Source organism: Clytia hemisphaerica, unplaced genomic scaffold, assembly GCF_902728285.1.
Source record: "Clytia hemisphaerica strain Z4C2 unplaced genomic scaffold, Clytia hemisphaerica genome assembly, whole genome shotgun sequence".
In the NCBI taxonomy this organism is placed as follows: Eukaryota; Metazoa; Cnidaria; class Hydrozoa; order Leptothecata; family Clytiidae; genus Clytia; species Clytia hemisphaerica.
In genome coordinates this window covers 314266-380491 of record NW_027104105.1, presented here as the reverse complement: position 1 = coordinate 380491, position 66226 = coordinate 314266, and the positions used below count along the sequence as shown (strand labels likewise).

Genomic DNA, 66226 nt, shown 5'->3' with positions numbered 1-66226 from the left:
CCTCAAAGGAAAATTGAATTCAAATTAATCTGTTAAACAAGGAATTATTTGATTTATTCTTCTAAAAGATTTTTCCTGAGAAGCGGAGTATGGGGTACGAGTTCAAGTTCAAGTTCAAGTTCTCCAGAGGTCGATTTACACTTCATAAAAAAGATTCCTTGTCTATATGCTACCCAGACGACACACAACGTCAAAACAAGATTTAAACGTTTTAAAACAACGTTGTTTGCTGTATACGATGATAGTAAAATAGAAGGAAATAAAGCAAGTTGATGAAGCCCCAGGGTATAATGTTATTTGGGATGGCAGGTATTTCCACCAGACTTTAGCCACTTGGGTTTTTAGGGGGCTGATAGCTGAAATCAAGGACAATATTGTAACCGTAGTTTGGACAACTTTACTTAAAATTAAGGCATGTTGAAGATTTAAAATAAGGAATTTTTTGGATTGTGCTGAATTAGATTTTTTGTATTTTGAAACCCTTAACCTTTTCCGTGCACAGGGGGGGGGAATAGCAAAAAGAAATTTTACAAACATTTTCGAGGCGATGCAGTTGTTTTCAGCGGGAGAAAATGAAAAAAGTATTTTGAGCAGCCGATGGCATGGATATTTATTCCAACCCGTTGCTAGCCGCCAGGCCCGATGTCAAAAAAAAAACTGGACATGACTTATACATCTTTGCCCATTTTTTTTTTTTGTGCGGCTGCTCACACCATACACCTTTCCCGAATTGTTTTGGTATTTTTCGAAGGTCTTCAACCATATTGAAAACTAGCGGTACCCGGCGTCGCACGCCGGTTAAGCTGTAGCTGAATGCACTAAAAGTCCTTTGGATGTTAAAGCTGGCTTAAAAAAGCGATCAAACAAAAAAAAGAGAATCTCTATAACGTTTAACTCTAACCTACCCCGGCTGTCTTATCTTTTAACCATATTTGGATCGTGTACTGTCCCCCCGTGATATAATTTTTTAGTCAAAAGTTATCAAAAAGAGCATCGTTTACTGTACCAGTGTCGTTTAAAACGACTCTGCAGGTAGTTATTTTTCTCGCTTCGCTTGCGTTAAATATGCCAGTTTAAATGACAATTTTTCAGGAAAAAGTGGGAAGATCACAAAGGTGCAACTCCCGTGCAACTCTTTGTTTTTTCTCAGATCGAAAGAAATAAGACAATTCTAAGTTGCTTTTTAAACCCTTGGCATAACTTTTCGAATTTAAACATAAAAAATGACGTACACACTTTTTAACATAACGACGACTTGAATATTTTTATAAGAAGAAAGAAGTGAACTAATTTCTTCTTATGCTTTATATCGTCCTTTGAATGCTGTTGTTGTCCACAAACATTTTGATTTTTATGTTTTGATTTACTTTTGAAATATTATTTTCTATGAAATGAAATTGTTTTGTTTTGAAAAGAATTCGAATGTCATTAATAAATACGATCGTTAAATTAATACATTCGAAACATTTAAAACAAAAGAAGAGAGAAAAAGACAACTCTGGGCAGAAATTAAAAATTACTAAAATGTAGATGGACCTTAAATTTCAAAACAAAGGCTGAATAAAGTCTAAACCAAGCTCTATCCGATCTTTTGCAAATGGCACGAATCCAATAGAACAAACTTGTGGAGCAAGAGACTAAAAGTCATAATTTTAAAACACAAACAAAGCGAAAACGAAAGTGGTGACACACAGACACACAAAGCACCGCTATTAATATATAGACTACATATTTGTATTCCTCGTATAAAGACAAAAGCGTGCTGAAAATTTGAGCTCAAAAGCTTTTTTCTATCAACTTTTGTGACTGTTTTTGTTCACGGTGAAATCCCTTATAAAATTAAAACATACAGCCCGGCCCTCGTTTCCATGTAATTCTATTGTTTATAAAGAAATTTCAAATCAAAATAACTCAAGAATCGGAAGTGCTTTTCTCACATTTCTTTTTTTATTTGTTTAGTTTTGTGACATACAATTTTATGAAACTAAATAGAAACATCCAAACATTAAAACAAAAAAAAGTCAAAAAGCCTAAATAACAATTCGGGTAAGGTGTATTGATTCTAAAAAGCATTTAGGCAATGTCGAATAAACTTGACATGGGCACGGAATGGGTTAAGAGGTCTGTTACAAAACTCGTTGCATTTTTACCCATCCGACATGAAAATTATACTCAACCAGAAGGACGCCAGGCAAAGCAATATTTCAATCTAATTTTGTTTTGCATACGAGAGGCATTTAAATAGCCTTTGGAAAGGTGGAAGGTGCTAAAAGGTTATAAAGAAGAATTGCTCTATACATGAGGTCTTCAAATCTCTAAAAAAAACGAAATCCAAGTTTCATGTTCTTCTTCTGAAGAGTTTGAAAAATTACTTAAGAAATTCACAAAAGAAAATTAAATTCCCTGCAACTGCAGGTTATGCCGTAATTAAAAATCTAATAGGGGTTGGTGTTTATTAGAATTTGTTATTTCATTATAATTTCTTAACCCCAGCTGTTAATTCTTAAGCCAACGTGAAATAAAGAAACAATACGATACAATACAATACCCTCAATTTGTCCATCAGATATGTACCTTAATTTTGCAACAGATCCTAATGTGATTTCGAAAGTCCAAAGAATAGCCCGCGGGGGGTACTACCTTTGTCGACCGACGGGGGTGCTCCACTGAGGTTCGAAAAATGGACCCTACGTGGGACTCGAAATTTGCGAAAAAAGTGACCCTGAATGGGACTAAAATTTCAAAATGTTGTCAAATTTTCTACTTTTTCCCCAAATTTCCAAAAATAGGCACCCTACGGGAGACTGATTTTTCTATTTTGGTGTTTTTTGCGACCCTACCTGGGACTCGTGGACGTTAAAAAAGGTACCCTGACCAGCGGAGCATCCCCGTAACCCATCTTGCCCCCCCCCCCGGGCAAAGAAGGCGCCCATAAGATCGTTTCATATTCGTAATTTTCTTTTCTGTTGGGTTGCCAACAATACGAAAACTTTAGAAAGAGTCCTATACTCGAACACCTGGCCCTTGTTTGGTCAAGCTTCTTTGATACTAATATAGCAGGCGATTTTTGTCCTTTCTGCGTATGAAATTTCCTGTTCAATTATCTTAGTGTTATTCCCTCTATGAATTTTCCTGTTCAATATTAATTTAGTTGATACCTCTATGAATTTTCCTGTTCAATATTATCTTAGTTGATACCTCTATGAATTTCCCTGTTCAATATTATCTTAGTTGATACCTCTATACATACAACGTTACATACAGTATCATTTAGTCTAAATCACTGGACTCTCAGCGTCATCAAAAATCATCAAAAAGAAAATGTTCAGGGGGAAGTCGACTTTGTTGTCACAAGACCACCAGTCATACTAATTTACTACCTTATCGGCCCTTTTTACGCCGGTCCTAATTTAACGCTGGCCTCTTTTACGCCGGCCCTTATTCCGCCACAGCCTAATTATGGGCTTACGCCAATTAGGGCCGTAAATAACGCCAAAACTTGTAAAATCGCTTTTCAGGCTTTAAAACAGTAAGTATTAACTAAAATTTACATTAAAATGTCATCTTTCAGTGTCAAACTGTTGAAAATTCCATTGAAAATCATTGATTTTCGTGAAGTTTTGGATATAGAGTATGACGGATAGTATGGCTGGATAGTTTTCATCCTTTAATTATGCCTAAAATCCTTTAAATTGAGAAAAAATGGTCAGAAATTAACGCCGCTTGTAGACGTAGAAATTACAAAACTTTGGCCCTTTTCACGCTGGCCCTTATTACGCCACGAGTACAAAAATAACGCCAATAAGGGCCGGTGTAGAAAGGGCCTATAAGGTATGGACAATTCTTACTTCACTACTTGTGATTATTTATCCTCCGGGCCCGGGGGTACTACCCTTACCAACCACTTAGTTTCAAAATATGGACCTTATTGCCTTGCCTTTCTTTGAAGATCTCAGCCTTCACTCTGTCAATTCTATGGTGATGTCCAAAGAATCTTTGCTGTTTTTGAAGAAGCATAGAATTCAATTTGAAGACGCCTGCTTTAGAGCAGAACGAGGATATGATATCCCTTTTACGCCTATACACCTTTTTATCAGTGACCACCCGATCAGATTCTCCCGGTGAAAAACCTGGTGAAAACTTTTAAGTCCCACTTAGATAATGAGTGAACTCGGTCAAATAGTGCAGAAAAAATGTCAAATTCATTTAATCCTGGGAATCTATTCTGGTCTGTAAAATACACAAATGGGTGCCAATTTTTAGGTCTGAGATTTAAATCCATTTTTGACCCCTAAACTACAGTTGTGCTTGCACGCCTTTGTGCACAATTTTTACACAATTAGAACGTACTAAAAGTACAATAAAATTTTCTATGATCAAAAATCGCATTATTTATGTCAATCTTCCTGTCAACAAGAATTCCAATTAAGCACTGTCACGGTTTTTATTTTAAGAATGGTGTTTTTTTCATTCCATCATGGATATTCTTAACATTTTGGCGAAAATCACCCTAAAATATTCTTACGGTATTCTTAGGTTAGGAAGAATCTAAATTTAATCCAAATTTAAAGCATTTTTGTGAACTTGAATTTAGCTTAACTGGGGAATAATTGGCAATTTTGAGTTTAAGATGCTCTAAAAATTACATTCTTAGGTTGGTAATACTCAAAATCTTTTTGGCTATTTTCATCATGAATATTCTTATAAAGTATGTTCTTATAAAAAAAGTGTGTACTCTAAACTTTGGGAAAGGCGGAAAAGAGGTTGCAGTAGTTTATACCAAGATAGCCAGTTAAGCTGAACGAGTGGGTTAAAAAGCAAAGATTTTCTCCGTCGACGCAATACTATGGATGCAACTTATACTTTATTATACTCAGTCTGTTCTTCTAAAAGATCCTGCATTGTAACACGCATGCGTACTAAAATTAGTACTAGAGAAGTGCGAAGATGCAGGTAGAAACGCAACTCATCACCAAGTAGAAGTTAGCTGCGGAGGTTTCGTCGGCAATAGGTTGAAGAAGTGGCTCATAAACATCGGCCTCCTTAAACACATGATCAACAAGTCGATAAAAGAATGAAGAGGCAACCGAGAAAGCAAGTCACTGGATTTGGTTGAAGAGAAATGACGTTTCTTGGAAAGAGAACTAAAGAAGAAGACAGTGAAGTAGGCAACCGATTGCCTTTTGCAAGTTGGACCTACATGACTGCTTTTTATCGTCACCAAAAATTCAGGCCAGTCACAACAAGTTGAACTGTTTTTTTAAGCCGATTATTTTCTTTGAGACATGAGAAATTTTCTTTATGGATGGTGAAAAAAAGATGCAACTATTAAGACTTTGCTCTCAAATCAAATTCTTCTTCACTATCGGCTAGTTTACCGCTGGGCTAATTTGCCAATTCTTTCCTATATGGAGGTTTTTCCTAGGTAATGGGCTATCTCGAAGTTGGTTAAAGAGAATGCTTTCAAAGGAGTATAAAAATACCTATTCTAACAAAACTATTGTCTAACTCTCAAGTTACAAGCTTTGGTACTGTTGAAAATTTTCACAATTGTCAAAAAATTTTGCGTGTTAAAAATTTTCTCAGGAAAAAGTACAAGTAAAAGTTTTTTTCTAGTTTTTTTGTTTATATTTACGTTCGTTAAATTATTTCAACATAAGATAAATATTCATATCCAAGTCCTTGTCAGTCCAGGAAACAGGTTGCCATCCCTTAGGTGAGATGATGTTTGTATCTATAGATTACCGGGGCCTGCTTAGAAAATTTATTTTATCCTCTTTTGCTACATGTAACCTCTCTGTTAAAATACAGACGAATAAATTATGTTAAATTCGATTCAATTCAACCAAATAAAGACGAAAGGATCGATCCAAAGAAGAGAGGCTTTGCATCTGCGTCCAATTGGCGATCTAGAATTTCGTCATCGAGGTCTTCGTCGTCAGTTTCAGCTTCTGAAAGAGAAGACAAGATTGTTTATGAAACGACTTTGTTGATATAGTTTTGTCATTATAGGTCTTGACTGAATTTCAGCCTTTTTTACCCAAGTTTTCTTCCATTAACAAACATCTAAAAAAGGGCTTTAACTTAACCAACTTTCTGAGATTTAAGCTGAAAAATGTTTTTAACATGTTCTTATTTTAACCAGTTTGTGAGTATTTATGTCAACTTAACCAAGGAATTAGGTGTTTTAGAATCCACAAAGCCCTTAAAATGTTCTTAACTTGTTCTTAGCATTTTGGTCATCGAAGCCTATGTTCTTATGTAGTTTATTCTCCTATTCTCATAACTTCAGTTGAGCTAGAATCTGAGAATGTCTGTGTGTTTGTGTGTATGTCCCAAAACTTTGGAGACTTCAAAAATTGTCAGATTTGGCAGAAATTTGGCACATTTGTTCCTTGGGTGAATATCTGAGGGTGTTTTTTCATTTTTCAAAAATTTTGATTTTTGGGGCCTAGGGACGAGTTTTTCGCCAAAACGAGGCGAATATCTAGGGACCTACAATTGGGCCTATCAATAATTTGAAGCCACTAAAGTTTAATTTAAAAAAGTAATAAGTAATAATGACTCGTTTAGTTCTTTAAGTTTAGCAGACAATTTTGTTCGTACGATGGAAGGATCGTTTTCCCTAGCTGAACAAAGAGCTTTTCCGATACAAAGCACATGCAAGATGCCATCTAAAATAGATCTTACCCAATACTGCATCATCATCGTCTTCGTCGTCATGATGAGCTTTTTCTTTTAATTCTGAAAGAGAATATTATATTGTTACTTCAACATGATTTTTTACATTTTAAGCTCCAGAGTTGACGCTCTCTGATTCGATTTTCAAAGGGATTTTCATCGAATGAGGGAGAGTATGGAATAGTAGAGCGTCGTTTACGATAGACTTGTAAACAAGTCTGTTATTTACCGCGCGCAACAAAATTTAGGACTCGGGTACTGGCTAGGTATAATCGGAAAAACGTTCACACGGGAATTAGCGCGCGAGAGAGAAGGAAAAGAACTGAAATTTGAGAATATCGTTCTAGATACGGTTTCCTGATTTTACCACTCTAGTAAGATTTTCCGGTGTGATGTTTTTCATTCAACGACTATACTAGTCTACGTTTACGAGAGTTTCTTGTCAGACTTTTAATATTATTGAATAATGATGCGTATCGAAAAGTAGAACCTGGAATTAGAGAACGGCCATTGTATATTTAAAGTTTGCTGAATTATAATCGTTTAGCAAGTGTTTTAGTAGGCAGTTTCCTAAAGTGTTAGAGATGTTTGTTTATAGGTTATGGTTAAATTTTAGTCCAACTTTTCTTCCATTAAGAAACAGTTTTAAAAGGACTTACTTTTCACAACTTCTTTGGATAATTCTTTGACGATTCCCTTCTCAAGTTCTTTTTGAATTCTTTTAGGTACAGCGGGTTTGGCAGGTCGGGCTAAAAAGGAAAATGTACTAAAATAGTCAATTGAATCATTATTGAGACCTCTAAGCGAATCTTTTTAATTGGTCAAGGAAGACTTTGATAACAAAAACTTGACCACATTCCTGCTTTGATTATCATAATAGTCCAGGCAATATGGAGCAATTACCCCCACCTGCCGGTGAACACGGTCTTTAACTGTTTTTGGGATCCTGCACATCTATATTTTGAGAATCACGGATGGTTTTCAGGCTAACCCTCTATCACGAACATTCCAGAGGGGGTGTCTTGTGGGTACCTGGGGACGCTTTTTCTAGTAGCTTTGCCTGGGGTAGGGCTAATAAACTTTCTTCGTGATTATATTGTCCGCCCCTTCAAACTTTTCTCAGTTTCTTTCATGATAAATTAAAGAAGATTCAAAGTAAAATTGAGCTTACCAAGTACTGCGAATGTGGCAAAGCCAACGATCAAAAGAATTGATAATGTCTTCATCTTTTCAAATGTTTCAAAACAGCTGATGAATGAAAATGGACACTTTTTGAACCTCTTTTATGTGTTTCATTGCGGAAAATCGTTTCAAAAATTTCTCCCACTTTGGTATTTTTCATTTCCTCAAGGGAAATTTGTTTTAAATCAATCTGTTTAAACAAGGAATTATTTGAATGTGTATCCTTGCAAGGTTCTTCAGGGAAGTAGAGCATAGTGGAATAATTTCAAGTTGGAGGGCTGATTTTTTTGTTATTTTGAAATCCTCGATATTTGATTCGGGATTCGAGGTACCTTAAGGGCTCTGACCATAGTCAGAAAATTGATTTTAGTATCTGAACATAAAAGTTACGTTTTAGATTTTTTAACAATTTTAACAAAGAATTGTCTTTATAAATTGCTTTTTAGTCAAACCCCTTAAGAGTAATTAAGAACTTAATTGCAAAAATGATGTTATGAACTTTAAAAAGACGTTAATAATATGTTGCATCACCTTCTTTTATAAAAAGTGCTAAGTTTTAATGGGTAATTAACCTTTTTGTTTCGAACTTTTTTCAAACTGTCCGCAAAGAATTGAACTATTTTAAATTTTGCGGAAAATTTTTCTAAAAAGATGTGTCAAAAGTTATAACTGTTTTTTAAAGCAAAATCCAGATGAAAAATTGATGAAAAACCACTATTTTGAAGATTTTGAGACAAAGAAGCATTTACAAAAATTTTCCGCAAAAGTTTTTATTGTTCAGTAAAAGATACAACATTTACTGCGAAAATTTTTTCAAAATGTTTTTTCTTCGCCAAAACTAAGCTCTTCTAGGTTGAAATACTCTTCCTCGCAAAAGTCTTCATTTTCTTCTTCATCAAATTTTTCAATGCAATTTTTGAGTTTTCAGATTCAGGAATAGTTTGTCTAACAGAAAATGTATAGCATACCATAGTTTTGTTGGTTACATCAGTCAGAAAACACATTTTAAACACGACAATTATGAAAAATTCACTATGGTCAGAGCCCTTAAATTTTAAAGGTTTTGTTTTTAAAAAGGAGTGATATCGTTTGCTTGCTCATCAAATTTTAATTTACAAGCTTTCTCACATTGGATTGACACAGAAAGATTGGTCCGAAAGAGGAAAAGAAAACCTTTTTTTCTTATTATTCAGCAAAATATAACAATAGGCACCAGACACTGTCCTGATATGAGATATGTGTCTGATATGAAACGGGAACATTTGTGTAAAAATAAAATCTTTAAGGTCGCCGCATACTTAATATATATTTCCAAATTACGGAAAGGAACCCTATCCTCAAACACCTGGCGCCCTTGTTTGGTCAAGCTTTTTTAATATTTATAAAGCAGGCGGTTTTCGCTCGTTCCGCGTAGGAATTTCCCTGTTCAAGTCTAGACTCAGTGTCATCAAAAATTATCTGAAATCACCAGACTGAATTTACTATGGACAATTTTCACTTTTTCACAACCTCGTATGAATTTTGTTTGAAAAGTTACCTAACCTTAAGGTTCAAGGTAGAAGTTTAATTGCTTTTTGCAGTCCAGGATAACCGTTCCCAGAGCTTTCGCAACATTATCTTCAATCTTCAAATTCCTACAACAACCCCTTTCTTATTAATATTACGGTTTTTTATAAATTAACCTGTGTTCGTCCGTCCGTCCGTCCGTCTGTTACCAATTTTTTGATGAGATAGATGTTTGTTTTGCTCACAAAGTCTTGAATATGAAAAAATATTCCAAGAGCATGAAATTTTGGTTTCTAAGCGTTTTTTTTATAAGAAACAAACGACTAATTTTAATAGATCGTCACTATTGTGTTCTGAATGATTGTTTAATGGTCACGTCACGTAGATATCAATTATAAATGTGTTAAATGCATAACCAGGTAGATCCATAAAAGTATCACTTGTTTCTAGGAGATTTAATTATTTAAACTCTCCTGCTTATCTTTTTCAAAATACCTTCTTCTGTTTGAACCTGCTCTCTATTTTTCTTACCGAGTAAAAACTCTAATTCCTATTCCCTCTCTCTCAATGCTTGTTCCAATCCAAATTTATGAGGTGCTAACAAGTACTTGAAAGTTATACATGGTGCGCCACAAAAAGTTTCTTTTTTCTAGTTCCAAAAACTGTGAAAGAACCAATTGGAAAGAATGAAGGATTTTCAACATTTTCGAGCATTTTCTGAAAGTAACTTGTTTATTCAATTAAGCATAACTTTTGATCTGTTGAGCCGAATTTAAATAATGACCCATCAAAATTTAAGTTTATCTTTTTTCTTTCAAATGAAAAAGGAATGATTTTTCATGAATGAAATATTTTAGGTCTCGATAAAATTAACTTTAAAGAAGAGAGAAACTTTTTTGTGGCGCACCCGGTAGAGAAAGTCTGGCGAATACAGGTACCGATAAGGATTTGATCAAAAAATATTTTAAATGATAAGTTTTTTAAATCGTATATTTTGAAATAACTGTTCATAATGATAACAATTGCGTACAATATTGATTTGCATGCACTTTTAAACAAATTCTGTTGACTAAGATTCTACTTGGAACTTATATGATAAAAATAAAATATTCACATACAATTACGTACAAGTGACACCAAATCGTTTGAAGAAAATGAAACTATATTTCAACTTTAGTTTTCAATCTTCTTGCTTTGGCTGGCTATTCGTCCGATCTTTTTCCGATCGAATATTTCTCATCCAGTCAGATTTAAAGGTTTGGTAGTACTTTGTATACTGGACAATTCGGTTGCCTTGGGTTACTCGATGATGTCTACAATGTAAATTAAGGAAGATTATAAGTGAAATTGTTACTAATCAAAGTATTGCCTTGCCTTTCTTTGGAGATCTCAGCCTTCATTTGGTCAAATCTATGGTGATGTCCAAGAATCTCTGCTGTTTTTGAAGAAGCATAGAATTCAATTTTGAAGACGCCTGGCTTTAGTGCAGAACGAGGATATGATACCCCTTCTATTTCTATGGTAGCCTCTAACTAAGTCTTTTTTTATTCCTTTTAGTGACGGTTTTTCCTTTAAGTTTTTCTTATATTTTATAGCTTAGTACCCCTGGCGATATCACTTAGTGCCTTACAAAGGGGGAGGAGCTAGGTATTATTTTTTCTGTGTTCGTTTTGTAAGTAGTATATGTTCGTAAGTGTAATGTAGTTTTTCAAATTAGAAATAAAAAAAACGTAACGATGTTCCCGGGAAGAGTTCTCAAAACTAAGACCAAGGGGGTAAAAAACCACTTCCCCCAGATATCATTCTTTGTAATACTGGAATTGCAAAGCAAGATCTTGGAGGTAAACCCTTGAGAACAGGGACTACAGTCGACTATGTTTGAAACGCTCTGGTGTTCTTATAGAATTTGTTCTTATACAAAAAACTTACAATAATCTTCAGCATTGATGGAAATTCACTTTGACATCTACTCCTTGCTGTTGATTGGCTGCAAGAAGCACGTCGATCACAGTCAACGTTGATTGGTACATCTGTCATATAATCATCCACTGTGCCAACTTTACCGTCAAGACCATAACAAAAATTACCGCGTTTTGTCCCTGGAAGGAAAGTTTGGGGAAAGATTTGGGAATAATTTCCAAATTTCATTTCTTGTCAAAAACACCTCTGTCTCCAGTGGAACTTCTTTCCATAGCAGAGATGAAAATTTCTATCGAGATCCGAATGAGATTAGAAATTCTATTGTTCTTGGTTGAGAAAAGCAAGTGATTTTAGAGTGCAACTTTTGTCCATTGAGTTTTAAATAGGGATGAAAATAAAGTAAATTTCCAGTCGTGCTGGAATTGTACGGTATTTTCCCACCGGCGGAGACGAAATTTTACATAATTTTCCAATGGAGTGGGGGTCCCACTGTGTCTGGTCTGTGGCTCAGGGTTGCTAAAAATGAAAACATACCCTATCAATCTTACTTTTGTCCAGGGTTCCCGGCTTGAGGGCTGAATTTAGGGGGCCAAATATTGAAGTAAATTGACGTTGGCCACCATGGTTTCGGAACGGAGAAAAATTTTGAATTTTAAGGGGTTAAAAGTGCTATTTTAGGACCCACTTCGAGACAATTGGAAAAGAATTTATTATGGAAAAATAGGTTTTAAAGAAAGTTTTCAAAATAGCCTTACTCGGCAAAAAAGTGAGGTGATTCATTTACATAATTTTGTAGGACTAAAAATGTATTTTTTACCTTTTCATGAATTATTTGAGTGTGACCACTACCTGATTCTGTAACTATAGCAATATTTTGAAAACAAGTACGAGGTAAGCGTTGTCCATGACGTAATTTTTGAAAAGGTGATTTCCAATTCAAAGTCTTGACATTAATAACACGTTTTTATTCTTTATTAAACCTTTTTAAACACGTAATGCGCTGGCGGAGGTTTCTTACTCTAAGGTCCCGAATAGTAAAAGAGGTGGTCCGAATAATAACGGGGCGGTCCAAATATAAGGGGGCGGTTTGAATAAAAGGAAGATTCCTAAAAATTCTTCTCCGTTAGAGCCAAAGAGAACATGACCTGAAATCGTTGCTTTACCTGATTTTATGGGCGAGATATCTTTGCTCAACGCAGTGCGACAATTGTAAGAAACTGGTGTCTTGCTGGAGCTGCACGTGAATGACGGGCTTCCACCTGTGACCTTTAGTTTAGCACAACTATTGTAAACACCTCCATTGCCTACTATCATAGAGGCTTGGAGAGAGTAGAAACCATCTTTCAAGTTTGTTGGAATTCCGATGGTTGTGTCGTAACGCTCAAAATCAGATGGGTCTAAAAGTTAATAATATCTCATGAGCAATATTATTGGTTGAAAGTGATAGATTCTGTGGGTTGAAATACTATCAGGTCTCCTGACTTGGACAACAAAAATGTGCGGAACCAGTATTCTTTCGAGTCATAGAGGTTCAAGTTTCTGAATCGCAGAACATTAAAATGAAAGTAATTCTGCAAGTTTGACGAATAGGGGAGCATTTTGTAACCTGATCAAAAACTAGAACAAAAGGTTACAACAGTCAAGGAAAAATCTTAAAACCCCTGGCCTGGGAAATGACAATTTTCGGGATTGGATTTGCCCTGGAAAAATGAAACAGCTACAGGCCTGGAAAGTGGTTATTTCCCTGGCTTGGGTTTTCCAAATTTCGGGTTGTAAAATGACAATTTCCCAGGCATGAGTTTTCCCAATTTTGGGATGTAAAATGGGGATTTCCCAAGCATGTTTTCCAAATTTCGGGGTGTAAAATGATGATTTCCCAGTCAAAGGGTTTTTATACGGACTATAGTGTGACCGAAGGGTAAACCTGCAAAGTTGCAAAGATATTTGAGAGTTTTAAGTTCCTTACCAGATTGATATTCGCATCCAGGTCTTCCATTGCAAGGATGTTTACAATCGCCAGATCCATATCTACCAGGTCTCTCATCATGTCCATAACATGCGAACTTCATGACATTGTTTTTATAACTTTGAGCATTTTTTCGTTCATTCCAAGGTACTAAAGCAATGCGTGCAAAACCGCCACCATGGTTATTCGAAACCCATCCCACTTTCAACCGATCGCCCGCTTCAACTTCGGTAACAGGAACTAGAATGAAATCAAGAAATTCATTTCATTGAGTTTTGATCCCAACATCGAAAAATCAATATGCAGGTAAGCCAGGGTAGTCTAACGTCTAAAACTAATTTATAATCAGCTTTTTTTCAGCTGAAATAAAGAATATTTCACTGTCACCAATCTTAAAATTAGTGGCTGAGGAAAGTAAGAATTTCTTCTGTTTTGTTAACCTTAAATCTTGAGCTTGGCCCTTTTTTCATAGTGAGGGGGATCTCATCTACATGAAAAAGGGTCAATCTCAAAACTTAAAGTTAGCCAAACAGAAAAATTCTCAGTTTTCTGAGACGCTTATTTTGAAATTGGACCTTTTTGCCTTGATGGCAGCGATTTCTACTCGGCTATTGAATTCAAAAAGATCAGGAGTTTAACAGATTTTACTTACTTGTGCCCCATTCCCCTTCACATTGTGCGCCTCCAATGATCCCTCCTCGTCCCAGTCTTGGATTGAAAGACCTGAATGCGCATTTAAATGAAAAAGTTACTTGAGATTCCATAATATGGGGTTAATGGCCAAATGGTAAAGTTTTCAGCGCCTGAACCAAGGGTTCGAATCCCCGCTTCCTACAAAGTTTCGTCGAGCTCGTAGATAGCCGATCCGGCTGGCTGTAGACCCCGTTAAAACAATATAAAACTGTTCTAGATTACTGAGCTATTCACGTTGAATATCGATCTATGTTTATTATTTCAAAGAGTTTGATCATATAACTTATTTAGGGTCAGCGAAAAGGCTTACGGTCTGTACGACTGATATCTTGAAATGCACACTTTTGTGAATGCGGCCTTTTCATATTTTGTTTACTCCAACGTTCAGTTTTCAAATCTACTTACGGTGGGCATGTCATCCACGAATGAGCGAAAATCAGTTCTGGAAAACATAAAACTAATAACGTGATGAAACTCAAAGTCATCTTCATGTTGATTCTGCTTGTTTTTTATTGGCTGGTTAATATCACTCCAATCTTTCTTTTTACTTTGCTTCTTAATTTAAATATTTTTCCAGCTCTTTTTATACCCATTTTTCAGGATACAGTTGTCTTTGTCATTGCGTCCAAAAGTACCATCACTCCAAACTCCACACATCCGTCCGTTTAGCCGACACACGATCCGGTCAAAGACGGTTTTGGCTTTCGGGATGCATTTTGCAAAAGAGGTAATGACGTTTTCTCTTCTTCCACTTTGTGGTAAACCAAGTTTACGTCATTATTTGGCTACTTGATTTTCTGATTTAATTACTTTTGATTAATACCCCCTTAGCCGTATGATAGTTTTGGCTGGTTTAATGTTTGGCTTCCAGAAGCTTGCACTGTCATAGGTTCTTTTTTGCTTCAATTATTTTTGCTGGGGGGGGGGGGGAGGAGATTACGTTATAAAAAATAAACACGCGCTTTAAAAAAAAGTTGACTGTTCTTCAACCTCTTTAAACGTTAAATCAGGTCTGAGAAAATTTTCTTTTCGCCGATACATATAAGTGTATAACATAACATATAATCTGTCTGCTTACGCTCTGCTCTAAAGGAAAATGGTGAATTATTGGACCTGGGTAAAACAGTAAAAAACGTGTTACTTATCGCTTGAAAACGAAAGTGAAAGCCATTGGACTCATATGTTTATGATTAATGTTTGATTTTGGTGCAATTGTTTTGCCTTAGCAAATCACAACGTGCTCAAAAGCTCACTCAATATTCATCCCAAGTTGGATAAAAAAATTCTCTTGCGAAGCCATAGCCTTTAGAGTGAATACGTGTCATGCACAGAGTATCAGAATTTGCTCGGAGATTACCAACAATGGCGAGGCTTCGATCAAAAAAGTAAGCGATCGTAGCACGAGCTTATGGAGAAAAGTTTTTATTCAGTCCGTACAAAAAATTACTTTTTAAGAAATTCTCCAAAGTACTTGGGATGGTGGTATTCAAAAGAAATTCCGAAAAACTTTTCAGTCCTTTTATTACATATATGCACTTCAGTCATGTGACTTAAAATCGTCGCGTGAAGATTTAGAGGGAAGTGTGACGGGGTTACAAATTTTAAGGTTTTAGTATAGTAGGGGGCCAAGCCTAGGGTTCCGTGACATCTTTTCTACGACCTAGCCATTTTTAGTCTATTCCAAAGAACAGTATATTACAAGATATTTTGAGAGGGAGGACGCGGATTAGGCCCGGGAAAACTTTTTATGACCAAAATAGTGACACCATAGGCAAAACTGCAAGGGAAATAAGGGGTAGAGAAATAGCTAATTTTCAAAAGTCAAAATAAACGAAAAAAAATGATTGGTACCATCTGAAAGAGCATGAAATTCTGAGCAAAAGAATGTACAGTGTTACAACAACTCTCTGACTAAAACACACAAAGAAATACAATCGCTTGAAGTTCAAAAACATACCGACGTCAGTATTACGATCAAGACAAGATTTGACGTCAAATCACATAGAGCTACTAGTACTGGTCCTAAAAAGGTATCGAAAATGAAGATAAAAAAAAAGAACTCGTAAACTTTGAACCTCCCTAACTTCTGTAGTTTCTGGTCAATTTTATGTACTTTAACTCCAATTGACATGGCACATGGCAAGTTTCTACCACCTTTCCAAAACAGCGTTTTACAGACCGTTCTAAATTTGCTCTTTTGGTCTAGATTTAGGGCTAAACTTTCAGTTATAATTCATGAATGTCATCAACTTGAATTTTTTGCTAGTTGGGTAATGACAATTACCATCCCAGAGATTCCCCTCTATCCCCTTCAAACTCAAAGTTTCCTGTGATAGGTTCGAAAGTAGAAAAACTGACGTTGTAAGCAAGATTCCTAACACCAAAAATAGGCAAAAATAGACGATTTTCAAATTTTGAATTTAACAAAAATGATTGATACCATCGGATAGAGCATGAAATTCTGAGCAAAAAAAATATACTACAGCAAACTAATCAAACATATAAAGAAGCACAGGCTTTCGAAGTTCAAAATTCTGTCAGTTTGACGTCAAATTTTGTCTAAAATGTAACAAATTCTACAGGATTTCGAACTTTCATTCGTCCTATCTTTTTGTGTGTTTGAGTATAAAACTTAATGTAGTATACTTTTTTGTTCAGAATTTTATGCTCCGCTCCGCCCCCTACAATTATGAAGATAGGATTATGCACTAAAAGTTTTGTTGTTTTGAAATGACCATCTTGTAAAAATTGACAAAAGAATGACAAATCTATTTCTTGTTAAATTCTGTTAAATTTACTCTTTAAAATATTAGTCAAAATTAAATTTTTTTGGAATCAAATAATTATTGATATATTCAATTCGGGAGGCACATCCATCGATGGCAATTTTGATTTCATTAAATCTTTAGTCTTCCAATTTTACAATAAGGGTTCCAATTTGATCAATTCCTCAACAAGCTATCTCTTCCATGTTGATGACTTTCATATCTGTGGTAGGACTTTGTATGCAGGACAAAACGGTTGTCTTGGGTTACTTCCAGCATCCTGAGAAAAAACAAAATTGAAAATTCATCAACTAGACTACATAACTACTTCTTTATAAGAACGTCAAATATATTTCAAACCCTTCCAGTGTTCTTAATCCTTTGGTTTTAAGTTTAAAAGTGTACTCAAAATGTTCTTTTTTCGGCATTTTGTGAATGAATATTTTGTTCTAGACCCTGTAAATCCTTAAAATGTTCTGATGCGTTATTTTTTTATACACTTATTCCTAAATCAAAGAACGTGCAACAGAGATACAAAGTTGAGTAAATCGGTTACCCTATAAAGCAGCAATTACCCTTGCCACCCGACGGGAATGTGCCACTGAAATTCGAAAAATGGACCCTACGTGGGACGTCGTTTTTTGAAAAAAGTGACCCTGAATGGGACTGAAATTCCAAAATGTTCTCAAAATTTTCCACTTTCTTCTGGGATTCCCCCTATGAGGGACTGATTTTTCTATTTTGGTGTTTTTGCGACCCTACCTGGGGACTCATTGAGGTAAAAAAGGTACCCTGACCAGCGGCACTCCCCGTGCCTTTTTTTGCCCAATCAACCCCCATCCAATGTCCTCTCTAAATGCAAACAAACTTGGTGAAACTTTTAAGCACTTTGAAAAAGATTACAGGGGTTTTGCGAAAGTGTTTGATTAATTATACAAATTTCCTATTAGCAGATTCATGTAAAAAAGTCACACGAAAACACGTCGAGGAAAGCTCTGATTGGTTAAAAAATGCTCACCTAAACTTATTTTTATCAACATGTCCAAAGTATGAGGTAATCTTTTCTTGTCTCAGCCAATCAGAGCTTTACTCGAAGTTTAGAAAAATCATGTCTTAACACTTACCACGATGCTTTTCATGGATGGAAACTGTCTATTGCATGAACCTTTGTCTACTGATTGATCGCAAGAAGCACGTGGGTCGCAATCAACGTTGATTGGTACATCTGTCATATAATCATCCACTGTACCAACTTTACCGTCAAGACCATAACAAAAATTACCGCGTTTTGTCCCTGGAAGAATAGAAAAGAGCTTATTGTCCCAAATATTTATAGTAAGGAGTACTTTTTGGTCGTAAGAGTTTAATAATAATTTTAGCGGTTTCAGGAAAATAGTAAAATAACTTTTAGAAAGTGAGTACAAAATAATGTTCTATTTTTCTCCTTTCTTTTCTTTTTTCTTACCTTGTCTTAATGTAGAAAGATCTGATTGGCTGTGAGCTTCAACACATCGGTACGTCACTGGTGCTTTGGTAGAGCGACAGCGAAATGACTGGTTTCCACCTGATACTCTCAGTTTAGCACAACTATTGTAAACACCTCCGTTACCGACAACCATTGACACTTGTAGAGAGTAGAAACCATCTCTTAAATTTGTTGGAATTCCAATGGTTGTGTCGAAACGTTCTACGTCAGATGGGTCTGTGTCAAAAAATATATATTTTTATTTAGTTGTGGAACGATAACTATCTTTTTAGTTGATTGTTGTCTCGAATGTTTTAAGCCCTTTCAACGTGGCTTTAAGAGCTGCTCTCTGTTTAATGCTGAGTATTTAAAGTGAAAAACAAGGGGAAGGAGAACTACCTTATGCAAAGGAGAGTTACGATTGTCTTGGGCAGAAGGCTATCAAAAAAGGGAACCTTCAAGTCACCCTTGATAGGCTGTGACTGACTTAAAAAGTAGAGCTCCATAGTTTTCAGATTCACTAGATTTTCTCTATCTCTTATGAATTTAAGCTTTCTTTTTTTCGTCTCACAGGAACTTTCATCTTGATGGAAGGGACGCTTTTTCCGCCTCGGAAGTTGAGGGATTTGGGGTGTAAAATTTAGAGCTTTTTCTGACACCAAAAACTTTGCATTGACAACTTGATTCTATCCATACCTGACTGATATTCGCAACCTTTGCGTGCATTACACGGATGCAAGCAATCCCCATTTCTGTATTTGCCAGGTCTCTCATCATGTCCATAACATGCGAATTTCATGACATTGTTTTTATAACTTTGAGCATTTTTTCGTTCTATCCAAGGTACTAAAGCAATACGTGCAAAACCGCCACCATGGTTGTTCGAAACCCATCCCACTTTCAACCGATCGCCTGCTTCAACTTCGGTAATACGAACTAAACATGAATTTCAAAAAGTCACATGCTTGCCAAAAAGTCATATTCCACTTAGTTCACATTTTTATGATTCTGATATCGTTCAAAAAGGGAAGAAACTTCCATCAGTAAAGTCGAAAGAGATGCAAAATTCGGAGCTTTGTATGTCTAAGATTATTGAAATTATTAAATTATTATCAATGTACTGATATGAAACATGCGTCTGCTATGAAACGGGAACACTTATGTTAAACCTTTAAGCCTTGAAAGGTGTGATAGTGTATAACTATTATACAGGGTGCAGGAGAGTTGACTTAAACTCAATTTTAGACATGAAATCCCTCTGCTGATCCATTTTTCCTTCAGGAATTGCGGATTGAACGAAGATTGTGGTGTGGATCGAGAGATTCTTGCCAGAGCTATAGGCTCGAAGACAACCAAAAGTAACGAAAAGTAAGTAACTTACTTGAGCCAAACTCCCCTTCACATTGTGCGGCACCTTGTATACCACCTCGACCAATCATTGCGTTGAAAGATCTATGATAAATAAAGAAGAACGAAAATTGAACGAATCATTTACTTAAAGGTTTTTGAAATTGAATGATGAGTAAAAAAGAACGAAAATTGAACGAATCATTTACCTAAAGGTTTTGTTTTTAAATAAGAGTGATATCGTTTGCTTACTCATCAATTTCAATTCACAAGCTTTTTCACATTGGATTGACACGTATGTGGAGCAAGATTGGTCAGAAAAAGGAAAAGAAAAACATCTTTTTGCTTATATCAGCATAATATAACAAAAAGCAGACACTGTCCTTATATGAAATATGTGTCTGATATGAAACGGAAATACTTGTGTAAAAATAAAACCTTTAACGTTTTTCAAATTGAATGCTTACATGAGGTATTTTTTCCTCGACCGCTCATGAATTAGCATATTCAGCTATAAAGTGCTTAATATTAAAGCTGTAACTCGCCTACAGTTACCGAAAAATTTTTTTTAAATGTTATTCGATGTCCTCTCCTTGATCTTTCAATAAAACACTTCGGGTTGCCCTTTGATTTTGGTCGTAAAAAAAATATGTTTTTCAAATCTACTTACGGTGGGCATGTCATCCAAGAATGAGCGAAAATCAGTTCTGGTAAACATAAAACTAATAACGTGATGAAACTCAAAGTCATCTTCATGTTGATTGTAATCTAATTTGTCTTGAGTTAGTATGTTTTAGTCTTCTTCTGTCTTCTATCCAATGTTCTTCGAAGTGCTTGTTTTCCTAACTACTACTTTATCTATCTTTTATACTACTTTGAGAGAAGTCCAGACTTAATTGGTTGTTAGATGATGTAATGTCCCCTCTAATTGGACTTGGATTGCAGTCTTACCATTAGAAGTCAATCCTTTGGTTTGGTTCTAGGAACGGTTCTTATGACGTCTTCAATGTTTGATGATTACCAGGCCGGCCTTCTTTGATATTGTTTTGTTCTGACGGGTGTAATCATTGATTCAATCCAAAATTCTTGGTCTTGGTCTTCTCAGCTCATTCCTTTGAAACCTATTTTCCCATATGAAAACAGTCGAAATAGAAACATACACTATTATACACGTTTTTTTATGAGAATGGTGTTTTTCATTTTATCATGGATATTCTTACCTTTTTGGGGAAAGTCATCTTAAAATATTCTTACAACATTCTTAGGTTGGAGTAAAAATTCAAACTAGATTTAACATGCAATACATATATCTAAAACATAAAATGACTTTACTTGGGGATAGTTTGCAACTTACAGTTAAAAACTGCTCTGAAATGGCATTCTTAGGTTTAGTAACCAAATTTCGTGGCGGTGATATTCTAAACATTATTCTTAATTTTTTGGCCAATTTCATCATGAGTATTCTTATAAAGTATATTCTTATAAAAAAAGCGTGTAATCCCTCGTCTCTTGATGTTTATACAGAGTTTTAGCTTTAAGTTACCACAGTTAAATCATTGCTTTCCGTGTGGAAAAGTGTGGGAAAATTCTGATACTCCGCGAATGGCACAAAATCATTCTAAAGCCTATGGCTCTGTAAGAGAATCTGTCCAAGTTGGCAGAGGCTTTGATCTTTTTCATCCAGATTTGGGATGAGTATTAAATGAGCTTTTTAGCAGGGCGATTGGCTAAAGCAAAACAATCACATCAAAATCAAGCACCGATCATAAACAAACATTAGAACCCAGTCGCTTTCGTTTTCACTTTAAAGCAAAAAGCAACGTGGCTTTGATTACTTTGGCTGGACAACCAGGTCAGATCGTCACTTTCGCCATATCCCTTCACAGGGTGGGCAAAAAAATGTCTTGTGTGGGAGCACTCATGACGAAGTTTCCAGCGCAACAAACAAAAGAGAAATAAAATTTTTATATCAACCAGGTCTTGGCATTGGATCTAAAAGATGTTGGTCTTGGCATTGCTCTGGAAGTAGCATATTCTTTGTCTTACAACATTTTTTGCCCATTCTGTAGAGCAGAGCTTGGTATGCGCAGAATGGATGATCTGTTATGAGATCAGGGAAAAGATGAAGATAATTTAGGAGAAGAGGTACAATCAAAGTCATAATATTTGAGAAAAAAGGGAAATTCCCACGAAATCTTACAACCACAAACGATTTGGAAGCGCTCTAAATTAGGTTGGACGGGTAGAGTTTTAACTCTGAGTTTTAACAATAGACTTAAAACTTAAGGATCTGAGGAACTAAAAGTTCAAGATTGGTCCAATAGGGCTCAAAATATTGCCTGGAAGTCTATAAAGTCCTCCCGAATTGAAATATTTGAATAAATTTATCAATTTGCCCAAAAGCGACTTTTTCACCAGAACTTTAGGAATTAACCCGACCGAGATTGTAGAGAGGAAGATTTGTAGACAGATAAGTGAAAATAGTAGAGAAGCGAATGGGTAAAAAAAAAGAAAAGAGTAGAGAAATGAAGGGGTTAGAGAAAAGATTGGGAGTAGTCTACACAATAGACAGCTCCAGGCTTTTAGGCCTTACTAGTAGGAGTTTAACGCTCGAAACGAAGGAAGATATGATGTAGCCTAGAAAGGAAGGCTTTGAGGAAAGAGGGGAGATTAGCTAACTGTAGAAAAAAGGTGAAAAAGGAGGGGAAGGTAGTTTATAGAAGGATAACGAGTGTAGGTCAAAGCCTAGGAGTCATGCGGACATTTATAATTAGCACGATTATCAAAACACAAAGATATTTCACAAAGTTTCATCCTGACCTACAGTATGAATGTCCTGCTTATTGTATCATCACAAAGTGTGGTTTTGGCTAAGCAATGTACGTATTAATTGCACTTGTTCCGACCACCTAACGTCATTAGCAGCATGTCATAACCTGTGTTTTGATTAAGAGCAAAAGACAAAAGTAATTAAGTCCAAAACCACAAATAACACTGATAGTAGTTAAGAATGATGACAGTGAACCATTTTAATGAAACTCATTATTAATTCTTTATACCTCCATGCTTTGTATAGCACCATCAAATCTATTGAGTTTAAAGCACGAAAGGCTAGAGTAGAATCTCTAACCTCTCCCAGGCAAGAAAAAGTGAAGCCATTTATTTCCCATCCAGAACGCGCCTAGAACGCGCCAATGATCTAATCTTATCAGGAATGCTTTTAAAGATAAAACATTCTCATTACTTTGGAATTTTCCCATGATTTTTTATACGTGATCGCCATTATGCAAGGAAGCGTTTTTTATTGTCATGACTATATTGTCCTTGACATGGAAATACTTTAAATTGTTTTAAGTTTTACTTACCGCGACAACTTTGTTTGGGCTGTATCAGTTTGTGCCTACATTTATAAAACATTATGAACCCCCTGTCTAACCAGCCGCCAGCCAGCCAGCTTGAAGAGAATTATAGATAGTGTAATAAGTATTCCTGATACTCTCGTGCTGTCAGATTAACGTTTTATCTCTCTATAATTTGGTTGTATATCTTCTGGAAGGTCACATTAAAAATTGTCATAAAAGAAAACACTTAAATAACAGCACCCCGGAGGGGAGGGCACAGACCTTGACGGCCGATGGGGACGTGCTGCTGGAGTTTGAAAACTAGACCGTGTCAGATATGAATGTTTGGTAAATTTAGGATTCTGTTCGGAACGAAAAATCGAAAAAAAATTCCCATTTTTACCCTGAAAAGTAGCAAGAATTACGAAATGTTGGCAAAAGATTGAAATAAACTTTGTTATTAACCCTAAAAATTGTCCAAAATAACCAAAAAGTTGACCCTGTCAGATAAACATCTTGATAATTAGTAGATTTGGGGCCCTTTCAGATATCTTCAGAGCCTAAAAAGGGACCCTGATCAGCGGCACATTCCCGTTCCCAATTTTGCATGGGTGCCTCCCCCTGGAACAAGACAAACAATAGAAAATAATTATGAGTTTTATTTTTGTGACTTGTGACATTTTGTAGAAATAGAGGGGAAGAAAGGTCTTATTCCAAAGAGTATACAATTTTCCCCAGAAAGCCTCTTCTACACTTTACAGATCATCTAAATAATGACGCAATGTTTCGAGCTCCAACCCTGACCCTAACTGATAAGATCGAAATAATCAAAAATCGAAAATATCGAAAAGGTCAAAAAGGAAGAATAAAAAAAGTCCACTTTTGGCCATCCACAACCCCGACCGAAAAGTGACTGAACCACCCCTACCGATTCATTCCTAATTGTTTATCACGCGGGAATTAACTACATGTGGTCTAAAAGAACGACAAATTACGCATGCGTGTTAATGCAGTCTGATTTTTTAACTCTTCGGAACGGGACCTTTCTCTGACTGCATATATGGAATTGTTTTATTGGTTGGTATTTTACAGACAAGAAATTAAATTTAGGCTAAAACCCAAAACCACATATCGGGCTGATTGGTTTACTCTGTTCGTCTATTAATTCTGTGATTTAGTCAAAGTCTGGGTCAAAGTGTCGAACAGACACTGACCAAAGGGTAATAGGGCAAAATGGGTTACAGGGATGCGCCGCTGGTCAGGGTACCTTTTTTAAACTCCACGAGTCCCAGGTAGGGTCGCAAAAACACCAAAATAGAAAAATCGGTCCCTCGTAGGGTGCCTTTTTTGAAAATTTGGGGGAAAAGTAGAAAATTTGAGAACATTTTGGAATTTCAGTCCCATTCAGGGTCACTTTTTTCGCAAATTTCGGCAAAATTTTTGAAAAAGCGAGTCCCACGTAGGGTCCATTTTTCGAACCTCAGCGGAGCACCCCCGTCGGTCGGCACCCCCCCCCCTTAGGATCAAATCACATATCTTTACATTGTACGAATAAACAAAAAAAGAAATGGAGTTTTTCAAAGAACATTTTTTGCTCAATTCAGACAGCCATCATACAAATTTTTCCAATCATCCGCCGAATTTCTTCCGTTGGGGTATTTCTTTAATAAGTCCTTTACATCAAGGTTTCGCCTAAACCTTTATTGTTATGTGAAATTAACTGAGGTATCCCTTTGTACTGATTTGAAATGTTCTCTGAAATGTTGGAAGTCAATTCCTTCATTCGTACGCGGAACTTGGTGTGAAGTCTTGCGTATACAAATACATTCGAAATACAATTCGAGCATTGTAGCACTTTTAAGAAGCTATGGATCTTCAACGATATTGTTCTGTTAAGTTCTTTTTTAACTAGAATACTTATATTATGTGCGAATTGGAATATATCTTTGGGTAAAACCAAGACGCCAAAGATGACGGATAGTAGAACCAGCATTTTTAATGTTTTTCTAGCATTTGTGAGACATTGTCCTTCTAAGGCCTCTTTCTGATTCTTCATATCACCGTAGATGAGATAAATACATATACCAAATATGGAAATAAATGAAACATCTCGGATCCCAATGAAAAAGAGTTTAAAATACAGATAAGTCTTGGTTCCATCTGGTGCACATGTATGATAATTTTGAGTGCAAGTTTTGATCTCGCATTTGATATTTGCAAAGATTGGGCTGATAGTCTCTGTCGAATTACTGTTGCTCACAATCTGGTTACATTTTGATGGAAATGTTTTGATATTTGGAATTTTATTGCATAATGCTGGAGCACCTTCTCTATAATTACCGGAGCTATTCATGTTTGTGAATTTGATTGTTGTTTTTGCATTAAGGTTACAATCCATACCATTGGAGGAAATGCTAAGATGTTTAGGAACAGCAGTAAATGTCGTAGAGTTTGTATAGCTCTGTGACTGGTGCAAAAATTCTGAAGAGTTATCAAGAGAACATTTATATTCGGCGCTCGAGTCCTCATACACTTTGAGGTGAACCATGTACGGTAGTTCCAAAATAATCGAGACAAAAATAACACTGGCGAACGCTTTTCGTACACTGTTTCGATTGAAGTTATGCTTAAAAGGAGATCGTAAAACAATGCAGCGTTCTACCATTATCGTTACAATCAATCCACATGAAATTGTGTCTAAAACTGAATTCACACTTCCAGCAATCAAACATCCTGGGCTTCCGAAATCCCATCGATTCCATCGCGTGACTTCGTAGTATATATACATCAGTGGGTTACAAATACTTGCTGTAAGATCTATAGCTGCTAGATAGGTGATTAAGCGTTCCATGGGAGTTAAACCGAAGTCTCTTGAGCTTGTGATACTGTGTGTGGAATAGCGGGTTCTATTGGCCGTTTTCATGAAGCGAAACGCGTACAAAACCAACAAATTACCCACAAATCCAACAAAGAAAATAAGACAAAACGCCGTAATAACAAAAATACTCCATGCTTCTAAAGAAGCGGACATTATCTTCGAAAGAAGACTTTTTGGATTTTTCTTCTTAGTTTTTATCTTTAAATTTTCATTATCTTCCTGTATATGAGTAAAAAATGAAAGATATTAACAATATATTGCTCGTCAGCTCGATTAAAATAAGGTAAAATGTATGAGACAAGCTGAGGCTGAAATTCGATTAAAAACAATCACAACCCATGTGACAGCCTTTTCTGGAGCCTCCACTCTATTGAAATATTTGAAACAATGGGCTCTTCCAGAAAATCTTTGTACATGGGGGGTGGAGGATGTATTGGACATTTTGTCCAAGGGTAGTGAAAAATATGTAAAATTTTCTTGTTTTAGGGGCAAACTTGCTCTGATTAGGGGTGATTTTGAATGTCCGGGGGTCAACTGATACGGGGGCCTGATACTTGTCCGGAGGCTGAAATCCGTTGTCCGGGGTCAAAATTCACAATGTCCGTGGGGAAAATTTCCAAAAAATGTGAAGAGCCCAATCGCACTGAAATTTCAACCCCCAAAAAATGTCCTTTGATTATAATCCAACCCTATTCCCATTGGAAATTAGACGGAAAAAATGCACTCTTTTATATTGGGGATGTCATGTCTTTATTTTGGTGTTGGTCTTTTCAAAGCTGTGGGCCTTTCAATAACTTATCTTCTTACACTAGACTAACATTCATAGATCTATATCCCTTTCTTATGCAAATACTCTCTGCTTTCTTCTCTGATAGTACCTTTCTGATAATTTTCAGAATTGTAATTATAAGTTCGACAAAAGACAAATAGTAGATGAAGCTGTGAACACATACGTACATCTTTAAAGCCATGTATGATTTCCAAACCTGTCAAATCTGAATTTCATGTGAACCCCTGTAAAGTCTACACAGTAATCAAAAGCTTGTCAGATTTTTTTTTTTTTTGAAAGAAGTCTTAACACATCGTGCTCAAATACAGCTCTTTTTCATGTTTTTATATAATAACAACGTATATAAGAACGCAAAGCTTCTAGGCTAGAAATTTAAAACCACTCTAAGAACATCTTAGGGCTTCACCACGGCTACTAGAATATAAAATTTTCTAGAAAATTGCACCAAAACACTCACAACATGTTGAACAATAATTACATGTTAAGAACATTTTTAGGCTTGAAACCTAAAAAGTGCACCAGCCGAAGCCTTCAAATGATTTCGAGGATCTTTTAAAAAACTGTTTACATTTACAAGTACCGTCTCAAAAACAAAAAAAAACCCATTGCGTTGTCTATAATAATCCACAAACCAAATAAATCTATGATATTGTGTCACTACTAAATCTTTTGTTTTTGTTTCTAGATTGTTGTTTTTCATAGCAGATGTAGAACCAGGAACAGATGCTATAGTGATTTGATCTTGATTATATAACTTCCCTGGATACCATGAAATTAGTGTAAAAAGCGGCCGTCCTTTGACGGAGATTGTCGCTAATACAAATTCCTTTTACATGGATATTAGACTAGCAAGCGTCTGTCTTTCCTTGGACACAGCAACGCGGGAATAGTGCTTATAATAAAGAGCTCTTATGAAAAATAGAAATTGCCGCGGGAGAGTTGTGTGGTTTGTATTCAGTGAACATATAGACATAGAGCCCATTGCAAGTTTAATCTGCAGCGAATTACAACGACGTGGTTTACTAGTCTACATAGATTTGTACTGTATCGACTCTCAATTCATGATATTCGTGATGTAATGTTTTCTACGGAAATACCCCGGTTTTAGCCAGTAGTGGCAAATTTAAACTAGACAAAAGTTGTATAATATTTACCACTACTGGCAAAAACTGGGGTCTTTCCGTAGAAATTACGTCATAAATATCATGAATTTTTTATACCGTTCTGGTTTGAAAGGCTTTGAAACTCAATAATTCGCGAGATAACTTCAAGCAGTAATAAGTTTCTTAGTGTTTTTTTATTATCAGTCATAATGAGGCCCCCAGTCACCTTTCAAATCACACAATCACGCAAGAAAAATTTCCCAAATCACGTTATCACGAGTTAAATTTCTTTATCCACGTTGATCACATTGGTTCCTACGGTCACGAAATCACGCACTTTAAAATTTTAAATCACGAACTCACGAACTTGAAAAAACGCCAATCACGCCGTCACGAACCGCTGGGGGTCTCCATAATACCAACACAATTTTTTTAGAACTCCCACTGACTTAAGTGAATCAACAAAGTTTCAGTAAAAAGCCAAACCTTTTATATAATGTCGCATAAACAGCTCTTAATCCTGAAAACTAACACTAGATAATTCGTCTGTTGTTTATCAATTTTAGAACTTGTGATTCCTCTCTCGCAACCAAACACACTTATCCCATTTAGTATAATTTCCCTGAACAAATCTTTTTTCACTTTAACTCTGATATTCAATAAACGTTACTAATGAACCTAATTGGATGACAACATCTGATCATCAACAACTGATTAAAGCTGATTAAAATGTTCTTTTCAAACTCTAATTAGTAAGTTTGCTATACAGCCGACCATCAATTTATTTTCTCATCTATGTCCGGTCATAAAAATAATAAAGCCGGGGATTTATTACTTCTATGGTTCGTGTGATTTATTCTATTATATTCTACTAGCCGGTATCCGGCGTCGCACGCTGGTTAAGCTGTAGCTGAACGCAATAAAAGTCCTTTGGATGTAGACGAATTTTTTCTTTAAGTCAAAAGTTATCAAAAAGAGCATCGTTTACTGTGTACCAGTGTCGTCTGAAACAACTCTGAATATGCCGTCCAGTTGAAATGATAATTCTTCAGGAAAAAGTGGGAAAGTCACCGCAAAGAATAACTTTGTTTTTATCAGATTGAAAAAATACGACAATTCTAAGTTGCTTTTTTAAGCCCTTGTCATAACGTACACACTTTTTGACAGTAAAGACGACTTGAATGTGTTTATAGGGGGGTTTGTAGGGGTTCGAAATACCGTTTTCCCGTCAAAATTTTTGCTGATTCCCGGAATCCCGAAAATTGAAAAAACACCGTCACACTGGCTTCTACAGGGAAAAAATGTACCTAAATACCGTCACCGTCTGATTTTAAAATACCGTTCTCCCGTCTCTTTTTTCGTCAAATCCCGTAATACCGTACTAAAGTAAAAAAGGGCCAATCCCGTCACACCGTAAAAGTACAACCCCCCCCCCCTTTATATGAAGAAAGAGGTGAACTATTTTTTTCTTATGCTTTATATCGCCCTTTGAATGCTGTTGTTGTCCGACAAACTTTTTGATTTTTATGTTTTGATTTACATTCAGTTACATTTGAAATGTCCTTTTCTATGAAATATGAAATAATTTGTTTTGTTTTGAAAAGAATTCGAATGTCATTAATAAATACCATCGTTAATTACATTCGAAACATTTAAAACAAAAGAAGAGAGAAAAATAAAGTCGCGGGCAACTCTGGGCAGAAATTAAAATTACTAAATTAAATGTAGATGGGCCTTAAATTTCAAAACAAAGGCTGAATAAACTCTAAACCAAGCTCTATCCGATCTGTCAATGAAAACAAACTTATCGAGAAGAAAAAATTGCTTGCGAAAACGAAAGTGACACACAGACAGAAAACAGACATACAGACTACGGCTATTAATATATAGATTTCTCTCTTTAGTACCACTCTATCCTAAGGGGGGTTCTAGGGTTGCGAGCTAACGGGGGTGTGCTGCCCAACTTTCGACCCTCAGACACTTAGCGGGACTAAAAAAGAGGAAAAAAGGAAAATCTTGTGGATTTGATCAAAGTTCGATCTTTCAAGGGGCAAATAGTTGAAATTTTCTTATTTTTCCGACCCTTTAATGGGACTGAAATTTGATTTTCTGATTTTCCAACCCTTACCATTAATTGCCTAAGAACCCACCGTATATTACATTTTCAAAATAAACTCACCACAATTCCAATCCATCGCCAAGTTAGCTTTCGACTATCAAGAGCAGCCACCGGCTAGAGTATGAAATATCTGTTCTTGAGGTCCCTTTCTCTAGAAAAAACTATCTGTTCTGTATCCTGGGCTCTCCTGGATTATATCATCTGTTTTTGGGAAAAATGGGACTCCTGGAAAATGTATATCTGTTCTCTAGAAGTATTATGCTCTTGGAAAAATATAACAGCTATTCTCTAAGAAGTTAAAATGCTCCTAGAAAATGAGACGTTTTAAGAAAATTATGAAGCTGCCTGAAAAAAAAATCTGGCATCTGGTTGTGCTTTTCACAATGTAGCTCCTGGATTTTTTGAACAGATTGTCCGCTGGAAAATTGTATGTTTTTTTCCTTAAAATGTGCTCCTGGATTTTAAGAACAGATGTCTTTAAGGCGACCCCTGGATTTTACCTGGGTGTTTTTTAGGAAAGTCTCTCCTAGATTTATCCATAAAATTTACTCTCCTGGAAAAAAAGAACAGTTATTTAAGAAAAATCTGCCGTCGGCTGCTCTTGGACTATAACATTCACCATTAGATTTCCAGAATTCCGTTCACATTAGCAACGCAGTAACGTATATTCTACTTTGTGACTTTTTTTAATTTCGCTTAGCGAAAGTATTACGATAGCCTTTCTGCGGCGGCGGTGTCATCGGAAAAAAAAATTAGAAAACGAAAGTGCTTGATACGGTGGACGAACTCACTAAATTTAATTTACAAATTACTCGCTCGTATAACCACGGACGATTTTCGCGGGTTTTCTTTGGATTACGTCATATATCTTTGTGTCTTTAGCTCCACAGTTTTGATTTTTTCTTTATTTTCTTATAAGCATATACTTTATAAGAATCAAATCAATAACTCTTGATAGACGGTAATATACCTTTCGGTAATTAGTTCTTACAAAGTAAAATGAGCTTACTTATTTTTCTTATAAGCATATACTTTATAAGAATCCAATCAATAACTCTTGATAGACGGTGATATACCTTTCGGTAATTAGTTCTTACAAAGTAAACAAATGATGGCGCACAATATGAGATTAGTTCTTACAAAGTAAACAAGGGATGGCGCACAATATGACCTGATTTATTTTTCTTATAAGCATTTACTTTATAAGAATCAAATCAATAACTCTTTATAGACGGTAATATACCTTTCGGTAATTAGTTCTTACAAAGTAAACAAGGGATGGCGCACAATATGAGTTACTTATTTTTCTTATAAGCATATACTTTATAAGAATCCAATCAATAACTCTTGATAGACGGTGATATACCTTTCGGTAATTAGTTCTTACAAAGTAAACAAGGGATGGCGCACAATATGAGCATATTTATTTTTCTTATAAGCATTTACTTTATAAGAATCAAATCAATAACTCTTGATAGACGGTGATACCCTTTCGGTAATTAGTTCTTACAAAGTAACAAGGGATGGCGCACAATATGAGCATATTTATTTTCTTATAAGCATTTACTTTATAAGAATCAAATCAATAACTCTTTATAGACGGTATATACTTTCGGTAATTAGTTCTACAAAGTAAACAAGGGATGGCGCACAATATGAGCTTACTTATTTTTCTTATAAGCATATACTTTATAAGAATCCAATCAATAACTCTTGATAGACGGTGATATACCTTTCGGTAATTAGTTCTTACAAAGTAAACAAGGGATGGCGCACAATATGAGCATATTATTTTTTTTATAAGCATTTACTTTATAAGAATCAAATCAATACACTCTGATAGACGGTGATATACCTTTCGGTAATTAGTTCTTACAAAGTAAACAAGGGATGGCGCACAATATGAGCATATTTATTTTTCTTATAAGCATTTACTTTATAAGAATCAAATCAATAACTCTTGATAGACGGTGATATACCTTTCGTTAATTAGTTCTTACAAAATAAACAAGAGATGGCGCACAATATGAGCATATTCATTTTTCTTATATAAGCATTTGCTTTATAAGAATCAAATAAATAACTTTTGATAGACGGTGATATTACCTTTGTTTATTAGTTCTTAAAAATTAAACAACAATTGTTCTTAAATTGGTCTCTTTTTTTAGCGATTTTAAGCCTCGTTGTTCTTGTAAAATTTCATCAAGGCTCGATGTAAAGTAGATTTCAAATTGGCTTCAATCTCTACTTCTTGTTTTTCCTATATAGTTTAAATTCTAGGCGAAATTTTCGACTTTAAGTCGTCTTGTTAATGTTTGAAGCGCAGGTCGTTGGGCTCAAAATATCTGTATTGGAAGTACCTTTACTTCTTATTTTTGACGTCAGAAGCGTTCATCGCGCAGCACGTTACAATGCCTAGAATAACTACCCACAGTGAGTAGTGTGGTACTCAATCCCCCTGTTGACACTTACCAAGTGATGAATTGCAGTGACCACAGATCTGTAAAGCCCGAAGGGCTAGATTTGCGGCTTTTATCGAAAAGTGAAGCCTAGGTTTGGAAGGATTTCCTACCAAAGTCACGTGACTAAAATATGCAATTTCACCGGTTTGAGAGATGTGAAATAGCGTTTGCCGCCTACTTTTTTTTATCTCGCGCTCCGAAAACAATTAAAATGCTAGATCCTATCTATCGGCACGAAATTTAAAAAGTCAAATTTTTGCTTCACTTTTTTTTGCTGGAGAAAGCTTAAAGTTGCTTATCTAGCCCTTCGGGCTTTACAGATATCTGTGGCAGTGACACGTGGAACCCGCAGTACAAGAGCCATGACCACACAATTTATCATAATTACAAATTCACTAAGAAGTAGAATAAAAAACATTCCAAGCTTTTGTCGAGGTAGATACTCGCTACATTTACTTACGATTAGCCTTTCACGAGCAGAAACTTTAGCAAAGTAGAAAATCGCAAAATTTAATGCGAAAAATCGCACGAACTTTTGCGAATTATTTAACACAAAAATTTTTTAAACTGTTGTAGATTTGACCATGAACATATAAACGACTGGACATCCATCTCCTTTGTCCTTTTGTAGAAAGGGCTGCTAGCTTCGTTGCCGCCTCGTTCAAAGCATAAAATGAAACAATAGATTTTGATGATATATCACTTGGGAGTACCTTGCTAACAACGTCAAAACTTCGACAAAAGTCTCTGTTGTTCTACTCTTCTCAAGTCTTTTATCTATATCATGACAAAGATAACAGAGGCAAAATCATCGTCAGCTTGTCAAAACTCCGATTAATATTTCTAAATTTTGACTTAAAAGTGTCTAATAATTTTAGAGAGTGTCACATTCTAATTTCGATATTTTTATGACACAGGCTCTAAACTTTGGCAAGCTATTTTTTTTTAGTCATAAAAAAATCATTGGAGTGACAAAAGGGATTCAAAAGTTGAAATTCCGCATTTTAGAGTTGAAAATGTTGATAAAATATATTACAAACTTGTGAAAAAATTCGAAAATAATTTTTTTGTACATTAGGAGTAATGTTCAAGCTCTATCAATCCTTTTACCTAAATAATTCAAAGAAATAAAATTATGACGGAATATTGTCGGATTTTTCATACCAATTTTGAAATACAGGCGGCAACGAAGCTCGCTTCAAAGAGACAATAAGAGATAGATGTCCAGTCGTTTTATGTTCATGATTTGACCAAAACAGAAACGCGAAAAAACATCATCCACTTAAGTGCCCTGTCCAATATTTTTGTCGAAAAGTGTCACTTTGTCAAATGGTTAATGAAAGGTGTCGTCTTTCTCGTGGAAGTAACACGTTCTTTCAAAACTTTTGAAGTTATGTAATGCCCTGTGAAAATAAAAATAAAAATAATAAAATAAGTACTATTTTCATATCTCTAAAACAGCTCTCTTGGAGCATTTAATGTATTCATTGCATCACAATCTATATCCATTTGCACCGCCCGCATCCTATTGAGCATGAAAAAACAACTTATTGTAAATTGGTGTATACACCTCATATTTTTTGATAATGTCCTTATTTACATAACTTAAGTGTCATTTTTTGTCAATATTTGGGATTTGATGATTTTGTCATTGAAATCTTCTAAATAGCATATTTTGTATGCAACATTTCCATTGCATATATAATATATTCATGTTATAAATTATATGATACGAGCGCGTTACAATTTTTCTGGTCTGTAATTTGTATGACCTGTGCCCTGTGTCTATGACACGTGTGACCTTATGTTCTAAAACATAATTTCAAAGTTATTTTATGATAAATGATAATGATATGATTTTATTTCAAGAAATACAAATAAATAGCCGGTCTATAAAATTTAATATGTGGTAACCATGATACAATACACGGGTTTCGAATTAAATCTGGCGCGAGAGAAAAAATCAAGTAAATAAAAGGAGCGATAAGGGGAAATGCCTTATAAAAGGTTGATAGATTTCCTTTCTTCTCTTTTGAAAGCCAGGTGTTCATTCAAAAGATGTTTTTCTATTTTAAATTCAATAAAAGAAATATGATTAAACGATTGACTTTTTATTTTAATGTTTTTTGTTTTCATAATGACCCATAAAGTCTGTCAAAATGGAAAAATGAGCTAAAATTGCTTGATACACGGCCAATTTTCGTTCTGTTTACTTGATATTTTTCGTGCAAATTTACATGGGATCAAAGCTAAAGGTAAGCAAAAATTTAATTCGAAACCCGTGTATTCAACCGCGTGGTGCCGTAATGCAATTCGCAATTTTTGAGGGGGGGGGGGTCCATATTGGGGTCCATAATGGAGTCCATTTTGGGGGGTCCAAGTTATGTCTTCTCCCTCAAAATATGTATATGCATGAATCTGGTGACGCTGGTGATAAGGACAGTGAGGATGAGGACGAGGACGAGGACTGGGTTGATAGTGATGGGAATTGTTTCGATCTATTCAACGATACAGAAAAAGGACGAAGAAGATTCTCAACCAGGTGATAACGAGGACTAATAAAATTTATGACTTATTTTCTTTACAAATATAATAAACATTATGTTGTTCAAAATTATTGCTTCGTTATTTTCTCACTGAGAATTTTTTCTTCCCTACGACATCTTTTGAAACAAGACTTATTTAAATAAACTTTATTCTCCATTATTTGTGTTTTAAAAGAGCTTTACAGTTTCTATTTTTTGAGAAAATCACAATTGTTTGAAGTTTTTTATTGGTCTACTGTTCGATTTTTTAGTTTTGAATTTTCGAAAAAGCCCACTTCTCGCGAAACTTGCGAAATTTAATCCTCGTGAAAATTTATTCCCGTCTTCGCGAAAATAAGTCCCACGAAAATTAAATTATTTCGCGAAAAAAAATTGTCCCGCGAAAATAAGTTCCCGCGAAAATTAATCTTTCAATAATTAAAACTTTTGTAAAATATAAGTTTAGGTACCGTATTACTTCGAATAAAGGCCCGAGGCGTTTATTGATTTTTTGGATTTTAAGGGAGGCGTTTATTCAAGGGTGGCTTTAAAGACGATTTATTCGACGTAATACGTTATGTACTAAAAATCTAAGGCTAAAATATGCCGGCGAAGTAAAAGCCCGAAGGGCTAAAAGTGAATCTTTAGTTTTTCTCAGGCAAGACAAAGTGAAGTTTTAAACTACCGATCTCTCGTGAAATTACACTGTGTAAACCATACATAGAGGAATCGCTTCTAGCCCTTCCAGCTTTTAGTTCGTTGGTCTATTTTTTATTCTCTTTTTTTTCGCCCGGCGTGTGCCACCCTCGCGATCTGGAGCATCTTTTAATATCTTTTGAAGTTTGTCCTTGACAACAGCATCGTCCGCGTTGACTTTGGCGATTACATTCTAAGGAAAATGTGTTAAAACTTGTATAATAAATACGTTCATACATTTCAAATGGAGGATTTTCAGAAGGTAGCAAAAATTCTTAAATGTATCCATAAGATAATAAGATAGTAGATCGATTTTTTCCAATAAATAACTGAAAATTACTTTTCCAGATTTCAATAATATTTCGAGGTGAAATTGCCCCTCCCCTGCTTGCGAAGTTTACAATGTTTTTTCAGCTGCCATCGGATCTTGTTATTACCCCTTTTATCAATTTTTGAAAATACTTTCAGCTGTCAAAGGAAAACTTTGCTCTAAATAATCTGTTTAAGCCAATGTATACAATAACGGAACTAATTTTCGCGGAACTAATTTTCGCGGAACTAATTTTCGCATTTTGGGTGTCTAACGCGAAAATTAGATCCGCGATCGAAATGCAAATTTTACTAACTAGAAATCCTTGAAAACCCCTAGGAAAATGAAAGAATTTAGGCCAAAAGTGTGGCGGGACTTATAATGGAGCCGATTTGAGTTTGTGTTGATAACGTGTGTTTCAACTAAAAATTGAAAGCAAAATTTAGTTTCATTAAAGTTGAAAAATAAAAAGAAATATGACAAAGTGGAGGACTAGAAAATTTCAAGAAACGTCTAGAAATAAACAAATGTGCCTGAAAATGTATCTAGAAAGGCTAGAAAATCGAAAAAACTAAGTCCAAAAATTGGCTAGTTCTGGCTATGTTCTGCCGTAGAGTTCGGACGTGAAGGTGTGTCAATATGGCGGAATCAAAAAACGAAGAAAGTACTGAAGCTGTGTTTGATTTTATTGATAAGGCTTTTGCAGAAGGTCAAGAAACCAATTTCATCAAGAAGCTGAAGGATTCTATATGTTTTGAATTGGATTCGCGTCTCAGAAAACTTTCAAGAGAAGTTGGTAAATCACCTGATATTTCATTGTATGAAAGACTTGTAAGTAATTTAGAGGGACATATCTTATACTTGGAAGATGAGTTGAGGAAAAAAGACCTTTTAATTGAAAAGTTAAATAGACAACAGCTTGGTTTCTGTGAACAACTCTCAGTCAAAAGTACATACAAATGTACTTACAAAAACAACTTCAACAAACACAGACTTTTTATCACATCAATTAATTAAACAATGTTAATGGCAAACAAAACAAAAGAAAAATTGGTGTCAAAACGAGTGCTTCTACTAATACAAATTATGCTGCCAATACACTTATTGATTTTCAAATTCGATGAAAAGTATTAACTCTGATGTTTGAAACTTTGAGTGAGGAGAATTCTACAAATAATGTTAGCGTGAAAAAAGATCAAAATAAGAAGAGGGAGTCTGTTTAATTTGTGGTGACAGCTTGTTAAATGGAGTCGACGGTGATGGGGTATCGAGCAAAGAGTTTTGTACCGTGGTAAAATCTTTTGGAGGGTCAACCTCTCTTGATATGGTTGACTACATTAAACCTAACGCTCGAAAAAAGCCGGACAAATTGATCATTCACGGGGACAAACGACCTTACTAAATCAATCGCTAATTTCAACCGAAAATCTCGATCTTCTCTTCAAAAACTGTTAAAGAAATAAGTCCTGAAACCCAAATTTATTTTTCTGAGCTGTGTTTGCGAAATGACTTTCAAGGAAGTTTTAGTAAAGTAAAGTTGAAAAATGAAGAGCTGCGGAAGTTTTGTAGTGATAGAAAACATTGGATTGGTTGAGCATGGTAATATAGATAACTCATGTTTAGCAAAAAGAAAACTTCACATGAATCCAAAGGGATTGAAAAGATTGGCATTAAATTTTAAATCTTTTCTTGGGAAGATGTGATTGGATAGTACACCAAATGAATTTGTCATTCTCAAAGATACTGAATATTCGCCCATTACAAATCTCCGAAAATCAAAAATTGAAATACCCTTTAAATCTCACAATAGGATATATAAAATATAAATTCAGTACGCCATAAGTTGAAAGGCCTTGATACTTTTTTTGGAAAATAATATAGATGTTTTAGCTATCTCTGAAACTAAGCTTGATGACGCTTTTACAACCAGCCGTCTTATTCTTCCAGGTTACAAAATACCCCCTGCGCTTAGACTATTCTGATTCTAGTGGAGGTCTGCTGGTTTATGCAAGATCTGATATTTTGATGCATCAGCTTACATCTTTTGTTTTTCCCTAAAGGTATCGAGGTCATTCCTTTTGAAATCAATCTTAGGAAAACTAAGTGGTGCGTTTTTATGATTTATAGAAATCCTACAATTCACAAATCTAAAGAAAAAATCGAAAATTTTCTATCAGTTCTTTCTGCAGGCTTAGATTTTTATAGTAGATCTTATAATAATTTTTATGGTGGTAGGTGATTTTAACTTGGAAACCTGATAACGAATTACTAAAAAATTTCATGAATGCTAATGATCTCTACAATCTGATCAAACAAAAAACCTGTTTCAAGTCAGATAATGGCACCTGCATTGACTTAATTTTAACAAACAGGAAGCATTCCTTTCAATTTACAGGTGCCTTAGAAACGGGCTCAAGTGACTATCACCTTCTTATCCATACTATGATGAAATCTACTTATGTAAAATTACCCCCTGTACGAAGGAAGTTTAGGGATTATAAAAATTTCAATTCTGTTATATTTTTAAACGAACTAAATTGTCAACTTAAAGATAGAAATATTGTAGATTATAGCTTATTTGAGAAAATTTTTGTAAATTTAGTAGTAAGATATGGAGAGAGCTGGCACATTTTTAACACCTCCAGCAATGCCGAAAGTGAGTGACACTACAGAAAGTGAGTGACACTACAGAAAGTGAGTGACACTACAGAAAGTGAGTACACGACAGGACGTGATTGACACTTTACAGAAAGTGAGTGTCACCACAGAATAAGTTTTCAAGTGGTAAATAATTTTCTGGTGATCTATAAAAGCATTAAAGTCATTTTCCCTATCGGAAACACCCGAAAACACCGGAATTTGACCAATGAGTGTTACTAAAATTGCAACACATGGGACAAATTCAGCACTACCTAAGAATAAGTTCCAAGTGGTAAATAATTTTCTGGTTATCTATTAAAGCACTCAGCTTCTTAGTCTAATTATTCATAAATCATAAAAACTGAGTACATTGTTTGACAATAACACCATCACCATATGAAAGATTTTGTATATAGGTAATTTTATCAGTAACCGGAAAACATATGCGAGATAGCAACAATTGTTCTTATTATAGAAAATAACCAAATCTTATTTCTAATTGTAAAAGATGAATTCGGAAACGTTCGTTTTTTGAAAGTCTTCAAGGCATTTGATTGAAAATTCTTTAAGCGTTTATTAAACTTGTACATTTTTTGAGGTAAGCAACACTGCTGCACATGTAAAAATCGAGTCAGGTATAAACAAGTCGAGTTTGATGAATTAAGAAAATCAAAGTGAAATTCTCAAATTGGAAGAACAAAAGAACATTAAATTTTGATGTTGAAAACTACTTTAATAAAGACAAGGAGGAATTTTTTATCATAATTCAACGACCCAACATTTGAAGTCTAAAGAAAATTCTAGATTGTTAAATAGGGAATGAATGAAATAGTTTATTTGAGAAGAAAAACAACAACAATGGTAACAAAATTGAACGTGGGTACACCAAATAAAAGATGTGTAAACGAATGTATTTAAGTTATTACTATAATCCAAAAACCCTATGTAACACTACTTTGAGTTAAAATCGTAGAGGCAATAAAAAGAACTAAGAAAACAAAAATATTTATTGATTGATGGTAATATATTTCTAGCTTATAAAAACAATGTTATCATTTACAAGAATCAAATCTCATTCTTTCATTGCATCATTTGGAATTTGTCGATTAATTAGAAAGCGACGTTTTTTCAACAGCAAAATCTAAGGCTTCTTCAAAATCCATATCTTCCTCATCTCTAACCCTTTGTAAAGTTTCCATCACAGATTTATGTGTTTTATCCTTTTTCATTGCTCGAAGAAAAAGGATTTTGTATTTATAAATCTCATGAATTGATAAGTCAGTCTCTTGACATTCGTTCAACATGCTCTCCCAAATATTAAATGTTTCTTTAACACCTTGAGATTCTTCACTATCACTGGACATGGGCTCGCTGTCTGTAAAGTCTTCATCAGAATCTTCATCTTCTTCTTCAGATTCTTCATGGTGAGCCTTTGCAACATGTCGATTATAATTGCTTTTATTGGAAAAAGTCTTTTCGCAATCGTCGCATTCATACATCGTGCTTCTCCTGCTGGTTTTAAACTTATTTGAAGAAGTAGCATCCTTACTTACGAATTTATATGCAAAACACAAGAGTAATCCGATATCGGGTTTCTCTTTAGGAGCCTGGTTTCTCTCTAAGATCTTTGTTTCTTCCAGATTACCTAGTCTTTATTGGTCCACGTTCGTTTCTTGGTCCGGGACTAGCTTGAGAAATCTAGTCTTACTTGATCCTATTTTGGGACTCCAGTAGTTCTTTACCTAGTCCTTGTTAGTCCCTTTTTTGAGACCAACCAATTATTATTGGTGGCTGCAAAAAGTAATCCCTTTTTGTGTCGATATAGTCCCTTTTAGACTTCTATTAGGACTACCTGACTACCTTCCTGTTTCCGACTACTTAGTTTTAATAAATCTTTTTCGGAATTAGCTAAATCCTGTTTAGGATACCCAATTTAAGCTTCATGAGTATCTAATCCTCTTTTGTATCTACATAGTCCTAGCTTAATTATCCTTAGGATTAACGGGATTACCTAATCCTTCTTTGGAACTAACCAATCCTTATTTGGGATTGCCTAATCCCTCTTTGGGATCAACTAATCCTCATTTGAGATTACCTGATCCCTCTTTAGGATCAACTAATCCTCATTTAGGATTACCTAATCCCTCTTTGGGACCAACTAATCCTCATTTGGGATTACCTTATCCCTCTCTGGGATCAACTAATCCTCGTTTGGGATTACCTAATCCCTCTTTAGGATCAACTACTCCTAATTTGGGATTACCTGATCCCTCTTTGGGATCAACTAATCTTCATTTGGGATTACCTAGTCCCTCTTTGGGACCAACTAATCCTCATTTGGGGACTAGCTTGAGAAATCTAGTCTTACATGATCCTCTTTTGGGACTATGTAGCTCTTCACCTAGTCCTTGTTAGTCCCTTTTTTGAGACCAACCAATCGGAACTGCGTGATTCTAGTTAATCCCTCTTTTAGGATTACTTAATCACTAGTTGGATCCTTTCTTCCAATTCATATCAAAGGCTCATGGTATGTTGTTGTTGTTGTTTCCTTTTTCTTTTCTTTTTTGTTTTGTTTTTTACGCGTTTTTTGTTTGGTGTGGGATTTTATTATTTTGTTAGTTACACTCGTAAGTCCCGCCAAAGGCGGGGCTTACGCCCCGGGCCCCGTCAGAAGTGCAGTGAAGGTCAAATTTAGGGATAAATATAAATCCGATCAACTTTGACGTTTCAAGTAATTGATAAGCATCTTTGAAGCTAACACGTTCATGCAGTAAAAGTCGTAACGACTGCTAAGAAATTAAACTATGATTTAAACAATGGATGTAAAGCTAAAGCATCCTTTTAGTATACTCGTTAGCTGTTTAAGAGGTGCAGAGAAATCTGTTTTTGCTCAAAATCTTATCAAATACAAAGATGATGTTTTCGATAAAGAGTTTGATAGAATAGTATGGTTGATCACCAAGCATTATGAAGATGCTTGTCAATAACTTGAAACGTTAAAGTTGATCGGATTTATATTTATCCCTAAATTTGACCTTCACTGCACTTCTGACGGGGCCCGGGGCGTAAGCCCCGCCTTTGGCGGGACTTACGGGTGTAACTAACAAAATAATAAAATCCCACACCAAACAAAAAACGCGTAAAAAAAAAAACAAAAAAGAAAAGAAAAAGGAAACAACAACAACAACATACCATGAGCCTTTGATATGAATTGGAAGAAAGGATCCAACTAGTGATTAAGTAATCCTAAAAGAGGGATTAACTAGAATCACGCAGTTCCGATTGGTTGGTCTCAAAAAAGGGACTAACAAGGACTAGGTGAAGAGCTACATAGTCCCAAAAGAGGATCATGTAAGACTAGATTTCTCAAGCTAGTCCCCAAATGAGGATTAGTTGGTCCCAAAGAGGGACTAGGTAATCCCAAATGAAGATTAGTTGATCCCAAAGAGGGATCAGGTAATCCCAAATTAGGAGTAGTTGATCCTAAAGAGGGATTAGGTAATCCCAAACGAGGATTAGTTGATCCCAGAGAGGGATAAGGTAATCCCAAATGAGGATTAGTTGGTCCCAAAGAGGGATTAGGTAATCCTAAATGAGGATTAGTTGATCCTAAAGAGGGATCAGGTAATCTCAAATGAGGATTAGTTGATCCCAAAGAGGGATTAGGCAATCCCAAATAAGGATTGGTTAGTTCCAAAGAAGGATTAGGTAATCCCGTTAATCCTAAGGATAATTAAGCTAGGACTATGTAGATACAAAAGAGGATTAGATACTCATGAAGCTTAAATTGGGTATCCTAAACAGGATTTAGCTAATTCCGAAAAAGATTTTATAAAACTAAGTAGTCGGAAACAGGAAGGTAGTCAGGTAGTCCTAATAGAAGTCTAAAAGGGACTATATCGACACAAAAAGGGATTACTTTTTGCAGCCACCAATAATAATTGGTTGGTCTCAAAAAAGGGACTAACAAGGACTAGGTAAAGAACTACTGGAGTCCCAAAATAGGATCAAGTAAGACTAGATTTCTCAAGCTAGTCCCGACCAGAGAAACGAACGTGGACCAATAAAGACTAGGTAATCTGGAAGAAGAAACAAGATCTTAGAGAGAAACCAGGCTCCTAAAGAGAAACCCGATATCGGATTACTCTTGTGTTTTGCATATAAATTCGTAAGTAAGGATGCTACTTCTTCAAATAAGTTTAAAACCAGCAGGAGAGAAGCACGATGTATGAATGCGACGATTGCGAAAAGACTTTTTCCAATAAAAGCAATTATAATCGACATGTTGCAAAGGCTCACCATGAAGAATCTGAAGAAGAAGATGAAGATTCTGATGAAGACTTTACAGACAGCGAGCCCATGTCCAGTGATAGTGAAGAATCTCAAGGTGTTAAAGAAAACATTTAATATTTGGGGGAGAGCATGTTGAACGAATGTCAAGAGACTGACTTATCAATTCATGAGATTTATAAATACAAAATCCTTTTTCTTCGAGCAATGAAAAAGGATAAAACACATAAATCTGTGATGGAAACTTTACAAAGGGTTAGAGATGAGGAAGATATGGATTTTGAAGAAGCCTTAGATTTTGCTGTTGAAAAACGTCGCTTTCTAATTAATCGACAAATTCCAAATGATGCAATGAAAGAATGAGATTTGATTCTTGTAAATGATAACATTGTTTTTATAAGCTAGAAATATATTACCATCAATCAATAAATATTTTTGTTTTCTTAGTTCTTTTTATTGCCTCTACGATTTTAACTCAAAGTAGTGTTACATAGGGTTTTTGGATTATAGTAATAACTTAAATACATTCGTTTACACATCTTTTATTTGGTGTACCCACGTTCAATTTTGTTACCATTGTTGTTGTTTTTCTTCTCAAATAAACTATTTCATTCATTCCCTATTTAACAATCTAGAATTTTCTTTAGACTTCAAATGTTGGGTCGTTGAATTATGATAAAAAATTCCTCCTTGTCTTTATTAAAGTAGTTTTCAACATCAAAATTTAATGTTCTTTTGTTCTTCCAATTTGAGAATTTCACTTTGATTTTCTTAATTCATCAAACTCGACTTGTTTATACCTGACTCGATTTTTACATGTGCAGCAGTGTTGCTTACCTCAAAAAATGTACAAGTTTAATAAACGCTTAAAGAATTTTCAATCAAATGCCTTGAAGACTTTCAAAAAACGAACGTTTCCGAATTCATCTTTTACAATTAGAAATAAGATTTGGTTATTTTCTATAATAAGAACAATTGTTGCTATCTCGCATATGTTTCCGGTTACTGATAAAATTACCTATATACAAAATCTTTCATATGGTGATGGTGTTATTGTCAACAATGTACTCAGTTTTTATGATTTATGAATAATTAGACTAAGAAGCTGAGTGCTTTAATAGATAACCAGAAAATTATTTACCACTTGGAACTTATTCTTTAGGTAGTGCTGAATTTGTCCCATGTGTTGCAATTTTAGTAACACTCATTGGTCAAATTCCGGTGTTTTCGGGTGTTTCCGATAGGGAAAATGACTTTAATGCTTTTATAGATCACCAGAAAATTATTTACCACTTGAAACTTATTCTGTGGTGACACTCACTTTCTGTAAAGTGTCAATCACGTCCTGTCGTGTACTCACTTTCTGTAGTGTCACTCACTTTCTGTAGTGTCACTCACTTTCTGTAGTGTCACTCACTTTCGGCATTGCTGGAGGTGTTAAAAATGTGCCAGCTCTCTCCATATCTTACTACTAAATTTATTAAATGAGCATGCACCATCAAAGACAAGGTTAATCCGCGCTAATAATAAGCAGCATGTAACCAAAGAACTCAGGAAAGCCATTATGCTCCGATCAAAACTAAAAAACATAGCAAATAATACCAAAAATCCTGAAGATGTTGCTCGTTATAAGCGTCAGAGAAATTTTGTCGTCAATATGAATAGGAAAGCCAAGAAATCTCTCTTCAGTAAAAGTGACCCAAAACAATCTCCTAAAGGCTTCTGGGACACATTCAAGCCTTTCTTTTCAAATAAGGTCAATTTTGTTGATGAGAGAATTCAGCTCATTGAGGATGATAGCATTTTATCTCGAAATATAGATATTGCTGAAACCTTCAATGAGCACTATCACACTGTAACTGAACGCTTAGACGTTCCTCGTTGGAATTCTGTTAGTGGTGAAATCTCGGACAACGTCAATTCAGCCATAGATAAATTCTCTTGTCATCCAAGCATTATAAAAATTCGCGAAAATAGGCAAGATACTGACGCGTTTGAGCTTTCACTAGTAACAAATTCAGAAACACTCAAGGTTATAAATAGCCTGAACGATTCTAAGTCAGTCAGTGGTGATATTCCTACTAAGATCATAAAGTTAGCCAAATTTGTTTGTGCTCCTACACTGACATCGTGTTTCAACCACAGTCTTGAATCACAACATTTTCCTGATAGCTTGAAGCAGGCTGATATTATCCCAGTCCATAAAAAGAAAAGCAAGCACGACAAGGATAACTACAGACCCGTCAGTTTGCTCCCTTCCCCGGCAAAAATCTTTGAAAAACTAATATCGAAACAATTAAACATTTTTCTCGAATCCTTCTTCTCTACTAAACTCTGTGGTTTTCGCAAACAGTATAGCACACAGAGTGCTTTACTTAACATGTTGCGAAAATGGCAGATGTCGCTTTCTAATTCTGAGAAAATTGGAGCAATTCTGATGGATTTGTCTAAAGCCTTTGACTGCTTGCCTCATGATCTTCTAATCGCTAAGCTTCATGCGTATGGACTAAAAGCCTCGCTCTTATCCATAGCTATCTTTCAAATAGGAAACACAGGGTCAGAGTGGGTTCATCTTACAGTAGTTGGCTACCTTTGCTATTTGGAGTGCCTCAAGGATCTGTTTTAGGTCCAATCCTTTTCAATGTTTTTATCAATGATTTATTTTATTTTGTAAATGAAGATGACCTCTGTAACTTCGCCGATGATGATACTCTTCATAAATGTGCTTCTTCCTTGCAAGAAGTCATTGAAGCCTTAAAATTAGACTTGCAAGTTATTCTCGCTTGGTTTGAACATAACTCTCTTGTAGCCAATCCGGAGAAGTTCCAGATGTTATTTCCAGGTACTAAAAATGCAAATATATCTATTGACATAGGAAGTTTTTCACTAATATCTTCTGAGAATGCTCTTCTTCTTGGTGTTACTATCGACAGTGCTTTATCATTTTATACTCATATTGAGGATCTATGTAAGAAAGCCTCTCAAAAAACTAAATCTATCCTGAGAATGAGATCATATTTGAACCAAGATCAGGCAGACTTATTATTTAATAGTTTTATATTATCTACCTTTAAGTATTGCCCTCTCATTTGGATGTTTTGCAGTAAGATGGCACATAATCTTTTGACTGAAGCTCACTACAGAGCTCTTAGAGCTAAAGAAAATCTTCTAAATCTTGATTATGACGAGCTTTTGGTTAAAGCAAATTGTGCGTCTATCCATACTCAAAACCTCCAACTCATGTTAGTGGAAGTTTATAAGAGCGTCAATAATATCGGAAATAAACTAGGCTGGGACCAGTTTGAAATTATCCAGCGTGAAACAGGGAGTGATGATGAGGATAACGATTCCCCACGTCCTCCAAAACTTAGAAGAGGCGCTCAAATTAAACTTCCACTGCCAAAAAATGCAGTTTGCTTGAACTCCTTTAACTATCGGGCAGGACAGGCTTGGAATAGATTGCACAATGAGACCAAAACATCTGAATCATTAGAATGCTTTAAAACAAAAATTTTGAAAGCAAAAATATATTGTTCTTGCAAACTGTGCTCAATATTTTAATGTTTTTAGAATTTTTATCCTATATTATTTACTATTAAGTAAATATTAGATTGTCATGTTGGTTTGAATTAGTCTTTTGTACTATTTTGTTTTGTACCAACGTTAAATAAAGAATAAATAAATAAAAAAATAAAAAATAGAAATGTCTAGAAAAATGTCTCTTGAAGATCTACTCTCGGGTACCTAATAGCCGCGCGGGGGGGGGGGTTTGGAATAAGCAGGGGGATTTGAAAAAATCTCATAAGTAAATTTAATAAGCGGGGGGGGGGGGGTTGGAATAAAAATGTCCTGGGTGGAAAATGTTTGAAAAGGAGGCTAATACAGCAGAATTAAGACAAAAAAGGGAACTTTCAAAAACATTTTCCCAAAAATTAATAAGCGGGGGGGGGGACGGCTATTAGGTACCCGACAGTAGCCTGGTTAACCAAGCCAGTTTTTACAAGGCTAAGATACGACTGAAGACAATATAGCGTTATCGGTGCTTTAATGATTTTTATGATGTACGGAATTTTAAGTTTGCCTTGAAAAAATGGCTTGGGCGAAGCGAGCGTTAATTTTTTGAACGCAGAACTCGGCGAGATTTTGACCTCTTCTGATTGGTTAGATTATGTCACGTGATGAAAATTCGGAAACTTTCGTGAAAGTTGAAAACATCAGTTAATTTTACAAGATGGCGGCTTCAAATACACGTACTGTCGAATCTTGCTTGGATGAGATTTTTGCAGAAACTAACATAAAGCTGAAACCAAAACAGATTGAAGCAATCAAAAATATATACACTGGCAAAGACACGTTATGTATTTTACCGACTGCATTTGGGAAATCTATGATCTATCAATGCCTACCCAAGTTGTTTTCAATGATGGAGTCTTCTCAATCTCAGCCTGCCCTTACCAAAATATTGACCAGAAAAGTATACTTTCAGTATATAGAAAGTATACTGCATTCATACTTTTGCTCAAATTTAAGGATTAAAGTATACTTTAAGTATACTTATCAAAATCAAAGCATCACTCAAATTAACAAAATTTGTACTGCATTTATACTGCAAGCAGAAAGTATAAGAAAAGTATACTTTTTTTATACTTTACTGTACTTGTTTTTGAAAAAAAAGATAAAAAGAAAAATAATTGGGTGCATAAGTCAAAAAGTATACTTTAAGTATACTGCCCTTGGAGAGGGAAAGTTCTTATTTGTTTTGAAATCATTTTTCCTTTGTTAATTTTCATGCATGAAAGATTTTTCTAAAAAGAAGTGAATTTCATAAAAACTTCGAAACACATGAAAAAATTCTCTCATAACATCAGAACATTAATGTGTGTGGTGTTGTGAGAGAACTTTGTTTTACCATTTTTTGAACAGTTGAAATTTTAAACATTTATAAATTTAAAGATGAAGTGTTTGCTAACAATTAGCAAAGGTTTAATGGATGATGTACGCGACCTTGCTTATGTAAGTATATAGATTACCTGTATATTATTCAAAACTAATGGACCACTAATGGTGCACTAAGTGAATGTAATGAATCTTGTTTGTGATTATACTAGTCTGTGACAGCATGATGAGTTAAGGTAGTTTAAGTTAAATGTTAAACCTGATGTGAGTATGACCATATGTGAGTAGATACGGATTTTCTTTATCTGCTTAAGAGCTTTTAAGATTATTTACTTTCAATGTTACTGACAGTTACTTTACTTTCAATGTTACCAGATTAATAGGAGTTTGGTTTTAAAATTTCTTCAAATTCATAAGCTTTATAGGCATGAACTTTTTAAATTTCATCATTGAAGAATGTGTTTTAAGTGGTCATGTGGTTAATACTAGCAATTTGTATAAAAGTATACTTTATTTATACTTTTTTGCAGTATATTTGAAGTATATTCCCATGCAGTATACTTAAAGTATATGGAATATTGTTCCAAAAATTTAGTACTTTAAGTATACTTTCTATAACATCAAAATATATACTGAAAGTATACTTTTAGTACCTCTGAAAGTATACTTGCAGTACAATATAGAATATACTTAAAGTATACTGAGTTTTGGTAAGGGTGTTGTTGTTGTCATTTCACCCCTTGTCGCTCTGATGCAGAATCAGGTAGAGGAAGCAAACAAATTGAAGTATCTGGGCTCGACTTTCATGTTGGACAATTTAGTTTGTATTATGGTGGATGAAGTTCATAAAGTGACATGGTAAGAAATTAGGTCAAAATTTGGCATCATTTGATAAAATATTTTCCTACCCTTCTTCAGTTGTTCAGACTAGATTAGAGATTCTTATTCTTTTTAGCTCCAGCTCTAGTCTAGTTCTATTTGTTGATCAAAATATTACACAGGATTCTGCAAAAAATCACATGCGTGTGAAAATGTAATTCACAATCCATCTTTTCTCACTTGTTAAATAGAATAGAAGTGAGTTACTTTCAGGGTATTAAACCTCTCTCTCTAAGAAAGACAAACAATCCTATTTGTGATTTTAGATCTAGTCAGACACTCCATTTAAGACGAGAAAAGATGGCTTGTGAATTGCATTTTCGCACGCTTGTGATTTTTTTCAGAATCACATGCACAGAAATCAGTTTTACCAAGCATGTGATTTCCATATTTTTCCTGTGTTACATATGTGACATCCTGCGAGGCCACAGTATTATGATAGGAAGGAGATAAAATATTTTGAAATATGAAACGAAAGCTTTCATAAGTTCTTTTTTTGTATTTCTTTTCATTTCCTGAATAGTCTAAAGGGTAGAAAAACATGTTTTTATCAGTCTTTATTTATTTTTTTTATTTTTTGAGCATGTAAAAAAAATTAAAAAAGCTCAAAAAATTTTCATGGATTTTTTTTGCGAACTCAAGTAACAATGAATAAAATTAACTTAACAATTTCTATTTTACAGGGGCCAATCGTCGTCCAAAAATTCAAAACCTTTTTGAGAAACGTTCAGCAGAATTGGTGAGCTAAGATCTGCTTGTGGTCAAAATGTTCCTGTATTAGCTCTCATTGCCACAATTGATTTAGACCTTCAGAGCCTTGTGAAGAGTAGCTGTAATTTGTCCAAGTCTGTAAAGATTATTTCAACGTGCAGCAACAGAGACAATATTTTCTTTGGAGTTAAAAAGGTACCAAAACAAGAAAACATTGAGTGTCTTCAATGGATTGTCAATCTTTTATCTGTGAAAGGGTTCGACACTCCAAAAATTGTTGTCTTTTGTCGTTCAGTTGATACTGCTGGCTTGGTGTACAGTGAACTGAAGAGATTGTTGTCAAAAAGGAATTAAGAAATTGACCCAAAGAAATTAATTGGTATCTTCCATTCAAACACAAAGCCCAAAAAGAAGGAAATAGTAATGACAACCTTGACAACATTGGATTGTCCGATGCGTGTTGTTGTGGCAACAAGCAGCTTGGGATGTGGCATTAATATGAAAAACGTCAAATATATTGTTCACTTTGGTTTGGCTTACCATTTGGTCGACTACTGTCAACAGATTGGTAGAGCTGGGAGAGGAAAAACTTCAATCTAACACGCTATCCTGTACAATTTTCCCCAAGGAGGTACAACTATCAGTAGGTCAATGAGAAAGTACTCCTTAAAAGCAAATGAAAGTTGTCTACGAACAGCACTTTTCACACCGTTTAATGACAATAATGAACAAGTAAGCCCAAAACAGCCAAGTCATTTGTGTTGCACTTTTTGTGCCAATGTCACATTTGTCAATGTGGAGAACCATGTTGTGAAGGTCTCAAAGTACCAGATGTTATGGATTGCGAGTCTTCTTAACCAAAAATTCCTGTTCGAAACGTGACCCCAGATGATAAAAAGCTTATTCGGAATCTTCTTATTGAGTCTCACGAAAATCAGTGTTCTTTTCTACCACTTCTGACTCCACCTGAATTAGTTACTGGTTTGAATGAGCAAATCATCTCTAAAGTTGTTGAAAATCTTGAATATACTGATTCAGGAGATAACATTCTTAAAAATTTACACGTGATTAATCTCAAATGTGCTCGAGAAATTGCTGTTATTGTCAAAGAAGTTTTTATTGATGTTGATGATGATGAGAAAGTATTTTTAGACTTGAAATTTGATGATGGGCACACTGAATTGTTGAATTCTAGTCGTGGACCAATTATGTTTGATGAATATTCAGACTTTTCTGCAAGCTCAGAAGGGGAAAGTTTGGATGATAGTAATAGTGACTATGACTAAATAATACAATATACATTTTTGTACTTTTTTTATTTTTTTTGTACATTTTTATACATTACATATTTTTTTGTTTCTTTAAATAATTTAATATAAACTCATACAGGGTGCATTTAAAAAATTAGCACAGAATTTCATATAAAGAAAAATCCTCATAATTTACGGGACAGTTCTAACAAGCTAAGTTATAAATTTTTCATCATGAAAAGGCAATTTAATTGCTTTTGGAATTAAAAAATGTAATGAGAAACTAATTATCATAATCTTATTTTTAAATGATGAGCCTTTATTGGTGGGGGGGGGGGGTTTGTAGGGGTTCGAAATACCGTTTTCCCGTCAAAATTTTTGCTGAGTCCCGGAATCCCGAAAATTGAAAAAAAAAGTAACACCGTCACACCGGTTTGTACAGGTTCAAATACCGGCAAAATGACAAAAATTAGGCCAAATACCATCACCGTCTGATTTTAAAATTGTCCTGTCTTTTTTTTCGTCAAATCCCGTAATACCGTATTAAAAAAGGGCCAATCCCGTCACACCGTAAAAGTACAAACCCCCCCCCTCTATTGCCAATTTTTCTCTATATATCAAATTCTGTCCTATTTTTTATGGACACCCTGTACTCCAGCAACTCATAATTATTTACAGTATGTATCTTTAAATTCAGTTTCTTTTGTTTTCATCTAATTGACAAATCCTGTAATGTCAAGCTTTTTCAAAATACATTTCTCAAATTTTGGGTAGGAGTCGTGGTGCCTTTTCTCCTTTAACAAAAACACTTCAGCATTTTTGTATGATTGAGCTAGTTTTTTTACATCAGCAGCAGTTTTAGGTTCTCTTCTGTGTCCTTTGGTGGTCTTAATAGAATGGACTGCTTCTGTGTTGCTGACGTTGTTGACAATTTTCATCAAATTATTAAGAGATTGAGCCTTTCGTTTAGCGTTTTTCTCATTAACATTGCTTCTCAAGTCTTTCATGAGTTCTTTCAAGAAACCATTAACATGCTCAAGATGTAGGTCTAAACTTATGTTTCTTCCAATGTAACCTGCTGTGTTGATGAATCTACACCAGATAAGCTTGAAGGCCATGTCTGGTAGCAGTTTGATTTGATGGAAAAGTTTGATTAACGAGTAGCAGTATTGATGGTGATTAGTCGCCTTGAAATAAATCAATACAAACTTGTGAGTTCTCATGAGTCTTTCCCCATCCCCTTCTCTTATAGCATCATTGATGTTTCTGATGTAGAGATTCATCGTGAACAAAGCTTTCTGATAATCAAATATATAATCGTTTGGGTCGTTATCCTCTCCTTCCTCCTCTTTGTTTTTGTCTTCAATATTGCTTTCTGCTGATTCTCTAAGAATTAGACAACATTTAGATTTGTCTTACCAGTTTCTAGTTATTTATTTTGAAATTAAAGAGGCATTTAAAAGTACTTATTTTTATCATTTTTGTTATCTTTCGTCAAAATATCACTTGATTAGAAGAGAAATTTTTATATTTTGTTTTCATTGTTTTGATTACTTTATTGTTTGAAAAGATCTCATTTTTAACATGTGCATGATCAAGTATATTCTCGAGGATTTAGAAACTTTATTCAAAAATATTTTACCTGTCATAGACATGTTTTTTCTTTTCATGATTGTTTCTAGCACCTTTCTTCTGGAATGGTTTATGATTGCACTCTCCTAACTCAACTTTCACACAATGATAAAGCTCAGGTTGGACTTTTTGATTGACTTTTTCGAAACTTTGTCGCACCCTTTGGACTTCGTTCTTGTATTGTATAACATACCTAAAAATAAAGCATAAAGAGCTTGTTAATGCCTGACTTCATTTTGTCATTTCATTTAAAGTATTTTGAATATTATTTCAGTTGCATAGTGAGTTAGAGATAAAGTCTTATTATTGAGAATTTAATTCCATTTAGTCTTTTTTTATTTACTTAATTTACAGTGTGTCCGGAAAAAAGTGGCCAGAATCTTATTTGAAATAAAATTGTTTGCTTTTTTCCGGACACATTGTATAATGCTTGTTTATATTTTGAGAATAGTAGATCCTTACTGCTCGATAATAGAGTCTACTGCAGATTTTAACCACTCAATCCTTGCATCTTTTGTATCTTCGAGGTCAGTAGGTACTGGATCGTCTGAAAAAGAAATAAAAATTAAAGATAAAAGCATAAATTAGAGTTTTTTAAAGATCATGAGTAAGTTTAGTTTCCGTAGCCTAAGTGTTCCTGTTCAGATTGTATATGTTTTACGATATCTCAAGGCAAACATCCTGTTTCTCTTACCATCAACATTTTCCATCCCAAAGTATGTCATTGCAATAGCCAAAATTTGTCCGTTAAGCTCTTTGTCATTATACTCAGAGTAAGCATTGAAAGCATCATGGGGTCCTTTCTTGGCATTTGTACTCCTTAAGACATTCATTGTCCAGCGACATGTTCCAAACTTACTCCCTGAGTTTGAATGGTTGAACAAACTTTCTTTAACCTGATGATATGAAGAAAAAAATGAAAAATTATCACCTCTCTGTGGTTTAATCGATTGTGCGTTTTTGTTTTTCCTTTTTCAGGTCAATAAAAATCCAAAGTGACATGACTTTTAAGATAGACCCCTGCAAAGAGATTTTTCCTTACCTCGCTAAATGTTCTTTTTCAAGTGCCAGTCAGCAAACATAGGGTGTAGGCCTTCTAGTCTATCATATTTCGTATAGCCGTCAGACATGTCCGGATGATTGCGTCAGCTCGAACCTCAGTTTTTTGGTCACCGGCAAAACAAATTTTTTCAAGTACCTGAACGATATGAATATTCTGCATATTGTTTTATTATTTACACTTTATGTTCTGATTTTTTTTAGTAATTGCATTTTCATCTGACAAAAAAATATTTATATCATCAAACAAAGTCATTGTATGTAATATTGTAACTCCCACAGTATATACCTCAGTTTCTCCGTCTTCTTTTACGTAAGTAGGAACATATTCCTTTTGGAGATGATCAAGTATAGTGTTCATTCCTGACGATTCATTTTCATTTTCAAAAATCAACCCTAACGGAACCTGGTTAAAAAAATGAAATGAAAATAAATATCCTATCCATTCAAACTTTAAAGAATCTAATTAGTTCAACTTTTGAAAAGCTTTGATCTCCAAATGTCACCAAGAGAACTGTGACGAATGTATGATATCAAAATGAGAGGAATTAATCAAATTTAATGCCATCATACCACTTCTGATTGTTTTGACATCTCTTCTGTGAATGGATGAGGCATATTTTTAGGAATGTACTTTTGAAAACTGTAAAGCTTCGGCATGAATTTCACGATAGAAAGAGTGACCAAAAATTTAAAATCGTCTAGTATGTCCACTTGGTCTTGAACGGTTGGAAGGATTGAAAAGTTTTCATAATATTCTTTAGGTTGATTGTCTAGAATACAATGAAAAGAATATCAGTTTTTTATTTTTTCGGATTGTTAAGCATGTGAAAAAGCATAAATTTGAGCCTGATAAAAAATATGGCCAAGTATAACTGTTCCCATGTAGGTTACACCAAACATTTGGTTATCTATTTTGGTCATTTTGGGTTAAAGATTTGCAAAACAGCTCTACCAAAATAAAACACTTACCTTGAGATTGAAGAACAGGGTGTTTAGCTGCAATACTGTTCATCCAGTGGAGGGTTTCGTTAAGATTATTGATCCCTTGGTGTCGAGTCCGGAGTTGAAGATCAAAATTGTCACTGATCAGCTGAAATTTAGATAGCCTCCCTTTTTTCATAAAAATAATTTCTACAGTATAGATTTTGCAACATCAAAGGGAAGAATTCAAAATTTGGAAAATAATTCTCATCAAAATAGGTCGATCTGACAAATTCATACAGAACATACAAGGTACTCAGGCTTATTCTCTTCGTTCTTTTTTATCTTCTCCTTCCATCTTTTTACTTCTTCATCGTGATTTTCAGCTAGCTTTTTGTTTTTGGTGATCGCAGTCGAGTATGAGTTTGTAAAACCAATTTTGTTAAACCATTTAAACACTCTTCTCGTTGTTCTACCAGCAATTAGCAGTTGGTCGTTTCGGTGCGCGAGAAGGATTGGTTTATTTCTTGGGTACCTGTGTGATTGAAGAGTGATGAGTGTTGTACTATCAATCAAAAATTGAAACCTCTAAAAGCTTTGTCTGCTACAATTGGAAAAATTTTGAAAAGTGAGGTCTTCATTCGACAAAACCACACTCAATAATCGAAAAAAAATCTTTGAATAGTTGAAAATTGATTATGACTTAGCTAGCTTTTAACAATATACCATAAACAGTAGCTTTTGTCCCAAACTTCACATTTTCTTCATTGCAACCAATAGCTCCATTGATCACAGTTGAAAGGAGGGGACACAATTGATCTAGCTCCTGGAATATTTCTTTCTCGTCAACACACTTGTTATTGCTTCAACACTGGTATCTTTAATCTTTGGACTCGCTGAATATGCTGTGGAAAGTTCTTCCTTGCATATTTCAGAGATTGCTTTGAGGTCGAGCCCATTGTCTGTAGCATTTGTATAAGAATGCTGTTCCTAGAAAGAAAAAAATTGGCAAATATGACTTTTCGCAGAAAGTTTAGAATTAAAGTTTTTAAGTGGGTTGTGATTATTCCGAGATTTGATTGTATTGTATTTTATAGCATAGGGGGGGGGGGGGGTTCAAAAATAAACTGGGGGGTATCGTGGAAATCTTTTTCAAATTTAATAAACGGGGGTTGGAAAATGTACCTCTAAAAACACTAAAAAAGAGTGAAAATAGACTAAATTTAGGCCTTTTAGAGCTAAAATGAGGAGCTTTTTGGGGGCTTTCTTTTGTTAGCTGGGAATCTTTTCAAAAAACAAGGGGTCCTAACAAGGTCCGAGGGTGGGGTCTATAAAATCACCTGAAAGTAACTTACAGCTGGAATGGGATCGTGTTCATTCCTTTTTCTTTTTTTGAAGACAGGACATACCCAAGACTCTCGGATTTCATCTTTTTCTCTGATTGATTTTATGTGTCTTTCACATTTTCATTGGATGCTATCCTCACCGAATAAAATAATCAAATTCAATGCCTATTTGTTTCAAATCTTCGATCAATTCTGGATGATTTAAAAGATTTTTTCTAGATTCACGTAATTTAAATTGTACACCACACAATTTACAAGAACGTGCTGAAATTGATGACACGCTTTCAGCTATTTTTATGTGTCTTAAATTTTCATGGTGACATTTTCACGGTGACATTTTCACAAATAGTCAAAAAGTTATGTTTAGAAGAAAAGAGGTTTTTTGGAAGAAAAAATACTCTAACGCAGAGGATTTTGAGACATTACTTACACGCATTATTCAAAAATATATTTCAATTGTGTAGGAGAACAATAATTGATGTGAGAAAATCTGAGAGATCCTCTCGAGAGAAAACTACACACATATAAAAATTTTTTTTAGACAACATGTGTTTTACGTTTCCCGCCATAACTCCATCGCATAGAATCTTTTTTTGAAATTTGAAATCTAATTTTTTTAACCAATCAGCATTCATTTTTTCAAAGGGGCGCATTCTTTTACGTGGTTGTTTTGTGTCTGATAAATTATCTTCTATTTTGAATTTTATTGCTTTTTACTAGTATGTTGGGCCATTTTCAAAAACATATTTGAAAGAATTCAAAACATAAACAAAATGAAGTTTCAAAATGGCGTTTCAGCATATTTTAGAGAAGGAATTTACGAGGATTTTTAAAGTGTTTTGGTTGATTTTTAACAAATAACTGATTTGAAAAACGTCGTAAAGACATATTGTATGAAGTCAAAGTATTGTTTTTGATTTATCGTTGAATGTTGGAGCTTTTGGGGTTTAATTTCGGCTTCGTGTACAAGAAATAACGTAAATAAATTGTGTTCAACTTGCAAAGGCTCGTAAGTAACTTTCCTGCTCTTGCTTTAAGCATTTTGTGCTTCTTATTTGTTTACATTTTGATTCCGCCATTTTTAAAGGGACTTTTCGCATAAATTATGCTAATTATGTTGTTTACGTAACAAACGAGCGCGATTTTTGAATTTTCGTTGTGGTCAGTTGATAAGCTACCGAGTTTACTTGAACTAAGCCAGATATTCAGTCACAACTTACCATCAGATTTTACTAAGCAGTTACATCAATATGCCTTCTTACCTGTCTTTAAAAATACTAGGTCACAGTGTGGATGTAAACCACACTGAAACGACCGCCTTCCATCACGCATCCATCGGAGAGAAATAGTAGTCATCCATTGATGTGCCGACATAAGTTTAGCCCTCATTTTCGGGGCCGTGCTGAACGCTCAAAAATTGTTTTTTTGAGATCTGGCGCCTCAAAAAGACCGTCAAATCACTGTCGTTAGTTACCACGTCATGAGTATGTCGGCAAAAATTACAAACAACATGGCTGATGTAATTTTCAAAAAATGTGTGCTGTTATGGTTGTTTTTGGTTTCTTTTGATGGATTTTTTGTAGTTTAACTGTACTTATCACTCCCTGAATATTAGTTTTAGTATCCAGTGTAATTTCTGTATGTGCACCAACCCAAAAAATGTGTTTCTACCACAGAAAAGTTGATAATCATAACTTTTGTTTTTGTTTGTTTTGATGGCTTATTTTTTCTGCACTTTCTCAAATTTTATACCATTCAAAGACCAAAGAAACTAAAGCAGGTATGTTCCTATTAGCCTTATTCCGTATCCGCTCTGATTCCGCTCGCTGTTTTCAAAAACTGCGCTGTAGGGGCGTTTTTGAAAGGTAGCCATATTTGTTTACGTTTTCAAAGGCGAAAAGGCTAAAAAATGGTGAAGTGGTGCTGCAGCTCAGCACTTTGCTTCAATAACCACAGAACAAAAACAAAGATTAATGGAAAACCACTTAAATTTTACAGACTACCATCTTCAAAGAAGACACAAATCTTATATCAAAGATTGTTTCGAACCACTGGGATGAATTTTGAACATGGCCATATATGTGGTGAACATTGGATGAATGGTATAAGAAAGAATGCTGATTCTGTTCCTGAAATCATCGTTCCTGTGACACAATTTACAAAACTCAAAGACAAATTGAGGAACTACAAATCTCGATACGAGTCAAGTAAAGATGAATCTGAAAAGTTGAAATTACAATCAAAGTTGAACTTATTCAAAAAGAAGTATCAGGCAGCCCTATCCATTTTAAATTCAAACATCACTCCGAATAAACGTCCTCGAAGAAAATTGTATAAACACTCTCCTGTGAAGAAACGAAAAACAACACAAAATTTGGTTCCAAAGTCTTCACCAGCTCTTACATCACCCACAATAATTTTAAAACAGCAGGGTATTATTGAGGCCCCCCCAGCGGACACAAAATTCACGCCATCACGCCAATTTTTTTTCGATTTCACGCCATCACGCCTGAAAAATTTGATTTTCACGATCACGCCAATTTTTTTCGATTTCACGCCATTACGCCTAGAAAATTTAGTTTCCATGCTCATAATTTTTGTTATATAAACTGGGTGTTTGGTCGTCAATCAGTTTTTCATCGGTATTCTCATACGCCTAAGTAAGTCAAGATTATATAATTTTTCCTATCGGAAACACCCGAAAAATCTGGAAGAAATTTGACCTCTGTTTTTCCATGGGTAAATTCCAGTTTTTTCGGGTGTTTTCAATAGGAAGAATGACATAATCTTGACTTATATGCATATCAAAAATTGTTGGACAACTGGTCACATCAAAGGGCACCGGTTTGAGTAAATTAACAAAGCCCAGCATGGTTTGGTAACGGAGAAAAATTTTGAATTTTGAAGAGTTCAAAGTGCTATTTTAGGATCCATTTCAATTCAATTTGAAAATAATTCATGTAAAAATAATGGAAATTTTTTAAAAGTACAAGCAACATGAGGGGGGGGGCATTAATTGTGAATTAGCGTGTATTTTGAAAAGTTTTCAAAAGGGGAACGAGGAGGCGCAACTATGGTTTGCGCCGACAGGAGAAATTTTCAATTTAGTATGGCTAAAATCGCCCTCATTTACTCTCTTTTTTCCAAAATATGGTTTAAACATCACAGGATTCCTTTGATCAATCTGCTTAAAATTACACCTCATAATAAACCTGTTGCTTCTTTCTGTCTATGGCTTTGCTACAAATGTATATTTTCCTGAAATAAAGGAACTGATGTCTTGGGTGCATCTAAGAAAGAGAGGTAAATGTTAGTTACGGAGGAAGCGCAACCATGGTTTGCGCTGACGGGGAAAATTTTCAATTTTCGACCCTCTCATAGCATTCGACTTTATTTTGAAGACTAGCTAGCAACTGCTAAAAACAATCGGAAGTTACAAGGATAAATGGCAGATGAATAGAACTGTTTGCACCGTTTCTTTTATGTTTTAAAATGAAGGCTTATCTATAGGAGGCCCCACCATAGTTGGGGGTCCGACCAAGAAAATGAGCAGGGCGGAGGAAGAGCGGAGATTTTTCGAAAAAAGGTATTATTAGCTACCTCGAAAAGAACTCATTTACGTACAAGAATTTAGCTGAAAAACCCAAAACATTCAAACTACTTTGTGGACTTGAAGTAGATGAATTTAATATGCTAATGGAGTGTGTCAGACCTTACTTGTCACTATTTGACAAACTGAGACACCCCAAAATATTTGGATGGGAAACTCAATACTTAGCAACAATGACAATCTGTCGTCACTCATTGAATTTTGATTTCATGTCCTTTGTTATTGGAACCTCTGCTACAACTATGCAAAGAATTGGAAACAATTGGATCATCTTTCTTGCAACAGTTTTTAACAGGATTGAATTGAAACCTGAGCACGGTTTTTTGATTCAGAAAATGCCAAAGTCATTTATTCATACCGGTCACGGTAATACTGATTTAATTGTTGATGCAACTGAATTCAAATTTCAGATTGCCACCAACTATGATGTAAATTCGTTAATGTTTTCACATTACAAAAATCACTCCACTGGTAAGGCACTAATTGGAATCGCCCCCCATGGAATGGGTATTGTCTTTTCGCATGTCTACCCAGGGTCAATTTCAGATAGTGAAATAACAGCTATTACAGATATTTTAAAATTTGTCGAAACTGAGCATGAAATTATGACTGATCGTGGTTTCTCAATTCAAGACCTTTGCGCCGAGAAAGGGGTTACTTTAAATAGGCCCAAGCAAAAGGAAGATGATCAATTTTCTAACACTGAAAATCAGAGGAACTTCGATATTGCGTCGACAAGAATTCATGTGGAACGTTTCATTGGACGTGTTCGAAAATGGAAAATTCTTAATGATATTTGGCCAATGAATCGTGTTGACATTCTGACTTGTGTTTGGCAAATGTTGTGCCATACTGTTAATCTTTCATGCCCTCCTATTGGTCCAAAAGAATAAGAGACAAGTTTTTTTGATTTTCCAAACACAACTGTGGTTTTATATGTAACTTTACAAAATACCTAAATAACTCTAAATAGGAAAAAAATTGAACTGGTTAACAAAATATAAACTAAATATAAAGCGTATTTCGAGACTGTTATAGGGGCTGAAAAATCTAAGTCTTTTTGTCTTTGAAAGTGAAAACAAACAAAAAGCCACGTGAAATTGAACAAATAAGAACTCAAAGTATGAAAATCGAGAAGAGATTTTTGAAAATTTAAACAGGTCTGCTATTTTGCTACTTAATGAAAGAGCTAAGTTAAAATAATTTTTTCTTAGATATTTTATAAATTTTCTATCTGAAAGTCAATATTGTCTACAAATTTGATTGTTTTAATTTTTTTAACAAGAGCACTGATATGCATACGTAATGGTTTCAGGTCATCAAACCCCAACTTTTTACGACTCGTCAAGGAATTAGCTAGTTTTTTCATTTGATCATCAGTATACCAGGTGTCTAAGACATACGGTTCATTGGCAAGAATAGTTTCACAAACATCAATCATAACAGCAATCAGAGCGTCATTTCGTTGTATTGCAAAAAAATTTGCAGTTTTTGTTTCTGGGTGGTACGAGACCAAAATACACGTGTGCGAATCTGTGCAAGCCATTTGTAATTGGCATTGTATATAGTAGTTTCTACTTTTGTTTAGATTTTGTAATGGTCCATCACAATCTTTTGCTCTAGTTTTAATTTCAATTAAAATACCGTGCGGACCAAGAGCGTCAGGGCTTGATCCAAATCGTGGTTTTGAAGGGTGCGAATAAAAACCGCATTTAGATGTTGTAGCTTTCGACAAATTTTCAAAATATTGAACAGCTTCGGTTTCAAAATCATGCCCCCTTTTAATGTTTGGAATGTTTGACATATCCTTCTCATTAGTGCCATTGATAACAATATCCCAATAATTATCAAATTTCTTATGACCATAAAAGCCCAGGAGAGCTGGTAGACGTGAACCTGTTATTTTGAATTTTCTTAGATCTAGCCATTCACTTGTATTTTGTTCAATTTCATGATAGTTACTAGCTTGAGGGTTTGGTGCTTCCATGAAAGCAATATCAAGATTTATTTCATCCTCTTTTTCTGAATATATTATTTCTTTGATTTTATTAAATTCTTCATTAGGAGGATAAACTGATGTGAAATTTGAAATAGAAATATCCATTTTTTCTTGTTGTAAAATATCATTCTCAAGATTGTAATCATTTCGAATATGCTGAATAGTATTTACAAACTTTCTCCCATACAAAAGTTCATTAATTTTGTCTTTGATTTCTGTAGATTTCTTCTCAATTTCCAATGTTTCTTTTTCCAATAATTTCTCATTGCAATACTGGTGGTCAGCTAATCCATTGACTCTGTATTTAAAAGATAAATGTTGTCCAACAGATGAATTCCTTCCAAGTTTTGATTTCGATAAAACAGAATAGACATGCTCTGTTACTGGCTTCATTTTATCCAGTTGTTCATTCATACCTTTTATGATAGCATTAATGTTTCGTTTAAAATAAGGATTATCTGGGTCAGCTGCACTGATTTGCTTCTTTCTTTTTGCAGATTTGAGTTTTAGATCAGCTAGTCTTACCATAGGGACTGACCCTCCTTTTTTCGATTTTCTGTGCCATTTTTGGAGCTGCTGTGTGCATGTCAATTGAAGTAGTTTTTCACCAGTCTGAGCAAAATGTTTCAAATACAAAAGTACTGCTAACACATGGCAACATAACCCACTACAGCCAATGGGACAGCTACAATGGGCTTTTACAGGAAGGTCTCCTTGAAAAAAAATAACAGCAGGTCTTTCTGTATGTCCATAGGATTTTGAAATCATAGCCTTGACATATCTTATATCAGTGGATGTGGAGAAAGTTTTCACTGACACTATTTTTCGACTTTGTAACATTCGAAAAGCCTTTTCTTGCTGACCCATACTTCCTTCCTTTTTGTGAGCACAATATGCATTAAAAATATCTTGTGAAACGTTGGGATAAAGTTTATCATCTGATGACCAGTTTACAGATGGTTGGGGGACTTCATCTGACCTCAGACTGCAGGGAAAACTAGACTGGTGTTTTGTTCTCAATTTCAGCTTTTGAATAAGTTTTGGATACTTTGAAAAAGTCTTTATACGTGAAATTAGTTCATCCTTTGTCCCTGAACATCCTTGTCCCAAATTGGCAAGCCATGCAGCAGCATCTTTCTTAGTAAACGTTGTCAGATTTGGAGGCTTCATCCTTCTGCTGCCTACAGTCACTGAAAACGAAAGTGAAATGTGCGCCATCTTTAAAATATGTCCCTACAAACACGGGATTTTTAGCGCAGTGAGCGGAGTGGGCGCGGATACGGAATTTGGCTAATTGAGTAATTAAGTCATTCTGAGGGGCTCAGATAGCCGATAGAACTTTCCAGAGGGGATAAACTTGAAAAATTTTAGGGGGAAATGATGAAAATTTCGAAGAGTTAACAAAAGTACACGCCGTCGATATTTTTCCCCGACCATTTAAAACCCCAAATTTTCTTCCCCGTTAAAATATTTTGCAGTAGAAATTTCCCGCTGTAGGTCCCCACCGGGTTCTGTGATGCGAGAGTGTTGTGCAGATTATTATGTTCTTCTATTGCTCGCTTATCCTTCTGACATGTGATCTTCACAGCTTTGGTAAAAAAAAAAAAACGCAAAGCAAATGTTTGATGAGTTTTTTTGTTCTTATAAAAAGTCTTCGTTTCTTGCTCCATCTTGATTCCAAAGAAGACAGGCCCTAAAAATGAAATCGGAAAAATGATCAAATTATATCTAATCTCACTAATTATGCCAATTAACAAAGTGTTAATAACATTTTCAAGTTTCAATTTATACCGTTGCAAAATCAATTTGCTTGCGTGTTCTCGAGTTTTTGGATATCGTGGGATTTGAAGATTTCTAGTGTTTTAATTGCTTTGATAGATTCAAAACACAAGTTACTCTGCGGTGGAACATTATGATGTTCTCATTCGATAGGTCTTTTTGCTTTTCTTTTTTGTATAGAGATGACTTGAAAAGATCGCTCAGTACTCGACTGCATATAGTTGGATTTAGAGATATTTAGAGTAAGTTGATTAGCTCCTAGCCAGTCTGAAATCTTGCCAACCTCAACATTAATAAGATTTTGAAGAGCTTCAGGGTCTTTATGACTCATAAAAAGACACGTATCGTCAGCAATCTTTCACGTCTTTTGGTTTTCTGCTTTCTCACGTTGTACATTATTATTAATTGCTAATCAAATTTTGTGATATACATTTTATATATTTTGCCTAGATTTTGAATGATGATTGAGTGCTTCAGTGCTTCTTATTTTGTATTTTTCAGTCTCTTTATACAGTATAATAGACCTTTTTTTAAAAAGGCAGCCATGTTGAATAATTATGTACTCCAGCATAAAAACAATGATACAGCCATGCATAATTACTGTATCATGCATATTTTAAAAATTATGCATGGCTGTATCATTGTTTTTATGCTGGAGTACATAATTATTCAACATGGCTGCCTCTTTAAAAAAAGGTCTATTTATTACTCTTTTTGATCTTTCTTTTTGAACTTTTTGTGAGTTTGTGTTTTTCAACAGTTTGAACGACTCCAGCCGCTTTTTACTATAGCATGTGAATTCAGATTTGTTACCATTGGGCAACATTTGACATTTTTACAGTACGCGGCGACGAAAAAAGAGCGTAAGTAGTACCGTGTGAGATTTTGGAGGCTAACAATTAACATGCATAGCCCTGAATGCTGAAATGAATGACCTGGCTGGTCATTAAAATACAAAATTAAATCAAAACAAAAATGGTAGAGAAGAGCTGCAAGCAGAGCTGTGTACCGTAGGACGGGGTACAATTCAATTCTCCTTAAATTTCAAATGTCTCCTCAATTCTCCTCAAATCTCCTACTTTTTTTGAATTTCTCCAATATTTTCTTCAAATCTCCTCAATTAAATTTGACCAAAAATAAAAAACATTCAACGTAGTACCGTGAGTGGTCCTAAATCCGACAGCCCTGCCTAAATCCGATGGGGGTCTTTCAAAGATACAAACTAAAATAAAATAAAAACAAGCCTTTCGCTGTGACGCAATGAAGATACCAAAGTGTTAACTAAACTGAGATATTTGATACACTGAACCAATTGAACCAAGTATAGACCTTTTTTTAATGAGGCCACCCTGTTGAATAATTATGTAGTCCAGCAAAAAAAAACAATGATATAGCCAAGCATAATTATTATAATATGCATGAAACAGTAATTATGCATGGCTGTATCATTGTTTTTATGCTGGACTACATAATTATTCAACAGGGTTGCCTCATTAAAAAAAGGTCTATTTCTATAATTGCTTCTTAACAAAACATAATTTTTTGATACAAAATTGTTAACATTAAACATATGAGCAACGGATCAGAATAATAGAGGTATATAATTGTTTTTACAACTCACACTTTTTTGATCACATTAATTGACATCTTGACATTATAGTCATCTTTTTGTTAGATGTTTTGTTTCGAAGAGTTCTTGCAATAGTTTATTGTTCAACTTGGAGACGGAATGTTTGTAAACATAATTTTTTTTTCATAGCAGTTATTTGGGGGGTCGGATTTAGGCAGGGCTGTCGGATTTAGGACCACTCACGGTATCACTGGCCCTCCAGATGTTTCGAATATTGATTTTCAAGAATAAAATGCAAAATTTTTTGCTCCCTTCGTTCGCACATTTCTTTACTCTCTGTAATATCACGTTGTTACTAAAAGTGGTAACACAGGGTAACACATGGTAACAGGGGGTAACACTAGGGTAACAGGGGGTAACACATGGGTAACACATGGGTAACAGGGGTAACACTAGGGTAACACTAGGGTAACAGGGTAACAGTTTGAAAATGGTGGCTCTGAGGGGTCGGAAATTTGAAAATTGACTTAACCAATGTTGTTGGTGAATACAATGATAGAATGAATGATGCTGGTCAATGCAATGATGGAATCGATGTTGCTGGTGAATGCAATGATGGTGTTACTGGTGAATGCAATGATGGTGGCTCTGAGGGGTCGGAAATTTGAAAATTGACTTAACCAATGTTGTTGGTGAATACAATGATAGAATGAATGATGCTGGTCAATGCAATGATGGAATCGATGTTGCTGGTGAATGCAATGATGGTGTTACTGGTGAATGCAATGATGGTGGCTCTGAGGGGTCGGAAATTTGAAAATTGACTTAACCAATGTTGTTGGTGAATACAATGATAGAATGAATGATGCTGGTCAATGCAATGATGGAATCGATGTTGCTGGTGAATGCAATGATGGTGTACTGGTGAATGCAATGATGGTGGCTCTGAGGGGTCGGAAATTTGAAAATTGACTTAACCAATGTTGTTGGTGAATACAATGATAGAATGAATGATGCTGGTCAATGCAATGATGGAATCGATGTTGCTGGTGAATGCAATGATGGTGTTACTGGTGAATGCAATGATGGTGGCTCTGAGGGGTCGGAAATTTGAAAATTGACTTAACCAATGTTGTTGGTGAATACAATGATAGAATGAATGATGCTGGTCAATGCAATGATGGAATCGATGTTGCTGGTGAATGCAATGATGGTGTTACTGGTGAATGCAATGATGGTGGCTCTGAGGGGTCGGAAATTTGAAAATTGACTTAACCAATGTTGTTGGTGAATACAATGATAGAATGAATGATGCTGGTCAATGCAATGATGGAATCGATGTTACTGGTGAATGCAATGATGGTAAGTCAATTTTCAAATTTCCGACCCCTCAGAGCCACCATTTTCAAACTGTTACCCTGTTACCCTAGTGTTACCCCTGTTACCCATGTGTTACCCATGTGTTACCCCCTGTTACCCTAGTGTTACCCCCTGTTACCATGTGTTACCCTGTGTTACCACTTTTAGTAACAACGGTAATATCATGTTTCCATTTCCTTATTGCTTTTCAATAACTCAAAATCAGTGGCGATCTGGTAAGGACAGGGGGCCACGAACAGAGTTTTATTAAGGGGGCGAAATCAATTACAAAGTAAAAGTTTAGAAACTCTGGGGGTGGGGGTGCCACTTCGGAAAATTAAGGGCGTTATTTCAAAAATAGACTATTGTCGCTATTGGTTCATGCTGATATAACATGCCTACATTTAAAAATCTTTTCAGGAACAGTACAGTGTTGCTTTTTTAACAACAAAAAGTACCATTTTAACTTGAAAAGAAAATCTCTTCAATTTTTCTAAAAATATATGAAAAACTCCTCAAATTTTTACAGAAAT

The 66226-nt window shown here is 35.0% G+C and overlaps 2 protein-coding genes across 2 annotated transcripts; both read right to left on the bottom strand.

The window, feature by feature from the left end:
• Positions 1-5602: 5602 nt before the first annotated feature.
• LOC136813197 (uncharacterized) lies at positions 5603-7953 on the bottom strand. Its single transcript, XM_067069718.1, has 4 exons — positions 7853-7953; positions 7341-7430; positions 6691-6744; positions 5603-5951 (listed from the first exon to the last, which is right to left on the bottom strand). The coding sequence occupies exons 1-4, from the start codon at positions 7905-7907 to the stop codon at positions 5842-5844; spliced, it is 309 nt and encodes a 102-aa protein (XP_066925819.1). The 5' UTR covers positions 7908-7953; the 3' UTR covers positions 5603-5841.
• A 2382-nt stretch (positions 7954-10335) lies between these two features.
• Positions 10336-14506, bottom strand: LOC136813195 (uncharacterized). Its single transcript, XM_067069717.1, has 6 exons — positions 14354-14506; positions 13908-13978; positions 13256-13495; positions 12453-12686; positions 11299-11468; positions 10336-10682 (listed from the first exon to the last, which is right to left on the bottom strand). The coding sequence occupies exons 1-6, from the start codon at positions 14437-14439 to the stop codon at positions 10620-10622; spliced, it is 864 nt and encodes a 287-aa protein (XP_066925818.1). The 5' UTR covers positions 14440-14506; the 3' UTR covers positions 10336-10619.
• Positions 14507-66226: the final 51720 nt, after the last annotated feature.

Excerpts from the sequence above, each read along its gene's own strand:
- LOC136813197 (XM_067069718.1), bottom strand. The coding sequence starts at position 7,907 with ATGAAGACATTATCAATTCTTTTGATCGTTGGCTTTGCCACATTCGCA. Across the intron at positions 7,431-7,852 it reads TGCCACATTCGCAGTACTTG|CCCGACCTGCCAAACCCGCT; the intron begins GTAAGCTCAATT and ends TTTCCTTTTTAG. Across the intron at positions 5,952-6,690 it reads CGATGATGATGCAGTATTGG|AAGCTGAAACTGACGACGAA; the intron begins GTAAGATCTATT and ends CTTCTCTTTCAG.
- LOC136813195 (XM_067069717.1), bottom strand. The coding sequence starts at position 14,439 with ATGAAGATGACTTTGAGTTTCATCACGTTATTAGTTTTATGTTTTCCA. Across the intron at positions 12,687-13,255 it reads TGGATGCGAATATCAATCTG|ACCCATCTGATTTTGAGCGT; the intron begins GTAAGGAACTTA and ends ATTAACTTTTAG. Across the intron at positions 11,469-12,452 it reads TATCTCGCCCATAAAATCAG|GGACAAAACGCGGTAATTTT; the intron begins GTAAAGCAACGA and ends CTTTCCTTCCAG.